This window comes from Protomyctophum parallelum, assembly GCF_964188405.1.
Source record: "Protomyctophum parallelum genome assembly, chromosome: 13".
In the NCBI taxonomy this organism is placed as follows: Eukaryota; Metazoa; Chordata; class Actinopteri; order Myctophiformes; family Myctophidae; genus Protomyctophum; species Protomyctophum parallelum.
In genome coordinates, this window is record NC_139708.1 from 19,594,801 (window position 1) to 19,666,889 (window position 72,089).

Sequence of the window (72,089 nt, forward strand, 5' to 3'; positions counted from 1 at the left end):
ACATTCAAGAAAGACACCTGTCTTGTGTCTTGTCTGTGTTTAATGGCCGCTCTAATGCATTTCCAATGGCAGCCCAATGGTTTGACCAAACATTTGTGTTTGATGGGGGGAGGGGGGGCAGAACACATCCATCAAAGCTGTGCTCAGACACAAGACAGGTGTCAGACGCAATACACCTGGTCTTGAATGTGTGAACGCAGCCCAGTAAGGGCATATGTCGATACCACCCCGCTCCCCGCTCCCCTCTGCCCCAACCCCTCCTGGTGCTATGCGGCCATCTTGGTTCCTAAACACAATGTAAACAATGTGAACGGGGTGGGGCAGAGGAAGACCTTTATTGATGATATGCACACGGCATCCAAACAGAACTGTCCTATCTAATTGTATTAAATAATGTCAAACTCACCAACATTGCAGCTGTACGGAAAGCTTGAATTATCCTCTATCTGCAATGTGTTGGTTTAATAAAAATCCACTGTAGACATGTTTCTTGACTCCCTGTCAAGAAATTCCTTGCAGATGATTGTTTTTCTGTGCTGGAGTTTGGAAGTGCTCGTTGGCTATCACTCAACAGCCCAATCAGCCCATGTGTAACACCCGTTTTGAATTTGCACATAATGCAGGAGGTTGCTTCCAAACTCTGACACTTAAAAAATGAAAAATAATCATCTGGACATCTGCAAGGAATTTCTTGACAGGAAGTAGCTGTCTACGGTGGATTTTTATGAAACAAACACTTTGCAGATAGTAAGATGATAATTCAAGCTTTTCGTACAGCTGCAATGTTGGTGAGTTTGACGTTATTTAATACAATTAAATAGGACTTTTCTGTTTGGATGAATGGGCTGTCTATGGGAAGTTGCACCTTGCTGGCAAGATGGTAGCCGTGTGCATTGCATATCATCCTTAGAGTATATACTCTAAGATATCATCAATAGAATAGTCACAGCTGGCTATAGTGGGTCAAACACAACAACACATAAAACTGATACAATTAGACACATTATGGCTTAGCTCTGGTCCATAGGGTTAGGACGTCCTCCTGTCCTAACGCTATGGACCAGAGCTATGCTAATTGGCGCACGCACGCGCACACACACTCTCTCTCTCTCTCTCTATATATATATATATATATATATATATGGATCACACAGTGAAATGCAACTTACTCTTCACGATCGCACTCATTGGACAAAGACTCAGAGGTGAGACGCCGCGGACCCGCTTTAAGCTACCCTACTATAGCTACCTATAAGTGCCTGACTCTCAAGCCAAATTCTAATAACACAAACAAATCTCGGCCACTCGCTCACTCCAGCATGGTGCTGCTGGGGGGGGGGGTGTTGACGTGCTGTTACGGTGAAATTGGTCTATGGAAATTGTAGCCCCGATGCCTGAAGGTCGGACCCCAACATTAACAGATTCAGTAAATGCCTGACTGAATTGGAAAACTGAGCTGCCCAAAAATGTGCCTGGTTAATGTTCTCTAGAGTCTAGACTGTGGACACAATGCGCCTTATGCGGGAGATGGTGGTGAAAATCAGGTGCAATAATAATTATAATATCTGGGATTTATATAGCGCTTTTCTAAATACTCAAAAGACACTTTGCGTGTTGGGGGTGGGGGGTGTTGCGTTCACACGTCAATCGAAGCCAGCTACATGTCGTTGCAGATGCATGTATGTAGCTGCTCCAAATCAACTCAGTCACAACGCGTCATTGCACCGTTTCATCTGCCCGTGTTAAACTTAAAAAACACACACACACACACACACACACACACACACACACACCGTCTGATTTTGTTACCCTCTGGTGTCTTCAACGTTTTTCAGGCCAAGGAGAGAAAAGAATGACTGTACTTTTGACAACTACTGATTGAACAAACAATCTGATTATTTGTGCTTGTACAATCACATAGTTTAAATGTGAGCATTTTCCCATGTGGCTGTTGAATACAAAACAACCTTTTGTCTGAGGGAGAAATGCATGTGTAATAGAACAGACTGCAAGCTGCTGTACATGGGATGGAGATGAATCACGATGGCATTTTCATTGTCCTAAATGTTGTTGAATTTGAAACATTATCATTCATATGTAGCATACCACGACTTGTCATAGGACATGATAGAAAATGACTCTGTTCTTAATGATATTAAAAACAATGAACACATGTAGTGACCACAGCCCCTTCTTTCTATATTGTACATTGTTTTTCTAACCCATTATGATATAACTGTACTGTCTATACAAACTGTTAATACAATAATCAATGAATCAGGTACAAGTACAACTGTTGAGCAGGTGTCAGAATGAGCTATATAGCAGAATTACAATATATTTATTTCATCATAACCACAGCAATGTTATATTTACGTTCCATCTCTTCTCCCAAAATAACCGATCTACAGTTTATAGCAGTGGGTTATGGGGACCCCCACGGGTCCTTGAGAGACTTCCAGGGGGTCCCCAGCTAAATGATATCAAACTATCATTTACCTCTCAGAGACATTGATTTTACAATATAAATTGGGGGTCCCAGACTCCCAGAGACAGAAATGCCATCAAATGGGTGTCCATGGACTAATGCATGTCACACTGGCGGTCCTTGACACTGCTACAGCCGTAAAAATCTATGGGGTCCCTGGCATATCTCTTCAAATTGGGCTCTGCAGGCTAATTAGTGTCAATCTGGGGGTCCTTGACATGAAAAGGTTTGGGAACCACTGGCCTATAGTGAGCTTGCAGATCAGAACAGGTTGTGTATCAATATATTCAATCACATATCAATATCTACAAGGGAGGATCAATATTTAGGGACGTTCCGATTCCTAGGGGGATGATTTATCTCCCTACCCCTTGACACTCATGTAGGGGCAAGGGGAAGGGGCAAGGGCTGAGGGGTAGGGTTAAAAAAGGAATTGGGAAAGGGCCTTACTCTCTCAGGCTTACGGTGTAAAGCGTCCTTGGGTTCATGAAAGGCGCTAGGGCTAGGCCTATAGGCTATAAATTCAAGCAATTATTATCATCATCATGAGCTGCTCTGCACTGTCTGCAGGTCACTTTTAAAATTGAATTGTTAAAATTGCGCAATTAAAAACAATATAACATGTTTACAATGTTATATTGTAACCAAAGTGTTTTACTGTCTGTTGACATGCGAGCACATAGTGTACATTTGAGAGGTGCAAGGAGCCGGTGTCTGCGTGCGTGCGCGGACATGACAGGCAGCAAGGGGGAGAGGGGGAAACTCTTTTCTTATTGGCTTTCCAGTTGTTCATGTCGTAAAATCGGGGCATTCGTAGAATATTTAACTTAATTTAAATGAGTCGCCCGACCGGACCCTCTACTATAGCCCATATTAACGACGTGGTGGGGCCATTACTGTCTGTAGTGCCCATAGTCTTTGCTCTTTAGACTATATGTGCTCTTAGATCAGATCGGCTATTTTTGGCTAATGTTCAGAATACCGTATCTATGACACACACATTGGCCCTGGCTCCTGTGGTAACTCTTGAGGACCCCATAAGTCCATAAATGCAGAATAAATGTTATTGGTTTGTTGAACGAGGCCCATTGTCACCAGGTGGCAGCATCAGAGAAACATAAAAAGGAACATTACACCATGGCAACACAAAGGTCATGTGATTGGCCATAACCATGAATTCAAATATGATATATGAAATGTTCCAACATCACCTTGATTATGTAATTATTCTGAAAAATAAATTGCCATGTAAACATCATTGATTTCAGATAAAAACCCAATAAGGTTGTAGTTTGAATAAACCATCACATCACATCACAAGGTGTATTCCAAATAGTTACTTTATTGAAGGGTGTTTTAGACATTAACTAATGTTAATTAACATTAACTAAAACTATGACCACGGCTGTCAGACAGTCACATAGGGTTGCAGAATTAAACTATTTGATTTAATCGATTATAATTCAAAGAAAATTGACAATCCTCTATTTTGGTCATTAGAGGCAAAAGTTGATGTCAGGCAAAAACCTTTAAATTTGGTTGTTTTGCAGCGGTGTAAATGTAACTAAGTACATTTACTCAACTTGTACTGTACTCAAGTAGCATTGATGTATTTTCACCCTTATAAATTAAGTGGCACAAGACATGCTCCATTCCATGCAGGACATGACTGGCGCCATCCTGGAAGCGAGATTGTTTTCCCTAGGATAGAAAAGGCAAGGAGCGCTGTGATTGGTTGTCAGTGGAGTAGGAAGCGCTGGGTTGTGTTTTGGACCGCACACAAGTGTTTATGCCTACTAGTACTCTAACCCTAACCCTAACTCTAACCCTAACCCTAACCCTAACCCTAACCCTAACTCTAACTCTAACTCTAACCCTAACCCTAACCTAACTCTAACTCTAACCCTAACCCTAACCTAAACATAACCGCAAGCAGGGGAGCAACGCATCCTTCACCAACCTTAATCCAGTTTTTTTAATGCAACCTTAATCCAAAAACTATTAAAAAGTCTGCGGTTGTAAAACTTGTGGTGGCAGTGGGGCGCGAACCAGTGAAGTATTATTACAAGTCGGCGGAGTAGTCCACTAGGCTAGCGAGGCAGCTGGCAGAATGGGGTTTATGTTTATATTAGAAGGTGAGGTTCCGCCCGTGCGGGTGGCGCTTTCCTTGACCTACTACTAGTAGCCGGCGTGGTAAAACGAGCGCTCCTTGCCTTTTCTATCCTAGGGGAAAAAATTAAGCATCCTGGAAGCAGCAGTGGGGAGCCTCTTCTCCTGAGGTCCTCTGATTCAGCTCTTCTGGTTAGTCTTGGTTGGTGACCAAGGGTGAAAGGGGTTTTCCCTAAAGGCCCCTAGACTCTGAAGCATACCAGAAACCAAATAGAAGATTTTCGTGTCAGCACTTGTGACATACGCATGCGCTCAGGGAGATCTTAATGTGCATAGGAAGTTAACCATTAACCACTTGAACCCTAGAATCCCTAATCTGAGGAGAACTTTGCTAGGGTGGTGTCAATGGCTGCAGAAAATCTTCGGGTCAATTTAAGTTCAAGAAAAACACATTTGATCATTTTATATCATAATTTGTGTGCTACTAGATTTTTTAACTTCACACGTGCTACTTTGAAAAATGCTAAGCGTCGAGCCCTGTATATATCCCCAGAAAAGAAAAGTGGTCTTTTACTTTGAAGACCCCAAAATCACCTATAGCTAATGTGACGATCATAACTTTAGTAATGATAATAAATGATTTAGCAATGAGCCCCTAACATCAACGTTCTGTTCCATCACCTCAATCTGAGCCTCAATTCAGAGAAAAAAGAAAAACGTTGGCCAAAGATCACACTTATAAGATCACACAGTGGCAGACCATAGCGGAAGCGAGCATTGCCAAGTTACTACTCGGTAGATATTAGCGAGACCATTCTGAATCAATAAAAAACCCCAAATCAGGAATCAACATCAGGATTCATCACGTCAATGGCAGCCAATTAGTTAAGATTAGTCACTTGAGCAAAGCTTTTCTCACATTGGTCAGAGCTGTTAAGACCAGGGGGGCAGTCAGCCAGATATTTCGTGAAGCCTCATTTGAAATCGGTAGTTCATATAATGGCCTGTTGTGGCGCTGGACTGGACCCAAAAAGCCCCATAGCTCCATAGAGGCCCATGTATTTTGGCCCAACTTCACCTAGACTGTATTACCTTAATAAACATGGTCATGAATACTTTCTTCTTCCAGTCACTAGTTTAAAGTCTCATTTCTAATGTCATAATATTCTTTTTGGAAAATTATGGTCCCATTAATTAAAAAAATGACCATAAAGAAAAAAAACCATCGCGTATGTTCTGAGGGGCGTGGCTACCGTTACAGTCTATGATCGGGATTCCCCTCCCACTCGAGTCAAAATAAAAACCAACGGAGAAGAAGGGGGGAAGTCCCGCCTCGTTGTCTGGGCAGCCAATGGCCAGCTGGTCCAAAACGGAGCCAGCCAATGGCCAGCTGGTACCAAACGGATCTAGAAAGATGGCGATTTACAGTGCAGGAATAACAGGCTTCATTTTACGTCCATGTTAGACCCGGCGAACGCTTTGTCCATATTTTTTACAGTCTATGGTTAAGACCTGTTAAGACTTCTCTTCAGTATGGCTGCGCTGATGACGCTTTAAACTTGATGGTTGAGAGAAACTCTTCCCACATTGTTCGCAGTAGAAAGTATCTCCAGTATGTTTGCGCCGATGCATCTTTAAACTTGTTAACTGATTAAACTTTTCCCCACATTGGACACAGGAGTAAGGCTTCTCTCCAGTGTGGATGCGCTGATGATACTTTAAACTTGATTCATAAGTGAAACTCTTCCCACATTGTTTGCAGCAGAAAGGCTTCTCTCCAATATGTTTGCGCCGGTGCGTCTTTAAACTTATTAACTGACAAAACCTTTCCCCACATTGTTCACAGCAGTAAGGCTTCTCTCCCGTATGTTGGCGCTCATGAATCCGTAAAGTTTGTGCATGACGGAAACTGTTTCCACATTGTTCACAGAAGTAAGACTTCAATCCAGTATGTAATTTCTGGTGTGACGTAAGATGCTGCGATTGGGTGAAGCGTTTCCCACATTGGTCACAACAGTAAGGCTTTTCTCCAGAATGCATTCTCTGGTGTGTCCTAAGATGTGGCATTTGTTTGAAGCGTTTCCCACATTGGTCACAGCTGTAAGGTTTTTCTCCAGTGTGATTTCTCTGGTGTATCACAAGAGAAGACCGTGTTCTGAAGCTCTTCTCACATTGGTCACAGCTGTAAGGCTTCTCTTCACTATGGATGCGCTGATGATACTGTAAAGTGTTGGCATGACGGAAACTGATCCCACACTGTTCACAGTAGAAAGACTTCTCTGTATGGATAAGGTGATGACTTTTTAAGGTTTGTAATGTACTAAACCTCTTCCCACATTGGTCACAGCTATAAGGCTTTTCTCCAGTGTGATTTCTCTGGTGTATCACAAGGATAGACGGTCTTCTGAAGCTCTTCTCACATTGGTCACAGCTGTAAGGCTTCTCTTCACTATGGATGCGCTGATGACTTTTCAAGTTTCGTAATGCACTAAACCTCCTCCCACATTGGTCACAGCTGTAAGGCTTCTCTCCTGTATGGATGCGCTTATGCATTTTAAATTTTGATGACTCACTAAATGTCTCCCCACATTGTTCACAGCAGTACGTCTTCTCTCGATAATGTATTTTCTGGTGTCTCTTAAGATACTGCCGTTGGGTGAAGCTTTTCCCACATTGGCCACAGCAGTACGTCTTCTCTCGATAATGTATTTTCTGGTGTCTCTTAAGATACTGCCGTTGGGTGAAGCGTTTCCCACATTGGCCACAGCAGTAAGGCTTTCCTCTAGTGTGAATTCTCTGGTGCATCTTAAGACTAGGTTTTGTGGTGAAGCTTTTCCCACACTCTTCACAGCAGATATGTTCTTGTTTCACTGGGCGCAGGACAGAGCAAGTATCTGAGATAGAAAGAAATGACAGATTACCAATTATAAATGCAAAATAGCATTTATAACAAGTAAAGTTATGGGTTTCCACCTCTTATTTATCATCCAATTCATTTGTAAAGGCTTTATACAATAAAAGTGGCAAACTATTTTCAGGATAAATATTTTTGTTTCATTATTCAGCATACACAAGGCTGTTCATCCATATTATCCAAAAACTAGATTTAGCAGCCTTCCATGTTTTACGACCTAGAGTGAACAAGATTCATCCCCAATTCAACTTGCCTCCTCTGTAACTTATGCACAAGACAAAACACAGAGAGAGAGGGTTCTTCTATGGCTACATTCTTACTTATGCTGTTATTTGGCCTTTCTGGGACTAGTATATGGTTAAATAAATACATTTGATTTGATAAAGATTTGCATGTATATGAAAATAAATTGAGCACTGCTTATTATAATAGCCTACCTTCAGCTGTGTTCATCAGCTGACACAAACATCAATCAATCAATCAATCATCAAATGTCCGCAGACACTCAGTGAAAAGGGTCCACAATAATTTTCTGTATAGCAGTATGTGATGTTTTGTGATTCATTCATTTTTTACATACCTATTCTGTATAACTTGATCACTGGGACCAGCATGGGATCACATTGATGCTTTTCTCCAGTGTGGATGTTCTGGTGTGCCTTAAGATGAGACACTTTGGTGAAGTTTCTTCCACACTGGTCACAGCAGAGATGTATTGGTTTCACAGAGGACAGGGCAGAACAGGTATCTGATAAAGAAAACAATGATGAATGTATAGGTCAAATGAAACAGCATTCATATACAGTAGTATCTATATAGTCATTTGCAGTGTTGGGTATATTACTTAGTATATATTACTTATTAATTATTACCTTAATTTTAAAGTAATATATTATATTACATATTACTGTCTGAGCAAGAGTAATATATTAATATTACTATTAGTTACATATAACTTTTTTTTTAAATGCTCAAATTGAACAATTAAATCTTTTGTATTATATATTGGACAGAATGGACACAGATGTGCATTGTGCAGGCAGATGAATTATAAGATTTTTAATTATATTAATTTATTTATTTTAATTTTTTGTAATTTTTCGTATGACACACAATAGACTATACTGTATACCTTCTAGCCTATAATGACATCACAAGACACAAACCACTTTCTATGTCTTTTATTAAAGTCCACATACAGAACAGGGACTGCCTTCATCGGGCCTGAAAATGAAGGCCCGGACCTACCCTACCCTAGCCTCGGTACCAGGCTTTCATTTAACCCTACCCTAACTCAGGAAAAAGAAAGATGTCATATGGCCACGGCGCCTTGCGCCGTGGTTCAAATGTTATTGAAGGGACGGACTAATGTGAACGGACTAATCGCCGAAATAAAGGATTTATGTAACTCACGTTCCATTTCCAACTTTCTAATGGTTTCCAGCGATTTCCAGGGGTGAGTAAACATCTTTGAATCAAAGTAGCAGCGATCCTCTGAAGTGACGCAGCATGTCCAATACTGTCCTCGTTAACAAAGTGCAACTTTTTCATCACCAATCACCGTTGGCTTTGTGCAACAGTCCAGAACAGAGCTATACAATATTATGACAACTGTCAACTTGGCTATAATCTACTAGGCTACTGTAGGCCTACATTAATCATTGCCTCTCAAACTCACATACCACGCGTAATGTGCGTTGCCTAACCAAAATAACAGACATACAAACTATCAACATGCCGCTCGATTGCGTGTCGACAGCTTGCAGATCTGTTCTTTTGGGCACACATGAGGCGCGCTGCGCTGCGATGGGGAAATTAAATTACTGTCGGCTACAGCGCTACGATTTGGAAACCAAATAGCTGTAGCCTACAGTGGACTGTAACATTGCTTGGTCAACTATATTACGTGTATGCAGTGAACTAAGGTTGGGCGATATGCCAATTTTTTTCAACCGCCGATCGTCTGACAAATATTCGCCGATTAACGATGTATTCGTGTCATAAAAGTAAAGTGAGAACAGCTCACTGCAGGTCGCAAAAAAGCCAGATCTACAAGCTCTGAAGGCGCCGCGTCCTGCCTGTTTTTGCAGCTCCGTTCGCTAGGCGTTGAGAGCTTGTAGATCAGTCTGTTTCTGCAGACTGCAGTGCAGCTGCGCAGCCAGGGTAACTTGCTCCCTTGCTACCCCGCAACGGCGGTCCGTCGGAGGCTCGGAGCGGAGCAGCGGAGCCCACAAGCTGCTGCGGCCTGGCTGCTGCTGATCTACAAGCTCTCAAGGCATCGCGTCCTGCCTGTTTTTGCAGTGCCGTTCGCTACGCGTTGAGAGCTTGTAGATTTTTTTTTTTTTCTTGCAGCGTTGTCAATAAAAAATTACTTAGATTACAGGCGGATATGAAGTACAATCAGTGGGTTGCAGCTAAGCAGTAGGGGCTACACGCTAAGCTGACGCTAAGCTAACTTATGATCCCCGAGCCTATACACTTACACTAGTAGACATTTTCTTTTATTCCCCCCCCCCCCCCCGACTTCACGGGTGAGGCATTGGGATTGTGATGAGACACGAGACAGCAGTGTGCATTCTGTTGTGACTGTATATTATTAAACTACATGGGTCTGGACTCCGGAGCTTAAACAACATGTAGGCTACATCCTCCCAGCTCCCAGCCTTTACTCTGGCTGGCGGCTGCCGTAAGTGCCCCGGTGTCCGATGCTGCTGAGTGCGGGGACTGTGGGAGCATACATTATAACGGGAGGAGGTGATTTCCACCCGGCCGCTGTTACTACTTTGCTGGGCCAAATTGATTCACATGTTGCTCACACTTTACATGTTAATTGGGCTAAATCGTCCCGAGAAATCGCCTAATAAAAATATTCAGCGATTGGATTCGTATATTCGCGATTGACGATGTATTCGTATCGTCACCCAACCCTACAGTGAACATTAACATTGGCGCTTTCATAGTTATATGGAGCATTTACCGTGGTGACGTTGATTAGGTAATTTAGGTTATTCACCCAGCTGGGTTCAACGAGACAGCAGTGTCTCGTTAAGCCCCGACGCTTCCAAAACGAGCTATTGCGGATGAATCGATGGGCGTATAGAACATTTAAGCTATGGCAAGTTAAATTAAGTTATATACTTTGATGCTGAGCACTAAGCAATTCATTTGGTTCGCAAACCAGAGGCCAGACAGCGGTAGCAAGTTCAACAACCACCGTTCTAATCTGTCACTTCTCTGGTGCGCTGCTGCTATCTCCTGCCTACAGGTGACTGTATAGTGTCTGACGCTGTGTGGCTATAATGTGCTTTTATGGTGGATGGATTCTAAGTTTGTAACGCGGAAATAACGCGTCAACGGCGAATAATTTACATTACATATTACACTTTTTCTTCAGGAATATATTATATTACACGTTACCGCATTTCGGTAATATATTACGTAATATATTACGTTAAATAACGTCCGTTACCCAACACTGGTCATTTGCAACAAAAGATCAGGGTCTCCGCCTCTTAAGCTGTGTGTGAACTGTGAAGGCTTAGTTTACACCTTAAAAGTGCCATATTATTTTCAAGCTGCAGGCTGTTGTTTAGTTCCTCATTCCATTCACGCAAAACAGTGACTCGGACGCGGACTCAGACTTTGCAGCTTCCATCGCCCCATAGTGTGACAATCGCTCGTTACGTTGGCACTCGAACCTCAATGAATGGGCTCGAACTTTTTTTTCTGTTCGAGCACAGAATGTCCGTTTGTACACGAAATGTACAATGTTGTTGACATCAGAAGTCATCATTGTGATGAAACCACTATTAGATACTATATGTCAGCATATGGTTGAACTTGAATGTAATTCATAGAAGAGATTGATTCTGTTACTATTGCGTGTGCAAAATAACATACTAAGATTTCACAAAAAACAAACTAAGAATAAAGGCATCTTTTTCAAGATGACGTCCACGCTGCCGGCAGCTTAAAATGCCTATGGTTTCATTGCAAACCGACCACTATGGGGCGAGCCAAATTAGTTTGCAGTGGTTTTCGAAAACGTTATGCCCATACCTAACACCACGCCAAAATTCAAAAACGTGTCACCAAAAGACAAATCATTACAAGTTAGCCCCCAGCTAAACATGCTAATGCTAACATAAGCAGTTTCTTACAGCCGGGGAAACGTACGTGAATTAGTACTAATATGGCCAATTCCTCTTGGCAAAGCTTACCTAGCCTTCATGGCCACACGGTGGCAGGAAAATAGGTTTAAAATACCATCCTCGTTCATACCTGAGGCAGGGAATCCCAGGAAATCCTCCTCATCACTTTCCTCTTCAAACATGTGGAGGATATGTTGGTGCAGTTCTCTGTCCATGGCTTCACCTGGACCACATTGAAAACAAAACATCATGGAACGTGTCACACGATGTGTCCCACATGGAGCAAAACACATAACCCTGCTAGTGAGACATTCATATCACCGTGGCACACTACTATACATGGAATCTGTTCATACAACAATTTAACGACCCAATTCTCTTTGGTATTACAGTGCAATCACAGGGGGGCTCTGGCCTGGTTGCCACAACAAATAGGCACGATTAGATGACGAAGGGCAGTTTCCTACTGCACCAGTTTTGAGTAAAGTTGTTGCAACAACAGCAGAGTATGTATTCATGGATAGACAATTAAGATAGATAAGATAAACAAATACAAAAATAAAAAAGGGAAAAAAAGGAAAAATCAAATTAAAATGTGAAAATAGTTTACATTATTTACACGACCAAACGCAGCATCATCAACCGTATCATAATGTGTAGTAATACAATAAACAATCAAGAGGGCATTGCCTGACCATGGATCACACCAAGGGACCTGCAACATGACTGAGGAACACGTCCCACTTCAGATCATATTTATCCAACTGATTATTCATCTTAAAGGATAACCTCTCCAAAGCAGCCACAATACCGAGCTGAGTGAACCATACATGTGCTGGAGGTAAAACCTCAGACTTCCATTCCTTAACAATGATCTTCCTGCCCACCATTAATGCTGTTGAGTAAAGTCGGTTTTGTGTCAGAAATTATCTTTCAATACCATTACCTGACATCAGTGGCACTACATATATTATCATTATTGTGAAATTTCTGTTATAATAATCCTACAGTGAAAAGTTGAAAATGCAACAGGAGGAAGGCAGGGAGTGCATAAGAACCGAACGAAACAGCATGAAACTTACTGACGTCCTTGCAGTCTTCAGGTTCATGTGTATTAGAAACAGTCCTGGCTGGACGACTCATCTTCACCTGCAGGCTGGACTGTAGAGACTGGTCTGAAATGAAGGAACAGAATAAGGACTTTCATGTGACATGGATGGCTTGTTTGAATGTAGTTTGAATGTAAAACAGAGGGAACAGAGGAAGTGAAAAAGTGTCTTTGAAAAGTGTTTCAAAGACTGGACAGTAACACAAAATACATCACCAACATTCAAGTGATGTTGAACTTTGGTAGAACCTGTAGAGACTGGTCTGAAATGAAGGAATAGAATAAGTACTTTGCTGGACCTTTTTCTTTGATTTGATATCACAGATCCCTTACATTTGGACCTTCCTGGTTGTCCTACGAACTGTGGCGATTTGTGGAGCATCACGACTCCCGTCCACTAAATAGGTTTCTTATTCAGTTCAGTCACGTGCCGCTTCTTTTCACCAGACAGGGGGGAGTTTCCCCGGTTGGACATAGCGTGTGGAAGGAACGCGTTATTCCAACCAGTTCCTTTCCCCTCCATCAGGCTGGCCAGGGGGAGGCCGGTTCTCTGGAGTGTGCACTCCAGAAAACAGAGATGGGAGGGACATACTTTTTTACAGTTCATATGCCTGCTGCTGCCTAGATTTGCAACTCCTGTTTTTTTAATTAACAGAATACATGCTGCCAGCAGATGGCTCCACTCAGGAGTGAGTGCCAGCATAATGCACAAAAATTAGACTCTTTAGAGAGCCAACCGGAGGTGATAACCTTCCATTTCCACCCGCTTCGGATGTTATAACCCGATAATCAAGAGAATGTTTGTAATCAGCACCTTAGAAATACCCCCAGTATGTGATAAACAACATACTGGGAAATCCGAGTTAGGAACTTCCGAGTTACGTCCCGATAGGCAGAGAATAGTAAATATTAATAGCCCCTAGTTTCCATGCCCCGACAATAGAATTGGAAATGACACGTTCAGCAGGGGGAGTCCTTGACCATGCTATGTCTGCACCACCATGCATGCGTGCAGTCCAGGTGAACACAGCCAAACACCACAATGTCTAGTATGCCAGTATGGCCATATTAGCCATATTCCAACGTCCTGATAACGGACAAATCCACTGCCATTTCATAGCTTCACCCCGGGCCGCCATCTGTCGATGTAAAGTGTATTACTCATGAAGCTCTAAACATCGTCCTTTACCTCAACCTGAGCCCTAAAGATGCTTTAGATCGTATACATTTATGGTACATCTTTATGAAAACCAAAAGATTTAATAAAATATTATTTAACAAAAGATGCTTTAGATTGCGTGCGTGTGCGCCGAGATTTGGGATATTTGATGACGTCACAACGGTGGCTAGCGATGGATGATGCGATGCTATAAACAGCTAATGTACCGTGAAAACAAATACTATTAATTCTGGATTAAGAGACATTAAAGAAACTGGAAAATGAGGCCCAATGGTTAATATATATATATATATATTTTATGTACAGGAGTCCCCTTCTTTGTTCTATCAATAAATAAAACAAGAAAATGGAGTTACAAGCGTTACAAGCACGCACCTGGACTGTTGACGGACTCTTCAGCTGTCATTTTCATCAGCAAGGCCACCTGCTGCCGCTCTGACATGGTGTAATACCCGGCCCGGATCCCTGGCATCTCCATACCAAATGGCAAGCCTGCCTTCCGGGTGTTGGCACGTTCCTTTTTAATGTGCTTCCCCACTGGACCTTGCTTCTCTGTGAAGAGAGAGGGAGAGGCAAAAATGTCAAGCTTACTGAGCAATACACGCACAAATAAATGTACACCACTTGGTTATGAGAATAACAATGAAATTATTAGTACTCTTCTCTTTCTGGTATATTGACCATTCTGGCCAGTAACTTGCTTGATTTTTGTGGATTCGTGGAACCCCATAAAAGGTCCATTACACTTTCAAGAGTTAAAGATTTAATAAAGGTCCATTTCGTTATCAACATAGGTACGGCCCCTACCAATTTATGCAATACCTGTTGTGTTCTACTGTTGTCAAGAGTATCCTGTGTGGACAATATACACCCATTTGGCCATTGACTTAGATGCCACATGCCGTCGTGGAGGGTACGGGCACAATACATACCCACAAAGCCGCGTTGGAGTGGCTAGCGCTGCTCAAAAATAAGGGAGGTGCACATGTCATGGACTCATGGGCCGATACTAAATCTACTCGTGCTCATTCAACCTGTTGCCATTTGTAGTTTAATACTGCCATCTAGTGGGCACAATGTTTTGTAGAGTTTACCCTCAAAAACGGATTAAGTGGTAGCACTTGGTTAAATAAATGGTTTTAAATGGACATGTTAATTTTGGGTATGGCATTAACTGCATTCACACTAGCACAGGGGGTCTTCTACAGGGGGTCCGGACGTCCGGTGTTCCCTGTACCCCTCAGAGACTGGAGGGGGACCACCAAATATTTGTGAGATAGGGACTTTACTCACTTGAACCCGTGCATCCCTACACTGGGCGAACATTAGCTGAAAATAGCTGATCTACAAGCTCACTCACGGAGAGTTCGGAGCTTTATTGTTGCTCCAAGGAGTCCAAGCTTGGTGAAGCCTTCAATAGAACAGTCACAGCAGCTAGCGGCTAGCGAACATTACATTAGCATGTGGCCTGGGTCAAACGCAACACACTGAACACAGCACATAATAGCTCTGGTCCAACTGGTATATTAAGAATAATTAGTACGTCCTCCTACGCTATGGATCAGAGCTAATTATGGCCTAAAATCGGCATACTACAATACACAAAACAGTGAAATATTCACGAGCTATAATATTGCAACTTACTGAGTCGGCAGCAGCAACTGTAAACAGTAGGACCTCAACATTAAGTCAAGCCATGAAGTGCCTGACTGAAACCTTACAGTATATAGAGAAGGCACCCAGAGGAAATCTTGAGGCGAATTACTCTATGACTGAAACACTGAATTGGAAAACTGAGCTGACCAAAAAGTGCCTGAACAGAACAAACTCAGTCAGGACACAGGGAATTTATAACCGTCAAGTGTATTATATAAATATGATATAATAGCGTTGTTTATTTACATCTCCTTTAATAGCCATCAGAGGTGGACACTTGAGTAAATGTATTGGTTTTTTTTTTACAGTCTATGGCATAGACTACATAAGTAGGGGAGAACGGTGTAAGATGAACCACTTTTTGGGGGGCTCAGAGTGCTTCCACTAAGGAAAGTAGTCTTTCTATTGACACAACCCGTGTTTGTATTGGTGAGTAGAGTAGGTCAAACGTTCGTGAGATTTCCACTAAAGAGGAGAGGCTGGTCTGATTTCGATTTGAGATTTAAAACTGAAAGTCCCATAGCCTTCTGTGAAGCGGAAGGTTATGGAACAGAGCTATGTTCAGGTTAAATTATGAATGGCAATTAATTGATAATTATTCATTTTAGTCATTACGTTCCACATTTTGGTGGCTTAGGAGCGAAATTAATTTAGTAATGATAGGCTATTTTCAAATGGCCGAAATGTATAGGGCAGTAGGGCTGAAGTGTTTAATGTATGCTAATTGTAATATTAATCAGTAAATAAAATACGTAAAGTGTTCAAATAAATGTATCCTTCAATCCTTGTGTCCTGAGTTTCCAGTTCCACGTTTGTTCTGTTCAGGCATTTTTGGGGGGCAGCTCAGTTTTTCCCCCCCATAACTCTGAGTTAGAGTTAGCCTCTGAGTTAGGATAGCCTATATAGTCTAGTCTCTGGAGGGGGGTCTCCTGCACCCCCCGGAAATATACTTCTAATCAATGTTTTCTTATTGGAAAAAATGTGCTGAAAATGATGAGCTATGATAAAAAGTTGTCAAAATGTCCCATCTACCTCAAAACCCCCTTTTTGGTATATGGCTCTGGCGAAATTGTGTAAAGGCAAATATTAATTCACTAAAATGACATAAATAGACATGGTAGTCTGAAATTGGTCATGAAGTATCTTGACACATAGGGGTAAGTAGCAGAACAGGATTTGGCGGGTTGCTACCATTATATTCTTAAATATGACCCACATCATCCTCAAAAACACAAAAGAATATGGTGTCCGCTTGGCTAATAACAACAAAGATGGTTATTTTCCAACACATTATGGTGAGTATCACTGCCTCACTTGTATATAGAAAACCTCCCATATCCCTAAGCTTCAATTTGAGCCCAAGATAACCTTTCTATCTTGTAAATTAGTCTTTCTGTAGCCAAAATTCTGAACTATACCTCAAATCGGTGAAAATTGTATATTTAGTCAGTATCAGCTATACATTTGGAATAAATGAATGAATGACTGAGTTTGAACTGACTCCACATCATGGAATATTTCTTACTTGAATAAGCTATGTTAAAAAGTTTGCAAAGTGTCCCATCTACCATTTTTATGCAAATGAGTGCCTCCATTATCAAAATAATCGATTTTCACTATATCTCAGCCAATATTGCACTTAAATGAACAAATAAGGTGTCTAGACCTATGTTTTGAGGGTCAAGGATCTCAGTGAAACTACTACTTGTGACCAGATGTGCCCGTGGCATGCTGGTCTACAAATCAGTGCCGATTAAATATCTATCTCGTCGGCTTCTTGTCCATGCTCTCCAGACAGTGTCAAGGAGATCAACCAGTGAGGTTGGTAGGACTGCACCGCAGGACACACTGGATTAAAAAACTCAACCACCCCTGTCCTTCATCATAGGGTTTTGGTTTTTCCAAAAAAGCTTCATCAGCTCGCTTGTATAAGGCAACACGGTGGTTCTCTTCAGAGCAGAGTAGCATGGAGGAAGACGAGCCAGGTCAACTTTAGATTTAGAAATGAGTTTGTCATCTGCCCCCACCACTCTTTCACTGAAGACTCACAATTCAAATAGCTCTATAGCTCTAGCCAAGCCATGTGGCTCATAGGGCAGGAGCCTAACAAGTACACTCCCTGGCATGACTAGTATGTACCAAAGGGACCCTTTGGTATATACTATACCTCAAATCGGTGAACATTGTATATTCAGTCAGTATCAGCTATACATTTTGAATTAATAACTGAGTTTGAACTGACTCCACATTATGGAATATTTCTTACTTGAATAAGCTACGGTATGTTATAGTTGGCAACTTTGCCAACTTTGCAAGTTGGCAAAGTGTCCAATCTACCATTTTTATGCAAATGAGTGTCACCATTATTAAGACAATCGATTTTCACTATATCTATATTGCACTTAAATGAACAAATAAGGTGTCTAGACCTATGTTTTGAGGGTCTCAGTTAACCTATTCTTAAAGTGACCACATGTGCCCGTGGCATGCTAGTGTACAAATCAGTTACATTACAATAAAGTCACATTTATACGTAAGAGATACCAATATTGCATATAACATCTAGACAGGTGCTGTGTTTTTAAGCAAGCTTTATAATTTAGAATATACTGTAGAATAACATCACAAACTAAAAACATCCTTATAGTATGAACAATAGTATACGGCAGTATACACACTAGACTATAGAATGGCCTGCAATATGCAGTACAAAATTCAAACATTCACACAATCCTGTAACAGTATTCCATCCTATTCCTGTACACACTCAAAGGCAAAAATGTAAGCAACATGTACAAACAGTGACCACCCTAGCCTGCACCATAAAGGACAAAATGCACAGTCACATGAATGAGTCATCGTGTTCATAGAACTCATCAGTCTTCTTTGTCTGCTTGTCCATGGTCTCCAATGACAAGGATTTTCAACCATCTCTGCCCTTAATATGGTTTTGGTTTTTCCACAATAGCTTCATCAGCTACATCAGCTATCGGGCAACACGATGGTTCTCTTCAGAGCAGAGTAGCATGGAGGAAGACGAGCCAGGTCAACTTTAACCCACCATTATCCACAGCAACTTGGCACGGGTGACGTCCACTGGGTCGGCGGTGGCTCAGGGGTAGAGTGGCTGGATGGTAACCAAAAGTTGCCAGTTCAAACCCGGGCTCCCCCAGAGTTAGTGTCGAAGTGTCCTCCTTGAGCAAGACCCTGAACCCCTAACGGCTCCTGGTGTGCAGTTTGGTGCCTTGCATGGTTTCCGCTGCCATCAGTGTATGAATGTGTGTGTGAATGGGTGAATGTAATGCACAATCTATGTAAAGCGCCTTGGATAAAAGCGCTTTATAAATCCACCATTTACCATACTGAAGACTCGCAACTCTGTCCATACAGCAGACAGATTAATTGCTCCAACTATACTAATTAAGGATCTGTTCTATATAGTGTAGCACAAGGCACATTTCAAGGACCCCCATAACCCTTACAGTTCCATTTGTACATTCAGAGTTGCACACCCGTAAGGGGCCCTGGATATCAACAGCTCAGTGGCCTTGTGGTCAGAGCATTTGCCTTGAGCCTGGGAGGTCAGGGTTCGATCCCCGGCTGGGTCATACCAAAGACTCTGAAAAATGGAACCCAGTACCTCCCTGCTTGTCCCTGCTTGGTACTCAGCATCAAGGGTTGGATTGGGTTAAGTCCCTGCTACATACTAGTGCCATGTCCAGGGGGTGTACTTGTACATCAAGCTGCCTCCCACTACAGAAACGGGAGATAGGCTCCTGCCCTATGGGCCTCATGGCTCCGCAAGGCTTACAGGTCCATTTGGTTCCATTTTTTACACTCTAGAGTTACACACCCGTAAGAGGCCCTGGATATCATCAACAGCTCAGCGTCCACCCTGAGACTGGATGGTCAGGGGTTCGATCCCCAGCTGGGTAATACTGTACCAAAGGGTCCCTGCGACATACTAGTAATGCCAGGGAGTGTACTTGTTAGGCTCCTGACCGATGAGCCACATGGCTTGGCTAGAGCTATTTGAATTGTGAGTCTTCAGTGAAAGAGTGGTGGGGGCAGATGACAAACTCATTTCTAAATCTAAAGTTGACCTGGCTCGTCTTGCTCCATGCTACTCTGCTCTGAAGAGAACCACCGTGTTGCCTTATACAAGCGAGCTGATGAAGCTTTTTTGGAAAAACCAAAACCCTATGATGAAGGACAGGGGTGGTTGAGTTTTTTAATCCAGTGTGTCCTGCGGTGCAGTCCTACCAACCTCACTGGTTGATCTCCTTGACACTGTCTGGAGAGCATGGACAAGAAGCCGACGAGATAGATATTTAATCGGCACTGATTTGTACACCAGCATGCCACGGGCACATGTGGTCACTTTAAGAATAGTTTCACTGAGATCCTTGACCCTCAAAACATAGGTCTAGACACCTTATTTGTTCATTTAAGTGCAATATTGGCTGAGATATAGTGAAAATCGATTATTTTGATAATGGAGGCACTCATTTGCATAAAAATGGTAGATGGGACACTTTTCAAACTTTTTAACATAGCTTATTCAAGTAAGAAATATTCCATGATGTGGAGTCAGTTCAAACTCAGTCATTCATTCATTTATTCCAAATGTATAGCTGATACTGACTAAATATACAATTTTCACCGATTTGAGGTATAGTTCAGAATTTTGGCTACAGAAAGACTAATTTACAAGATAGAAAGGTTATCTTGGGCTCAAATTGAAGCTTAGGGATATGGGAAGTTTTCTATATACAAGTGAGGCAGTGATACTCACCATAATGTGTTGGAAAATAACCATCTTTGTTGTTATTAGCCAAGCGGACACCATATTCTTTTGTCTTTTTGAGGATGATGTGGGTCATATTTAAGAATATAATGGTAGCAACCCCCCAAATCCTGTTCTGCTACTTACCCCTATGTGTCAAGATACTTCATGACCAATTTCAGACTACCATGTCTATTTATGTAATTTTTGTGAATTCATATTTGCCTTTACACAATTTCGCCAGAGCCATATACCAAAAAGGGGGTTTTGAGGTAGGTGGGACATTTTGACAACTTTTTATCATAGCTCATCATTTTCAGCACATGTTTTCCAATAAGAAAACACTGATTAGAAGTATATTTCCGGGGGGTGCAGGAGACCCCCCTCCAGAGACTGTACTAATAGAGTTCATCTTCAGCCCACAGCCCTATACATTTCGGCCATTTGGATATAGCCGATCTACAAGCTCACAATTTGTTGTGATGCGACGCACTGTGGGGTTGTAGATCTGCTATTTTCTTTAAAAAAAATATATGCATTTAAATGGGACATTCTGCATAGTGAGTGCTTTCTACTTTTGGTATTTTAACCAATAGGCCTACATTTTGATGCCAATACTTTTGTACTTACTCAAGATATCTCCTCTACCCAATAGCCTATTGCCAAAGTTCTGTCTGTGGTAGGCTAAGGTCTGTCACACAAATTAAGAGTGGTTTATGATACGATCGGGAGCGGATGATAACTTATGTCAAATTGTAGTCACTGGTTTGTAGTCATCAGGCAGGAACCCCCAAACCGGAATCAATATTAGGCTACCTCAAATTCCCTGTGATAAATAGGCGTCATCATTTTAGGGCCTACCCAAAAGCCTTGATGTGGCGTATGAATCTGAAAAGTTTCGTCACGTACTTCTTGGAATAGTTTGTTTGGTAGGTCTATAGCCTATCCATTTTTTATTCCAACTCGTAGTGACTGGCGAGACTAAAAACGAATTACACATGCAAAAAAAAGAAGAAAAAAAACGGAATAAAGAGTTTTTATTTTTTTCATCCTGTCTAAACCACACCTAGACCGGATCACACGGGCGATGAGTAACACAACCAAGTCTGGTGTTAATAACCTAGTAGTAGTATACCATATCGTTACAGTAGGCTACTTACTTTGTTGACAAGACCCATGCAGGGATCATAGCTTGGTCACTCTTTTTTTTAACCTCTGGTGTCTTCAACATTTTTCAGGCCAATTAAGGACCCCCTAGCTGAGATAGAGATAAAGCAGGGACCACCCTACTACCCTAGCCTGAGCCTGAGCTAATGTGTTAGGTTTCTGGTCTAGAGGGGCGGGTCGTGGCAGAGATTTGCGCACGGCCGCCCTGATTGGATCTCACCGATCGGCCCTCCTCTCCTCCTAGTGCAGAGCTATCACATCATTTTGAGTGACGCCCACCCGGAAGGGTTGACTCTCACTTTTAGACCAGAGCGGCCAATGTGTTCCTCCAAGCTTTCATTTTTTGCACCGACGAAAATGAAAGCCTGGTTGGCTCGCAGCACAAGGCGCTGTGTGCTCGTGGATCTGCTATTTTTGGCTAATGTTCAGAATAGGGATGCCAAGATGACACACACATTTGGTGGCCCTCCTGTGGTAACTCTGAGGACCCCCTAAATCCAAATAAATGCAGAATAAATGTTATTAGTTAGTTTGGTGAACGAGGGTGTCACCAGTTTACAGAATCAGAAACACCATGGCAACACAAAGTTCATCTGAACAACCATGCATTCAAATATGAAATGTTCCAACATCAACTTGATTATGAAATTATTCTGAAGAATAAATTGCTATGTAAACATTATTGATTTCAGGTAAAACCCCCAAAAGGTTATAGTTTGAATAAACAATGACATAGCAAGATGTATTCCAAATATAGTTACTTTATTGAAGGGTGTACATTTACTCAACTTGTACTGTACTTAAGTACAATTTTGATGTATTTTCACCCTTATCCGTTCCTTGCAGGAGGACATGACTGGCAGCATCCTGGAAGCAGCAGTGGGAGCTGTCCGGGCCCTCGCGTATATCCAACGCTACATCCAGGACCCGGGAGATGGCGCCGAAGGAGAAGACCTACCACGGAGGCAATGGACCCTGCTGCTGAACCGCCTACAAACCACCAGGGTTGGCTGCTTCAAATCAATCAAAGCATGTGTGAGTGCGCAACTGCGCATGTGTGTGTGTGTGTGTGTGTGTGTGTGTGTGTGTGTGTGTGTGTGTGTGTGTGTGTGTGTGTGCTAGTCAGTCAGTGTGTTTGTGCATAGTGTGTGTGAGAGCTCAGTACTCCCACTAGGTGGTGTATGGAGTCTCCTATGTGTTCTGCAGCCATCAGGAGGTCAGTCTGTGACCTGGAGGCTGGAGTGGAGACACAACACATGTAAGACCTTCATCATCATCATCAGCTGCTCTACACTGGCTGCCAGTCACTTTTAGAATAGGCTCTATGCACATGCGTCATTTTGGAAAGAACTTGGGCCCCTTCCCTATTTCCTGATAATGTTTCCTGTTTCATTCTGTCAAACTCTCTGCTACTCTGCTACACCAGGGGTTCTCAACCCATGGGTCATGACCCCTCGGGGGGTCGCCAAATTATTGTGGGGGGTCCCCAAATTATTAAAGATGATCTGGTTTCAGTATATCTGGTTTCAGTATTAATTTTTAATATATGTTCTCTATTATTAAGGTTATTTTTGCAGTCAGTTTGTATTGTATGTCGCGAGACATGGCCAAAGGATTTCCGGGGGTCCCCAGCCAAAAATGTAGAGAACCCCTGTGCTACCATGAGGGTCTCAAAGTGTCCTTGAGTGGGTTCTAAATGACCCTGTACGGGTGTGTAATCAAATGGACCCTTACAGGTCTATTTTGTTCCATTTATACACTCAGGGTTACGGGAGTACTTCAAATTAAAAGGTTTGACTATACACTAAATGGAACAGAACCTTAATTAGTATAATAATAATGCCACACTGCTAAATAATAATAATAACACCTTTGAAGGAAGTAGGGAAGGGGCCCATGTATCATCGTCAGACAGAGGAAAACTTGTATCTACATATTCACCTGTCTGTGTGTCTTTCTGCAGAGACAGAGCAGCTTTCAGAGATGCTACCAGCTCCCACAGCTGTTGGTCTGCCTCTGCTGGACTACAAGTCCCACAATCCTCTTCTTCACAGAAGTACTCCTCCCCCATTGGACTGATGAGATGCTTCTTAGTCCTCAGCCCCTCCTCTACGGATAAACAGCATGCTGCCATTGGAAGGCCGAGATGTCCGTCACCAACAGGCCCCTCCTCTTCGGACTGGCAGGGCTGTAAAGACGTCCTCTCCCGTGGGATTGTGGGAGATTGAGTTTCTGTGTCTGATCCAAACTCACTCCCGCTTTGTCCTTCCTCTTCCTCCTGCTCATCTGGCTTTGTGTCTTCTTCCTGCTACAGGATTATTACACTGTAGTTAATCAAAAGTAACAAAATACCAAAAACTACAGTGTCACATAAAGTACTAGCAAAAATAGCAGATCTAGCTCAAAACGTGTCACAAAGTGAAGACTTTATAAAAAATTATAACTAACTGAAACTGTATTGCGTGCTTACAAAACCAACAAAAATAAACAATATATTTTTAGTCAATTAAAAGTCACAGCGTGTAACATCAGCATGTTATTTTCCTGACCTTGTTAAATCTTGTCCAACTAATCCGTATTACAATAAAACACTAAAACTAATAAAAAATGTTTCTGAAACTTAGCCCTTTCATGAAATACAAACTAAATTAAATTGGCTAACGCACTTTAAAAACTATAATCAAAATTAAACTGAAATTGAAGAAAAAAAGTAGAACTATAATAACCCTGTGCCGCTCCTCCTCTGCTTCTGCTTCGTCCTTCAGGAAGGCCAGTTCACTGTCCTCCTCTTCCTCCTCCTCCCTCAGTCGCTCTCTGTACTCCTCCTCCCTCCTCTTCGTCTCCTCCTCCGCCTCCTGCTCCCCAGAGGGCCGTGTGGAGGAGGCGTTGTCCTCTCCAGTGTTCTCCTCCTCTCCAGGGTGCTGGTGTTGTGTCGTCATGTTTTCATCTGTTTCTGTCCTGCTGATAGTCTGAGAAAGACATGGCCTTCACATGACCTTCAGATTTACAGATTCACATGAGATGGACAATAGACTACTAGTCATGCTTGAAACCCACCAGGTGTGCAAGAATAAGACGTTTAGGACCACGTGGTTAGGGTCAACTAAAACATGCACTGTCAGAAACTTTGTCCCTAACTATCAATGACCTAGATGGGGATCCACTGGAACCGGCTTAAGGGCTTAAGAGCCCAGCTGAATTATTTGTGACCGAAATTAGATCAAATTTAAACAATAAACAAGACGAAAGAGCCTATAGCAACCTCTAGACCAGTGGTTCTACCGCTTTCCCTTATTTCTGAAAATACCTTTCTTAGAAAAATGTAAAAAATGCTAAGAAAATGTTGACCCTAACCTTAAGGTAAGTGGGGAACATAGAACCCAGGGGAAATAGGGAGGTATATTAGCTCACAGTTTCATTCAATGTAACGTGGTTCAACACATGTTAAAGACTATGGAGGTGTTGTTACAGTGTCAATTGGGGTATTTTTGGTCAAATTTCATACTGTTTAAGTGCCAGAGACGTCATCCCGTATCTAATTCAACTATGCACTGGATGCCATGCCCGTAAAGACGTATAAAAAATATATATACAATTTACTATTTATTTATTTTAAATTATTTTTAAAACGCCCTCTCTTTTTTTATAATGGGAGAATTGGCACTCAGAGCCTAAACTGGTGACCACCAGGTGGCGCTGAAGGAGTTAAACGGGGATCTGTTGAAATTAAAACTCCCAGCTGGTACTAGAGGAAAGGTCATGGGGTCACATAAATAGTTTCTTTCTTCCAGGAAATAAAACCGAGGCTACATAAATAATGACCTTCCAGGAAGCCATGTGTGTGTGTGTGTGTGTGTGTGTGTGTGTGTGTGTGTGTGCATGCACACGTGTGTGTGTGTGTGTGTGTGTGTGTGTGTGTGTGTGTGTGTGTGTGTAGTGTACCCGTGTGATCAAGCTCTGCAGTTGGAGGTTGTGTCGTCTCAGCGTTTCCATGGTGACCTCCATCTCAGAACACCTGTCCTCCAGAATGCCCTGTTCTGATTGGACGGTCACTCGCCACACCTTCAGCTCCTCCTCTAACAGCCTGGACGCACGCATGCACGAACGCACGCACACACACACACACACACACACACAGTCCCAAAAAATCCTTTACTTTTTAAATATGTATTCTGTTTAATGATGCATTCTATGCAGGTGATTACCTTACTTATTGTGAGTCACGGCTAATTGCTGATTTAAAGGTGTACCTTCCACGCACGCACAGTCGCACACACACACACACACACACACACACACACACACACACACTCACCATCTGTCTCTCTGTAGGTGTCTGACATCTTTCAGTAAAGCTGAGTCTCTCTTCTGGAAGCATAAACATACCGTAGTTACCACGGTGATACATTGATTGATTCTTTATTGCAGACTCAGGGGAATCCATATCACAGTACAGAACAGCAACACAATAGATAAAAATAATAATAATATAGAAAGAAATATACAATAAAAAGAGTTCCACCATATTCAGTTTCGAACATACAGACAAGTTCGCCAATGGTTCCACAGTCTGGAGGAGAACCTGACAGAACTGCGTATCGTGTTAGTGATGACATTAATGATGTCATTTACTGACTCAGATACCCTACACATGAATTTATACATAAGATTGCGTAGCACAGCAGAGCAGGTGGGAACCCCAACACTGACAAACATTTGACTTGCACTGGAGCTTCTCGGAGCTCTCAGAAGCAGCCTCATACAGTCATTGTAGGCCACTGTCAATCGTCTGAAACTGGCCTGCTTGTAGCGGCACCACAGGTGGGCGGTGTACAGGGGTGTACAAAAGGATTTAAAAAGTGAGATCTTCACCGGTACTGAGCACATGCTAAATTTTCTACACAGCATGTTTCCTTGCGCATACAACATCCGACGCCGTCTAAATATATCCTTGTCATCATCATGATGTGGCCCAAATATTTAATCTCACTGCAGACACTAAGGATAGAGCCAGAGAGACAAACAAAACTGTGGTTGTACTGGTCCGCTCCCAGTACAACAAAACTGTGGTTGTACTGGTCAACTCCAGTGACCTGCAGTAAAGATTGTGGTTGTACTGGTCAGCTCCCAGTACAACAGTATAGAAGAATGTGGTTTTACTGGTCAGCTCCCAGTACAATGTATAACTATAAATGGATAACGTGGTTAAGATGATTGTGATGCTAGTTGATTGGTATTTAGGAACGAAATATGGGGTTCGCCGTGGCTCTGTGATAAATTGGCTAAACAGTAAATGGTTCCTCACCTCTTTGACACTGTCAGTCTGCTGAGATCTACACTGAAGGCTGGGAGGAGACGCTCCGCTGGGGGGAGGGGGAGGAGGAGGTGGGGGAGAGGAGGAGGAGGGTGGGGTATCAGGAGGAGAAGGAGGAGCTCTCTGGAGGCGGGGAGTGGTTGAGGAGGAGGAGTGACGGACAGGTGAGGCAACCAACGGCGGTGAAGTGTCCGGTGACAGAGCCCTGGAATCATGAAGACTGAAACGCTGTAACCAATGCCTTGACGACTGAAACTAGCGATAGCTATAGACCAGTGGTTTTCAACCCTTTTCATATCAAGGCCCATTATTTATTCGCCATTTGAGCCACCGTCCACCATTTGATTAGCCTGGAAAACCACTCCCCCTTGAAAACATTAAATTTCTCTCTCACAGAAAAAAAAAAAATTATTCAAGGGGGAGTGGTTAACCAGGCTACCATTAAAGGGTAAGACCACTTTTTTTGAGGTTTGGGTCGTGTAGTTACTTTGCCATGATGCAACTCCAAATGTGGACAAGAAATAAAAAAATACTGCTCCAGTGATTAGAAATTGATAATTCAAAATATGCTCCTCATTGACTTACATTGTAGCTAAAACAGCTCTCAAAGTCACTCTTTTGGTACGTAAACAAACACAAACAAAGTTGATTCAGACAATATAGAGCATCACCAAAACTCATGTGGTTTTATTTTTTCATAAAAATGTTAGATTCCTGTTGATTTTACTATTTGAAGATCTGGATCCGGATCCACGGATCCAGTCCGGGTTTTCTTCCCAATAAAATGGACAAATCAACAGGAAGATAACATTTTTATGAACAAATAAAACCACATGAGTTTTGGTGATGCTCTATATTGTCTGAATCAACATTGTTTGTGTTTGTTTACGTACTAAAAGAGTGACTTTGAGAGCTGTTTTAGCTACAATGTAAGTCAATGAGGAGCATATTTTGAATTATCAATTTCTAATCACTGGAGCAGTTATTTTTTATTTCTTGTCCACATTTGGAGTTGCATCATGGCAAAGTAACTACACAACCCAAACCTCAAAAAAAGTGGTCTTACCCTTTAACACTCAAGAGTTAAAGATCTATAAGGGTCCATTTGGTTAACAGCTTTCCACCATTTAGCTGGGGAGCACCTGGATCCCCTCAAGGACCACTGGTTGAAAACCACTGCTATAGACGAATCCAACGAGGGGTGCCCTGAACCCATAGCTGCCCATTAAGGGCAGCTACACTAGATTAGAGCACTGATTAGCTACACCTACAGGCTACTACTCCAAGGACTTGTTTGTTGAGTGTCCCTGGCACTCCAGCTCAACACAGAATACGTTTTCAGGCCAGGATACCAGTTTTAACCAATCAGAAGAGAGAATGCATTCAGGATAAACACGTGAAAGTGAAATAGTCAGGTTCTCTCTCTCCTGATATAATAGGTTAAGACTGGTATCCTGACGTGAAAAAAGTGCACTATAGAGAGAGTTAAAAAACAAATAGTTTACTTTTAGAATCTTGACATTTTTCTTATACCTGGCCTGAGACTCCTGCGACTCCACCCCCCTCATCAGGCCCTGCCTCCTCTCCGCCTCCCGGCGAGTGTATCGCCGCGGCAACAGGGCGTGGCGGGTGCTGTGGGCGAACGAAGCCAGAGACTCTCTCCAAGATGGCTGATGTAGAAAGAGATACTTTTAAGCTGGTTGTTCTGCACTGAAACTAGCAATCTCCCAACGCGTCGCAGCTTGTAGTGTGTAGAAGTATAAAGGAATGGAAATACTCAAGCTAAATAAAAGTACCTTGAAATTGTAGATTAAGTACAGCACTTGAGTAAATGTATTTAGTTACTTTCCACATTTAGCATCAGCACACAGCATGTAAGATCACCACAAGACACCAGCTGAACGAAGCCTTTTCATTCTCTTTCATTTTGTGTGTGTGTGTGTGTGTGTGTGTGTGTGTGTGTGTGTGTGTGTGTGCATGCGTGTACCTGTGTGCAGTGTTCCAGCACAGGATGTGTAGTTTTGTGTTTCCTGGTCTGTCTGTCCGTCAAGAAGCAACTCTGACACAGATGGACGCTGACACACTTCATGCATCGATACCTGACACACACACGCACACACACACACAAACACACACACACACACACACACACACACACACACACACACACACACACACACACACACACACCTTTGTATTACTATACTTGCGAGGACAGCAATTTGATTTAGCCATTTATATTCAAACGCTAAAGCCGTATGAGTTTGTAGATCTACAAGCTCCATGAGCTTGTAGATCTTCTATTTTGGTGCATGACACTGGCGAGCAACTATAAGTGTAAATCTGCCAAAACCTAACGTCTAAATGTCTCATCCTAATTCTAACCCCAACCTGAATAATTTCCTCATTGTAACCCTCCCCAAATCCATATAACCAAGAGAAAGAAGGAACCTGAGGAACCGCAGGAATCGGATCCAACATTGAGGAACCAGAATCAGTTCCATCACATTTGGAACCGTTTCCAGAACAGGGTTTTATCACACTGTCAGTGCTGGTACAGTATAGGCTATATGTGGACTTACCAGTACAATACCAGTGGTTCTCAAACTTTATCATTTCAACGTGACTCTCATCATGACTCTTGAGAGTGTGAATTTATGTTGTGTTTTTATTGTGATATGGATTCCCCTGAGTCTGAAATAAAGAGTGAATTGAAAATTGAATCCATTTGGAACCGAAACGTTCATGAACCGGAATTGTTAAAATCCTAAAGGAAAGTACAAACACACTCACAAATGCATGCACGTACACAGTATAAACACACACACACGCACGCACGCACGCACGCACGCACGCACGCACACACACACACACACACACACACACACACACACAGTCCCACCGTAGTCCAGTGATGGGGTAGGTCTTGCAGGTGTGACAGCGGACAGCGTGGGTGACATTCTGACTGACACTCAGCCGGTACAGCGTTGGTAACCATAGCAACAGGCGAGGCTCACTCTGTAACCATGACAACACGTGGCCCTCACACACAGAGGGCGTCAGCACCTACATGCGCACACACACACACACACACACACACAGCTCTACACATTTTAAAACAACGCATTTTCACTTTTGAATTATTTCATTATTAATTAAATTATGGAAGGGAATAAGAGTTTACTTTAACCCATTAAAACCTGGTAAGCGTCTGTATCATTTTAGATTTTTGCGTTGGAATCAGGGGGGCAGTCAGCCAGATATTTCGTGAAGCCTCATTTGAAATCGGTAGTTCATATAATGGCCTGTTGTGGCGCTGGACTGGACCCAAAAAGCCCCATAGCTCCATAGAGGCCCATGTATTTTGGCCCAACTTCACCTAGACTGTATTACCTTAATAAACATGGTCATGAATACTTTCTTCTTCCAGTCACTAGTTTAAAGTCTCATTTCTAATGTCATAATATTCTTTTTGGAAAATTATGGTCCCATTAATTAAAAAAATGACCATAAAGGAAAAAAACCATCGCGTATGTTCTGAGGGGCGTGGCTACCGTTACAGTCTATGATCGGGATTCCCCTCCCACTCGAGTCAAAATAAAAACCAACGGAGAAGAAGGGGGGAAGTCCCGCCTCGTTGTCTGGGCAGCCAATGGCCAGCTGGTCCAAAACGGAGCCAGCCAATGGCCAGCTGGTACCAAACGGATCTAGAAAGATGGCGATTTACAGTGCAGGAATAACAGGCTTCATTTTACGTCCATGTTAGACCCGGCGAACGCTTTGTCCATATTTTTTACAGTCTATGGTTGGAATATTCAAAAATAGCAGATATACAAGCTCACATGAACACTGAACATTTTTGAAAATTTGAGCGTTTGAAAAATGTTGAATATCTTTAAATTAAAAAAAGTTTGAGAACTACTGATTTAGAAGGCATTTATAGAACCGGCCTCAGTTCTTATGATGACAGCATAATATGGGAGAATATTACCCCGCTGAAGCACGTTCTCATTGCCGTCTCCACACATCCAAACACACTGTGTTCCTCTACAGCTGCTGGAATCTACAAGCAACACACACGCACGCACGCGCGCGCGCACGCGCACGCACACACACACACACACACACACACACACACACACACACACACACACACACACACATACACATACACATAGAGTAATTAGATGTAATTAGATGTAATTAGATAATAATATATCGCTGCTGTTGGGCAGAAACTACTTATCTCCATATTCTAACTTTTTGTGCCCTATCTGCTGCTTTTGAATTTGGATTCTGGAAAAGTATTTATTTTGTTTTTTAGACATATGAGTTGTCCAACTGTCCACGTGACAGAGAACATATATTTGTGAATGTATTTGTATTTATAGTGAATTAACTTATAATAAATAATACATTTTCAAACCGGTCATCGTGGCCAATGATATTTATATATAATGGCCAATTAAGATTTTATTCAACCGGTATATAACAGCTAACCTGGGTGTGTGTGTGTGTGTGTGTGTGTGAGAGAGAGAGAGAGACCTGGCTCAGGTCCTGTAGCACTCCTCTCAAACTGCTCCTGCTGATAACTCCTCTTCCTCTCCTGCTGTTCCTCTCTGCTACACACACCAGAGCTGCAGCGCACACACACGCACACACACACACACACACACACACACACACACACACACACACACACACACACATACACACACACACACACACACACACACGCACAGAGCTACAACACACAGTAATAATAGATCAGTGGTTCTCAACCTTTTTTTTGTGACCTCTCACAATAATAGCCCCCCCCCCCCCCTGTAGAAGTTGAGGCGTTACATTTGGTTTACTCAGGTCCCACAGAGAATGTTGTGAACATAGCCGATCTACAAGCTCACAATGCCTCGCAATGTGAGGCGTTGTGAGATTGTTAGATCTTGTTAGATCGGCTATTTTCACAATTTTTGCCATGATGTCATGTGTGATGAGGTCATACATACCTCTGTATTTAGCAGACAGTGTGTCAGCTGACAGGGCGATGAGGCACACCTCCACTGACCTGCCACTCACACACCCAGTATGACTCCTGTAACACACATGCAATTTAACACATTGTAAAATGAATAATTTACCAGACTAGAAACTGTGTACACGTGTGTGTGTTTGTGTGTGTGTGTGTGTGTGTGTGTGTGTGTGTGTGTGTGTGTGTGTGTGTGTGGGTGCGTGCGTGCGTGCGTGCGTGCGTGCATGTGTATTTGTTAGTCGCTGACAGCAACACACACACAGTGACTCTCTGTGCGTGTGTGCGTGCACGAGCGTCACCTGTCATACAGCTGGTAGATCAGTCTACAGGTGTGTTCTGGAGCCTGCAGGGTCACCTGACCCGCAGCTTCCTGTGACACGCTGTGGAACATCCTGTTGAGGAGTTGCATCACTTCCTCCTCGCCGAGGCCAGCTTCCTGGTCCCAGACTCCGCCCACTGAGCGAAGCGACGCTTGGACAGGCTTGAGAGAGACCACGTGCACTGCAAAAAAGAAGAAGAAAAAAGACGATCTATAAGCTCACAATGCATTGCAATATCACGCATTGTGAGTTTGTAAATCAGCTATTTTTGGCAAAGAGATTTGGTGTAGATGGAAAAAAAGTACAGAGGCAACTCACGGTCAGTTTACCAAATCTAGACAGTTAAATGGTTAAGACCATAATATGACATGCATTTCTGCGACCATATCGTTTTTGTATCTCCTAGTGAAACAAGTGCTGGGACCTCAATCCCGACCCGTCCCCTCGGGCTACTAAGGGATCTACCGGTAAATGCAATTTGCATTAGCTTGTCGGCAGTTCGGCACTTCCTTGTTGCACAGTGTGTGATGCATTCGCGGTGGGTCGGCATTGCACATTGTCAATTCATGTTCATTGATCCCGTATAAACCATTTTGAACCACTATGAACGTTTAGAAACCAGTATAAACCATTAAGAACGAGCCTTTATAAACCAATATAAACCATTATGTCGCTGTCACCACCTAACTCCATTTTTGAGGGTTTCTTATTATAATAATTATAATTTATTTATTTTCATAAATCAATACTATTGAACACCCTTTACGTCTGTGTGTTTGTTGGTAAAAAATGTATTGATCCAAAGTATTAAAACCTCTTAACTCCTTTGGGCCCTCAAACTGTCCTAAGTCCAAAAGCAGCTATAACTCCACCACCTCTCCCCATCTCATGCAAATGTATAAATATATAAAGTCACAATACCAACTTTTATGAGGCAGTATTGATTTGTTTAAAAACTTCTAGAAAAATGAATAGGTTTCATTTTCTGAAAAAAATTGTAGTTCGGTGGTTTCTCCCCGACAGTATAGAGCTATTCTTACTATAACACATCTTCTGTAGGGACAGCAGCTTCAGAGCAGCTCTGTAGACCGCGGGTCGCACCTCGTTCAACCCCTCTGGAAGGAAACAACAACAACAGTATTAATAATAACAATATAATGATTATGATGGTGAGCAAGATACAGCCAACAGGATAGATGGATTCAATTTGAAAGACTTACCAACGCTATCCAGATCCATGGAGGGTGTACCTTAAGTTAACCTATAAGCATAAAATAAACAAATAAAACACAATATAGGCATATCAGATATCACACAGTTATGTCCATGGTGAGATGTCCCACGTCAGTGGGTACCTAAACAACGCCAACGTCTCTGAGGGTACCTGAAATAATCAAAGTAATATCACACTCTGAAATCAACATTATAATTGATATCACACAAGTCCAATATGTCAGTGTACTGTACACATGCAGGTCCGTAGCTGAAATACACAGTCATAAATCTAATAATTTATCACACAGGTTAGGTATAGGCTACAGTGTGTTGGAATTGTTTCTGCAGTAGCATGTAAACGCGAAACCATATGAGAAATGAAGTTCAAACTATTGGCTGATTTAAGGTTCAAAGTTCAAACTAGCTTGAATTTACACACATCTGGTGCAACCTGTGTATAGTAGCCTATGTGACTGACAGCTGCTCAGGTCTTGATGCACACAATCACAATAAACAGATATTGAGACAGTATCATTGGGCAGGAGGCTAGGAGCCCAATGATAATTTAGTCATAATAACTCACCTGGTTGAAGACAACCTTCCCTTCAGGTGTTTGAGATGATGAAAAAAGTTCAATGATTAGATGTATAATTATGGGATGTGCTGCTGCTGCTGCTGCTGCTGCTGCTGCTGCATGGGTTGACTTCTTTCTCTGGAGTCAGAACAGAAGTGCTAAACACAAAGCTAATAGATGAGATCCAGTGACTGACTGGATGAATTATGTATGGAGGAACGCCTCGGCCATGCTGTCCATCTGCTTCACAACACACACACGCGCGCGCGCGCACACACACACACACACACACACACACACACACGCGCGCGCGCGCGCACACACACACACACACACACACACACACACACACACACACACACACACACACACACACACACACACACACACACACACACACACAATGACTTCTGGTGGATCATGCTGTAGGCCTACATGGTCTTCACCTCACCGGTATAATACAGCAAATAGGCTACCTTGTATCTTCATATTTGAAAAGGTTATTTCATCTTTTTATTTTTTACGACCGTCACTGCCCCATTCTATTCAATACTTTGTCAGGTTAATGACGGTGTTTGACAAAAGTAGCGAAAATAGATCTTATCTACAAGATAAAACTCACAATACATTTATGATTTTCCTGATGATAATGATGATGAAAGTCTGTCTGTGGCTTATATCAATATTTAAACAATGACAAATATCAAAAACAAACAAACCGAATAGCAGAATCATTGGCTTACAGTTATCTTTCTGCCCTATTCATAATTCAACATTTGTGATTTAATACTGCCATCTAGTGGGCACCTCAATTCAATATATATTGCTCAGTGCCTTCAATCCATAACACATGGCACCCCATACATTTGATTATTAAGAATAATTGTGTACATGTCTGTGGTTCTTGCATATAGAACATTTTAAGATTTCCCATGACCAGGTCTGTATTTGTCTTTACATTTTAAAATAGAATTACATAAATAATATAATAATATTGGTCCTCACTCCCCACTCCTTGTCACAGTATTTGCACGTACATGAAATTTGTCCTCATTTGCATTTACCCATCCTATAATCACTAGTCTAGGAGCAGTGAGCAGCCATGGTGAGCCTGGCATCATACTTGGGACAACCAGGGCTCCCAGGCAGGCTCACTAAGCACTCAGCTTGTCTTCTTGACATTTCCCTTCAAGTCGTGAAAACTACCTATAACTACACAATGATTAATACATTAATTTCCATTGCTTCAAAACATGTTTGGGTTAATTAGTCTCAATCGGGGCACACACTTAACCACTTAATTAACACCTCTATTCTCATTCAATTAGGTTGCAACTGTACTTGATGCTGTTCTTCATGTTACACCAAATTGGTGTAGGGTGGTGTAGGACCCTTGGCCAACAAGCTCGCAATGCGTCACGCATTGTGAGCTTGTAGATCGTCTATTTCCGTTGAACGTTTATCCCAGAATGCTGGGGTTCAATGGTTAACACTGTGGAGCTATAATAAAAAAATGACAAAAGCTATTTGAGGCTGATACAAAATGTCAACTTCAACTTTATTGAACTATATATATTTTTTCATATAAGCTGAGTGCGAAAGATATGAGTAATGAAATATATACATACAAACAGGTCATACGTTCCTGATATGAAAAGAGTAAGATGCATACTGTAGGGTGAATGGTTAGAAGAAATCAAAGTGGTTTCAACACACACAGGCACGTGAGACAAACTGGCTAAAGTAGGTGACAAGGATTTGTGGCCACAGCAGTAAGACTTCTCTCCATTATTGATGTCCTGATGAATCAATAATGGAGTGTATGGATGTGCTCCAGCATGGATGCGCTGGTGATGGACCTTTAATATTACTGAATGACCAAATCCTGTACATCTGTCACAGCAGAAAGGCTGTATCCATTTCCTGAGTGATCTCTTACCACATTGGTCACGGACAAAAACAGGTTTATCTCCAGTGTGTGTTTTCTATTTTGTGATGTGTTTTAAGATGTGACAGTCGGTCAAAGTTCTTCCCCGCATTTTGATTATTATTACCAAACATACAGTACATTACTCACTTGTATGCCCTATATACATTTCCGCCATTTGAAAATAGCAGATCTACAAGCTCACAGTGCGTCGCAATGCAACACATTGTGAGCTTGTAGATCTGCCATTTTTGATAGATTGTTTAACATTTTATACATTTTAACAGTGTGAAATGAGAAATTCTGCATAATGAGTACTTTCTACTATTGCTATTACTACACACTACTGTCCTGTGGTCAGCACCTTGGTGATCTCCTGTGCTCATGTGTCTAAGATGCCTCCCCACTGTCAGGTCATATTTGAATGGGAGTGGATGGCAGGCCTGTCAGCAGGGGATGCTGAACGTAAGGAATAGGACGGAGGCACAACAGATGAATCTTTAATGCTTCAGGGCTTGCTAAACTCTTCTTGCATTGTCCACAGCAGTAAGGCTTCTCTCCAGTGTGAATTATCCTGTGTGTTCTGAGACTAGAAGTTGTCTTGAAACTTTACACAAGCTTCTCTACGGTATGCTTTAATTTCTGGTGTTGCTTAAGACTACCCTGGTGCATAAAACTTTTCTCACACTGATCACAATAGTAAGGCTTTTCTCCAGTATGGATGCGCTGATGAATCTTTAATTGACTTGCATCACGAAAACACTTCTCACATTGATTACAGGAATAAGGTTTCTCTCCAGTATGTACGTGCTTATGATACGTTATTGTTGATAAATGACGAAAACTCTTCCCACATTGTTCACAATAGAAAGGCTTCACTCCAGTGTGTATTTTCTGGTGTTCCTTAAGTTTACACCTCATGGGGAAGCTTTTTCCACACTGATCACAGGAGTAAGGCTTCTCTCCAGTATGGATGCGCTTGTGATAATATAATTTACTTGACTGACGAAAACTCTTCCCACACTGATCACAGCAGTAAGGCTTCTCTCCAGCATGGAGGAGCAGATGAGATGTTAATGCATTTTTCTCAGTAAACCGGTTTCCACACTGGTCACATCGGTAAGGCTTCTCTCCAGTATGTATGCGCTGATGCTTTGTTAAACTTAATTGATGACGAAAACTCTTTCCACATTGGTCACAGTTAAAAGCTTTCTCTCCAGTATGGGTGCGTAGATGGACATATAATGTATTCATGTGAGTAAAACTATTTCCACACTGGTTACAGCAGTAAGGTTTCTCTCCAGTATGGATGTGCTGATGACTCTTTAAATGTGATTGTTGACGAAAACTCTTCCCACATTGGTCACAGTGGAAAGGCCTCTCTCGAGTATGGGTGCGCAGATGGAGATTTAATGTAAAACTATTTCCACACTGGCCACAGCTGTAAGGCTTCAATCTAGAATGGATGCGCTGATGACTAATACAATTTGATTGTTGATGAAAACGCTTACCACATTGGTCACAGTAAAAAGGTTTCTCCCCAGTATGGAGGCGCTGATGCATCTTTAAAGTTAGTAAATGACGGTAACTCTTCCCACATTGTTCACAGCAGTAAGGCTTGTCTTCAGAATGTATGCGCTGATGACTTTTTAAATCACTTGAAGTATGAAAACTCTTCCCACATTGTTCACAGCAGTAAGGCTTGTCTTGAGAATGTAATTTCTGGTGTGCCTTAAGGTTAGACCTTTGTTTGAAGCGTTTCCCACACTGGTCACAGCACTAAGGCTTTTCTCCAGTGTGCAGTCTCTGGTGATTCTTAAGACGAGCATTTGTTTTGAATGCTTTCCCACACTGGTGACAGCAGTAAGGTTTTTCTGTAGTGTGAATTATCTGGTGTGCCTTCAGAGAAGGCTTTGTGGTGAATGTTTTCCCACACTGGTCACACCAGTGAGGTTTTTCTGTAGTGTGAATTATCTGGTGTCGCTTCAGATAAGACATTGTGGTGAAGCTATTCCCGCACTGGTCACAGCAGTAAGGTTTTTCTGTAGTGTGAAGTCTCTTGTGTGTTGTCAGGAGAGACTTTTTGTGGAAGCTTTTCCCACACTGGTCACAGCAGTAAGGCTTTTCTCCAGTGTGAATTATCAGGTGTGTCTTAAGATGATACTTTCTGGTGAATATTTCCCCACACTGGCCACAGCAGTGGCCACAGCAGCAAGGTTTTTCTGTTGTGTGAATTTTCTGGTGTGTTTCTAGGAGAGACTTTGTGGTGAAGCTTTTCCTGCACTGGCGACAGCAGGAAGGCTTCTCTTTAGAATGCATTTTCTTTTTGTGTTTCTTCAGATAAGACTTTGTGGTGAATATTTTCCCACACTGGTCACACGAGTAAGGTTTTTCTGTAGTGTGAATTATCTGGTGTTGCTTCAGATAAGGCTTTGTGGTGAAGCTTTTCCCGCACTGGTCACAGAAGTAAGGTTTTTCTGTAGTGTGAATTCTCTTGTGTTTTGCTAGGATAGACTTTTTGGTAAAGTTTTCCCACACTGGCCACAGCAGTAAGGCTTCAGTAAGATACCTGAGGCAGGGAATCCCAGGAAATCCTCATCACTTTCCTCTTTAAGCATGTGGTGGATCTGTTGGTGCCGTTCTCTGTCTATTGCTTCACCTGGACCACATTGGAGAAAACAAAACATGGAATGTGTCACTTGTGTCCCACATGGAGCCAAACACATAGACCTGCTAGTGAGGAATTCACACCACCTTGGGTAAAAACTACAAAAAGAAAAAAATGAATGTCTGAATTATGTTTGTGATTTTAACAAAAATAAGAGAGAAAAGAGCTCTAGTCTGGCTGCTACCGCAAAGAGTAAGGGGGCAGAAAGCAAGAAATAATGCAAGAAAGAAACAGCATGAAACATACCGAGGTCCTTGTAGTCTTCTTCAGGTTCCTGTTTAATAGAAACAGTACTGGCTGGAGCTGGAGGACTCAACTTCACCTGCAGGCTGGACTGTAGAGACTGGTCTGAAATGAAGGAACAGAATAAGGACTTTCATGTGACATGGATGGCTTTACACAAAGTCTGAATGTAAAACAGAGGGAACAGAGGATGTGAATTGAAAAAGTGAAAAGGTGTCTTCAAAAAGTGTTTCAAAGACCGGACAGTAACACAAAATACATCACCAACATTCAAGTGAATTTGGTAGAACCTTGGGTTGTAGATACCTGGAAACGTTAAAAAGGCTAAACATTGAACCAATATTTGTTGAGCAAAAGCACATATTGCACTTTCATGCTTTCAACAGAGGCGTTTTGTAGGACTACGCAAAGTGCGCATTTGCGTAGAGCCCCGAGGCGGTAGAGGCCCCAGGCTGATCAACATTGCAGCCCGACAAGCCTGATCCGTAGCAGTTGCTTTTTCCCAATAGTGAATGAGTTTCCAACCACGCTACGATGGTTAGTCACTGCTGCTATTTCCAGTACAATTTCAAAATAAACGATCACGATCACATATCCAATAGTATAGAGAAAGGAATACTCTTGTCTTGAAATGTGCAATGTTTTGTCAGTTTGAAGGGTACCCCTTAACTTGACGGTCATCGTCAGCTGTACGTCGCTTCCTCCCAATGCATAAAACAAAAACAGCAAACAGACCAGTCTGCCCTGGACATAAGGAATATTATAATATTATTTGTTTTCTTTCACTGCAGCACCCAGTGATGATGTGATGGTTGCAAGTTGTCGCCAATTAATCCGTCTCTAAAATGTTCAAATATTAATATTTCATATTCTTGGCATTGGCTCTTGTTGCACAAATGTTGGTCTAATCAAATGCAATGCAAATATAGGCTACATTATATTTTGTCATGAAGACAAAAACAGCTGCCTGTGCTGAGCTTGTAGATACATATTTTGGGGGGAAGTCGCAGCAATGTCGTGCAGGTGGTGTTCTCTGATTGAATCATGTCGGTTTGTTCGCTTGCACTTGACTGAGTGACTGCAGCCACCACCATGAAAAATTATCCAAATTTATCCTATCCTCAAAAGAAGAGGCTACTGCTATTGGTACTAGCGCTGCTGTTAGGCTCAGTGATGATGCTTCTAATGGTGGTGGTTGTGGTGATGAAGATGATGATGATGATGGTACCACTAGGGCTGTTACTACTACCAGTGACAGTAGTGACAGTGAGGCTAGTTAGTCTGCTAGTTAGTCTGTCATTGAGGACGAGGTGCAATCTGAACAAGCACAGTCACCTGCAGTGAGTGACATCATACCTGATTACCTCTTTGACCAGGAAAGCTGAGTGATAGGGAGCGGTGTGACACTGTCATTAAACACACGCACAGTTTCACGGGCGCACGAGGAGCCCCCTGCTAAAGCTTTGCTGACAGCCCCCAGATTGCTAAATCCGCCTCTGGCTTTCAACCATGAGCTGAGGAAGATGTTCGTTGTTATTGGCAAAAATATGAACCAGCTATACGACAGTTTGAAGGCTGATATAATATGCCAAGCCACTGCAGAACAAATCTATTTAATTAATTTCATCATGAATCATGATTACCAAAGAGACCAAAACGTTAAGACTATGTTATCACATTTAGTTTATTTTAGTACATGAAAAGGCTTTTATTTATATTTAGTATAGTAGGCTACTCATTTATGAAAGACAGACATAATTAATAGCATGAACAAAGATATATTAGATGTTAAGATGAATACAGTGCTACACTCTTTTTGTATTTTCAGGTTAATATGCTGCTGTAGTCTATACTGAATTTCGCCTCTGGGGTCAATAAAGGTGTACATTATCAGTACTCAGTATAAACTCAGTACTTATGAGTTTATATCTATGACTATGACTATATCCATATAGTTTTACTGCAATAACAACATAGACAAAACATATTTGTTCATGTTTAACACCCCACTCACCACACTCAAAGTCCTGGAAGTGCTGGGGTAACCGTCTCTGTCTCTTCCCCCGGGCTGGGAGCTCTGGTGAAACGGTCCTGGCTGGAGCTGGATGACTCATCTTCCCCTGCAGGCTGGATATATAGAGACTGGTCTGGAATGAAGGAACAGAATCAGTTATGGGTTGTAGATGAAGGTTGAATCTAAAACAAGAGGGAACAGAATGTAAAACATATTTTAAAAGAGGCACTGCACTGGCACTGGGCAGTGCAGTGCAGTGCCAGAGATCATCATTCCCATGCTTCAAGCAAACTTTTGAAGAAACTTGAGTTGTAGATAACTGGGCATATAAACAGCTTCATAATGCCTACGTGTGTGTAAAAATGATTGTAATCTGTTTATAACACTAATTAGTTAGAAAAACTGTAAATACAGTTATAAACAGATTACAATCATTTTTAAGGAACATTATAAATGCATTATAGGCATAGTCTGTAGACTAAAGCATGAGATGCATAATATCGTGTTAACAAACTAACTTTAATGTTAATTAAAGTAGACTGGTGAGTTTTTACTCTGACTGCAGGCTTCAACATGGTATCAAGTGTTGCTACAACTCTGCTCCTTAGTAAGATGTTTAGATTAACGGCACCGTCGTTTGGTGGATTTATTCCGTTTAAATGCTGCTGCACTTCAGTCAACATCACACGCCATCAGAAATGCATAATGATGAAAGAAGTAGCCTACGCATTCATCATCATAGGCTCTGCTATAGAAGAATACCACTTCACATTGAAACATCAACTTCATAGCCTAAATAAACATATAGGCCTCGGCTTACCTCGCTGCTGCGCTCCACACCACCGTGGGAAGGGGGGCAAAATGCGTCTTAAAAACAGGCAAGAGAGTAGGCTACAAAAGTATAAGCAAGCACAAATGCATATTCCCGCTCTCGTTCTTGGCTCCTTTTATCAATGGATGGAGCCCTAAACCCCGCCCCCTCCCGCTGAGACGCGCGGAGGAAAAAGGGACCGCTCGTTTTTATTCACGTGATAGAAGTGACGTCCCCCCGTCAGAAAGCTCACAGGAAAAGAGGGCGCTGTTTTCCCTTTGCTTTGAAGATGGATTCCCACTTCCCTGCAGATATGCTTCACACAGACAAAACACTGGGAAACTACCAGGACTGTTGCATGTTAAAAAAACAAACCAAAAAAAAACAGGTTAATGATGATAATACATGATTCATGAACAATTCAACACATCTTTGCTGATGTGTTGATCTGTCAATATTGGGTGTAATTTTCATCAATTGGCCGTCTTTGTTGCATCCTCCTCGTACCCTGACTCAATTAATGTTAAATGTTGCATCTATTCTATGACCAGTCATTTCCATGACTTTTCAGGCGTCCCACTCCCACAAATTGAGAGTCCAAGACTGTTGTGACTGGCAGGCTCAACGCTTTCTGCTGTAAAGCTCAGTCTCATTGTCTCTTTTCCTGCAAGATGTTTTTAATTCCATTAAAATAAAATGAGAAATATCCCTAGCCTTGCCATGCCCATGAACTATTTTAAAACAAAATGTGAGACACCATGCAGAGGCAGTATTAGATGTCTGGTCAAATGTGACATCAAAGCATTTAATAGCAACTCAAGTAGGCTAGGCCTATTAGGTTGCCAACCCCGTTCTGTCCCATCCCGTCCCACACAAGTGATACTTCTGTCCCTCAAATGAAGTGAGGATCTGTTCACCCTAACTTCATCCCAAATGACAGGTTTCATGAACATCTCATAAAGGCTGACATGACCACAGCAGTGTGCAAGAATGTAACAATTGACTTTTGGCCACTTGAAGAAATAACCCCTTTTCCATAACTTAATAACTAAATCCAATAATTGTGTGCATTTTTGCAGAATGATTCAATGTGTCAAGTCTTCAATGTAACATATACCACTGTAACATAACTAATGTGCACGTACTCAGTGGACAAAGTGCTCAATCCCAGTACTAAAAAAATGGTACATACTCCTTTTTACCATAAGTAATCACTTACTCAACTTAAAAGTTAAAGTACTGGACTACTTTTCAAAAATAAAAAGTGCATGCTTTTAAAACACTGTAATTCAAAAGCACACATTAAAATATTTTCTTTAATATCAATGCATTACAATAAAATATATAAAGATTATCAAAACATGTGATGCAACACGTGGTAGTTTTGTAGATCATTTTTTGAAAAAGGGCTTAAAGGTTGATTCATTCTTTGTATTCTTGTAAGATTGAGTCCCTTCTTCATGTATCAAAAGTCCAATATTGGTGTTAGAAATGTATACCGGTATGTAATAAGCTAAAAACAAATCAAACACAGATCTCAGGTAGTTTTATTGTCATATCACATGTTTACATGTGTAAAAAAAGAAAAGAAAAGTAAATTTATTTTTCATACATGCTCCCATCATTTCAGTTTTCAGGAAAGGGAAGAATAGAGATAAGAAAGAACGAGATAAACAGGTCTGCTATTCAAATATTCCAGATATGAGTTGAGTGAAATAATATACATATACAAGCAGGTCAGATAATCCTGATATAGATAAGAGTCAGATATGGTATATACAGTACATGCACAAATGCTGTATATAGGGGGCATGGTTAAAATGGCAAAGATATGAGGCAGTTATAATAGCACAACGGAATATCTCAAGCAAAAGTATGAATGAAAAAAAATGTAGTTTGTAGTTTGTTGGAACGGCCAGCTCCACAAACGGCTGCTGCAACCATTGTATGATTCACCGAGTGATACATCCATCCAAAAAAGGTTGCTAGAAATATACAGTATATACAGAATACTATATTATTATACAGAAGAATATAATAGCCGTGCCAGGACTTAGCTTAGACCCTGGTGTATGGTGTTGGTGCCCTTTTAAAGAAATGTGAGCACCCTCCAGTGCCCCTCCAGTGGTCACTGCATGGCATGCTCCCTCTTTAAATGTCCCGACTGAGTAAAACTCTTCCCACATCGTTCACAGCTGTATGGCTTCTCTCCAGAGTGAATTCTCTTGTGCGTTGAGAATATAAAACTGGTCACACTAGTAGCGTATGCTTTAATTTCTGGTGTGACTTGAGACTATTCAAGTAAAGCTTTTCTCACATTATCACACAATCACAGTAGTAAGACGTCTCTCCAGTATGGATGCACCGATTACTTTTTAAATCACCTGAACTTCAGGCTGAAGTATGAAAACTCTTCCCACGTTGGTCACAGCAGTAAGGCTTCTCTTCAGAATGCATTTTCTGATCAGTCTTAAGGTTAGACACTTGTTTGAAGCGTTTCCCACACTGGTCACAGCAGTAAGGCACACGTGTCTTAAGCGTGTCTTAAAACGTACTGGTGTGTCTTAAGATGATACTTTGTGGTAAATAGTTTCCTACACTGGCCACAGCAGTAAGGCTTTTTTGCAGTGTGTATTCTCTGGTGTGTTTCTAGGAGAGACTTTGTGGGGAAGCTTTTCCTACACTGGCGACAGCAGTAAGGCCTCTGTTTACATTGTATTTTCTGGTGTTTCTTAAGATGCTGGCCTTGGGTGAAGCGTTTCCCACACTGGCCACAGCAGTAGGGTTTTTCTCTAGTGTAAATTCTCTGGTGTGTTTTTAGGAGAGAGCTTGTGGTGAAGCTTTTCCTGCACTGGTCAAAAGGGAGATATTTTGGTTTCGCTGGGGGCAGAGCAGAACAGGTATCTGAGATAGAAAACAACAGATTATTCATACATATGTAAAATAGCAATATTGTAGAGATCTGCAATTTCTCAGATGAAGTAATTTGCAGATACAAAGATATATGCTAAAAAAAATTAATGGACACCAGCGACATGAAGATACAGCCAATGTTTGTAGCTGCTACACAAAAGTTGAGCTTGTTCGCAACTTCAAATACAAATATGCTGTGTAGTTTTGTAACTTTGTATCTGCCAGTGTGAACACACCATCAATCTTACAGGGACAGTAGTCCCTGTAACCAGAGTGAACAGTGGACAAGATACTGTGGAGCCCTGTCTGATCTGAAATGGATACAAGAACAGTGGGCACCCCGATGTAAGATTTGCTATTTTGTAGTATATATGATTTTAACATGCATGGTACATCATTATCGGACTTAAATTTAGCCTTCAACTTGTTTATGACAAAAATAATTGGATGTATGTAGGTTTTGTCGCAATTTGTAGCAATATAGAAATATTAGACCTTAATTGTGAAATGTTCAGTTCATTCATGTTCCAATGGTGAATACTTTACATTATTGAATACCATTTTCTAAATATAACAGAACTGGAACGAATACCAAACGACTAGCCCCTTTACCAACTCGCCCGGGCATACAGCCGGCGGAACTGCGCGGCCTGGTATTCCTAAAGTAACCTAAGTAAATTATGCTTAAACGGTTAAACCTAACCTTATTCCTAACCTTAACCTCAGTAAACCCCAGTAAAACTATGCCTAACTCTAAACTTATTTCTAACCTTATTCCAAGTAAAACAAAATAATACAAGAACCGTCGGACCGAGCGGTCTGTGGAAAAAGCGAGGGGAGAGATGGTTTAGGGGCGACCGTACCCGATACCACTGGAACAGGTCTCTGGTCCTGTCGGTTATTTTTTTAATCAGGAGGGACCCATGAAGAGCTATTTATTTTGATTTATTTTAACTTTACAGAGATCAGGGTGCTGGCTGCCATCGCAAGGAGTAAGGGGAGCAGAAAGCAATAAATTATGTAAGAATGAAACGTACCAAGGTCCTTGTAGTCTTCTTTAGGTTCCTGTTTAATAGAAACAGTCCTGGCTGGAGCTGGAGGACTCATCTTCACCTGCAGGCTGGACTGTAGAGACTGGTCTGAAATGAAGGAATTGAAAGAACTTTCATGTGACATGGATGGCTTGTACACATGTATAACAGAGGGAACAGAGGTTGTGAACTTGCCAACCATTAGCTGATGAGGGTGTAGGGTGCCATTGACTGAAATTCTATTGACAGAAATATGAACCAGCAATGCCAGTTTGAAGGCTGATAAATACGCCAATGCACTTCAGAATTGAAACAATTTAATTAATTTCATCATGAATCATGATTACCAAAGTGACCAAACCTTAACACTATGTTATCACACTAATTTAATGTAATACATGAAAAGGCTTTAACTTGTATTTAGTAGTAGTAATCATTTGTGAAAGACAGACATAACTGATAGCATGAGCAAAAATGATGACTTGCGCAAAGCACAAGCGCAAAGGGGGCAGAAAGCAAGAAAATAATGAAACAGCATGAAACATACTGAGGTCCTTGTAGTCTTCTTCAGGTTCCTGTTTATTAGAAACGGTCCTGGCTGGAGCTGGAGGACTGATCTTCACCTGCAGGCTGGACTGTAGAGACTGGTCTGGAATGAAGGAATTGAAAGGACTTTCAAGTGACATGGATGGCTTGTACACAACGTTTGAATGTATAACAGAGGGAACAGAGGTTGTGAACTTGTGATTTGAATAAGTGTTTTTCAAAGACTGGACAGTAACACAAAATACATCCCCAAGACTCAAGTGATGTCGAACTTTGGTAGAACTTTGGTGTTGTAGATACCTGGACACGATAAAATACATTGAAACACTGAACCCCTTGGGTCAACATTTTTTGAGCAACAGCACATATTATACTGTATTAAATGTAAAGGGAGGAGACATGCACATCCACACCCAAAATTGGGCAGATGCTAAGCAAAAAGATAGAACATGAGCAGCACAGATCCTACAACTGGAACCTACAGTGTGCAAGGGTTCTCTTTTTAGTACACATACGGTATTCAACCATTAGCTGATGAGGGTGTAGGGTGCCATTGACTGAAATTCTATTGACAGAAATATGAACCAGCAATGCCAGTTTGAAGGCTGATAAATACGCCAATGCACTTCAGAATTTAAACAATTTAATTAATTTCATCATGAATCATGATTACCAAAGTGACCAAAACCTAAACCATGTTATTACACTAGTTTAATTGAATACATGCAAGAAAGAAAAGAATGAAACAGCATGAAACATACCGAGGTCCTTGTAGTCTTCTTCAGGTTCCCGTTTATTAGAAATGGTCCTGGCTGGAGCTGGAGGACTGATCTTCACCTGCAGGCTGGACTGTAGAGACTGGTCTGAAATGAAGGAATTGAAAGGACTTTCATGTGACATGGATGGCTTGTACACAACGTTTGAATGTAAAGCAGAGGGAACAGAGGTCGTGAATAAGTGTTTTTCAAAGATAGTAAGATAAAACATCACCAAGATTCAAGTGATGTTGAACTTTGGTAGAACCTTGGGTTGTAGATACCTGGACATAAAAGACTAAACATTGAACCCCTTGGTCAACATTTGTTGAGCAACAGTACACATTTCACTTATGGTATTCAACCATGAGCTCATGCAGATGTTGGTTGCTATTGACAAAAATACGAACCAGCTACACCAGTTTGAAGGATCATAAATACGCCAAGCCACTGCAGAACAAATCTATTTACCAACCAAAATTTAAGACAAAGCTATCACAGTAGCTTATTTTAATACATGAAAAGGCTTTCGCTTGTATTTAGTAGTAGTTAAAGTTCTCAAACTCTGCCCGAACCGGACCTGGCCCGACCGGTACCGACCCAACGTTTTAGGGCCGAGCCTCAGGCTCAGTGATTTTCCGTGATTCTCTCTTTTTGTGTTTACTTTTTTCTAAGAATGTTATTATAATAAAAATAGCAATTCTGTTATGTGTAGGCTATAGCCTACATGTATGTATTTATTATGAAGAGGGCTGCGCTATAGGCGATTCACTTGAGACAGGAGGACGAGTGGAGGCGGGTGGCGCAGCACACTGGCATTACTGCACGCAGGCAGCACAGCAGAGAGAAGTGAAGGGAACGGTGGTTGTTTATACTGCTGGCTGGCCTCAAAACTTTGCACACCAAATGAGCTTCTAACCAGTTAACTTGCCATATGCTTAAATGTTTTATCACACATTATTATTATTATCACACGATAGCTGAAGCGTCAGGTTTCCGTCATGTTGCACTGAGCCATCTCGTTAAACCCAGCTGGCTGCGATGAATAACCTAATCATTAATCAACGTCACCAAACTAAATAAATTATATCACACACTTACATCACGTGTATAGCGTTTAGAGTTATGAGTTGATGAACACGCAATGTTACAGTCCACTGCAGGCTACTTGATTTCCAAAATGCTTAGTATTGTAACCGCCTTCCATCGGCACGCCGAAGCCTATGCTCATGCCTATGCCTATGCGTGCCTATGTCCAAAATAACATCTGTATAAGCTGGACTGTAGAGACTGGTCTGAAATGAAGGAATTGAAAGGACTTTCATGTGACATGGATGGCTTGTACACAAAGTTTGAATGTACAGTATAACAGAGGGAACAGAGGTTGTGAACTTGTGATTTTCAAAGACTGGACAGTAACACAAAATACATCCCCAAGACTCAAGTGATGTTGAACTTTGGGGTTGTAGATACCTGGACACGATAAAATACATTGAAACACTGAACCCCTTGGGTCAAAAAAAATTGAGCAACAGCACATATTATACTGTATTAAATGTAAAGGGAGGATACAGTACATGCACATCCACACCCAAAATTGGGCAGATGCTAAGCAAAAAGATAGAACATGAGCAGCAGCACAGATCCTACAACTGGAAGCTACAGCGTGCAAGGGTTCTCTTTTTAGTACACATACGGTATTCAACCATTAGCTGATGAGGGTGTAGGGTGCCATTGACTGAAATTCTATTGACAGAAATATGAACCAGCAATGCCAGTTTGAAGGCTGATAAATATGCCAATGCACTTCAGAATTTAAACAATTTAATTAATTTCATCATGATTACCAAAGTGACCAAAACCTAACACCATGTTATCACACTAGTTTAATTTAATACATGAAAAGGCTTTAACTTGTATTTAGTTGTAGTAATTATTTGTGAAATACAGACATAACTGACTAAACATTGAACCGACCAAACCGACCAAGGCACAAGCGCAAACGGGGCAGAAAACAAGAAAATAATGAAACAGCATGAAACATACAGAGGTCCTTGTAGTCTTCTTCAGGTTCCTGTTTATTAGAAACGGTCCTGGCTGGAGCTGGATGACTCATCTTCACCTGCAGGCTGGACTGTAGAGACTGGTCTGAAATGAAGGAATTGAAAGGACCTTCATGTGACATGGATGGGTTGTACACAACGTTTGAATGTAAAGCAGAGGGAACAGAGGTCGTGAATAAGTGTTTTTCAAAGACAGTAACATAAAACACATCACCAAGTAACATTCAAACACATCACCAAGAAAGAAGTGATGTTGAACTTTGGTAGAACCTTGGGTTGTAGATACCTGGACATAAAAGACTAAACATTGAACCCCTTGGTCAACATTTGTTGAGCAACAGTACACATTTCACTTATGGTATTCAACCATGAGCTCATGCAGATGTTGGTTGCTATTGACATACGAAAATACGAAGTTTTAAGGATGATAAATACGCCAAGCCACTGCAGAACAAATCTATTTACGGACCAAAACTTAAGACAAAGCTATTCACAGTAGCTTATTTTAATACATGAAAAGGCTTTCGCTTGTATTTAGTAGTAGTTAAAGTTCTCAAACTCGACCCAACGTTTTAGGGCCGAGCCTCAGGCTCAGTGATTTTCTGTGATTTTTTTTCTTTTTTTCTAAGAATGTTATTATAATAAAAATAGCAATTCTGTTATCTGTGTAATGTGTAGGCTATAGCCTACATGTATGTATTTATTATGAAGAGGGCTGCGCTATAGGCGATTCACTTGAGACAGGAGGACGACGAGTGGAGGCGGGTGGCGCAGCGCACTGGCATTACTGCACGCAGGCAGCACAGCAGAAGTGAAGGGAACGGTGGTTGTTTATACTGCTGGCTGGCCTCAAAACTTTGCACACCAAATGAGCTTCTAACCAGTTAACTTGCCATATGCTTAAATGTTTTATCATACATTATTATTATCACACGATAGCTGAAGCATCAGGTTTCCATCATGTTGCACTGAGCCATCTCGTTAAACCCAGCTGGCTCAAGCTGCGATGAATAACCTAATCATTAATCAACGTCACCAAACGATCCATATAAATGATAACACACACTTACGTGTATAGCGTTTAGAGTTATGAGTTGATGACCACGCAATGTTACAGTCCACTGCAGGCTATTTGATTTCCAAAATGCTTAGTATTATAACCGCCTTCCATCGCCGCGCCGATGCCTATGCTCATGCGCGCCTATGCCCAAAATAACAGATCTGTATAAGCTGTCGAGACACGCCATGAGCAGTGCGTGCCTGCGTGAATGGTTTGTAAACTTTGTAGGGTGTTTGTTCTTTTGTATTTGGACACCAAACGGGGACAATGTCAATACTTGGACAACTGCTTTACTTTATAGAGGAAGCTAAAGGGAGCTGGAGCTCTTGTTTAGGCTACTCACCACCACTGGAAATGGAATCCATTAGAATGATGAAAATGGAACATTAACTGTCTAACGTGACTACGTGAGTTACATAAATCCTTTATTTCGGATAAGTCCATTGAACTCCGTTCTCACTCTCACACAGACAGAGTCACAGACACACACTGAACCACGCCATTTAGTGGCGTTTCTTTCGGGCCCAACATTATGGCAATTCTTAGGGTAGGGCCCATAGGGGTAGGGCCGGGCCTTAATTTTTGGGCCCGTTGAGAACTTTAGTAGTAGTAATCATTTGTGAAAAACAGACATAACTAATGCCATGAACAACAATGATGAATATACAGTGCTACACCTTTTTGTATTTTCAAGTGAATATGCTGCTGTAGTATATCCTGTAGGTAGGCTATACTGAATTTCCCCTCTGGGGGTCAATAAAAAAGTACATTAGTTGATCTTGTAATGGTACAGTATATCTATATCCAGATGATTTCACTGAACAACAGACAAAACAATTTTATATGTTAAACATTATATTGATTAACTTTAATTAAATAATGAATCGATCCTGGAGGGCCCCCTTGTGGTCCTGTGTATGGGTTCACATAACCCAACAAGCTTATGCAAATTAGTAATTACGCCACTGAACACTACATAGTCCAACCATGAGCCGACCAACACTCTCCCTAGTAACCCACTCACCCCACTCAAAGTCACACTGTCTCTAGTAACCCACTCCCCCCATTCAAAGTCACACTGTCTCTAGTAACCCACTCACCACACTCAAAGTCCTGGAAGTGCTGGGGTAACCGTCTCTGTCTCTTCCCCCGGGCTGGGAGCTCTGGTGAAACGGTCCTGGCTGGAGCTAGAGGACTCATCTTCACCTGCAGGCTGGACAGTAGAGATTGGTCTGGAATGAAGGAACAGAATCAGTTATGCTAAATGACATGGGTTGTAGATGAAGGTTGAATCTAAAACAAGAGAACAGAAGGTGTAAAACATTTTCAAAGTAATCCAGAATACATTCCCAAGCTTCAAGCGATCTTGAGTTGTAGATACCTGGGCATGATACAACAGCAAATAGTGTCCATCATCTTTATAATCCCTATTCCCTGGAAATCATTTTCTCAGCAAAGTTTGGACCAAATTAGACTTGTTTTCTGATTCACTGGCCCTCTGGTTCAGGCCCTTTTGGAGGGTCAGTGGCTTTCCAAGATCACTGGCCCAGAAACGTCAATCAAGAATTAACGCTCATAATAAAGGAAGAAAACATACAATACAACTAACTTCTATGCATATGAAGCAATTGTTAATTTATTAGATTGAAAATATCATGGTCATTGCATAATAAATACAATAACATATCTGCTATGAGTATTATTTTTACAATGCACTTTCAATTCAAGAGGTAGCCTACAGTAGAAAGATTATGTTAGGCTACTCTTAACATATCTGATTATTTTAGTAAGTGGTGTCACATTCTTGTCACACATTTGTACTGCAGCTACCCAGTTAATTTGTAGGCTGATTTAGTAGAACTCATGACTTGCATGTTGTGTATCATAATATGTTGGCAGACGTACACTTCTGTATACTTTAGAGAGTAGCCTATATATTATTTTTTATCTCATCTCCTGTCTGCACGTTGTAGGTCGGCATTAAAATAGAGATGATACCATCGATCGGCCAATATTCACTGCAAATGACGTGATTGATGATCTGCAATTTACCCAATATGGATAAACCAATCTTTCATGCCATTTAATTAAGTGGTATCAAAGTCAATCAGATATATAGCATAATATTGTTTTACATATTTATGATAGACCTAAACATCCCTCCCCCCACACAGGGAACCGTTTTAATGTGGGGTTTGACATAAAATAATTTAGGAAATATTACAATTTTCGCCATACGTACATGATCTGTATCGAAAGTCCCAAAAAACCTGATCGGAGCACCTTTAATTAATACAGATCTGACAAAAGGCTACTTTATATAGTATAGCTCAAGCAGTTAAACCCAAGTGGGCAAAACCTTGTTTAAAACCTGTCACTCTCCCTCAAATATTCAGCTAACTTTCTTCTGATTTTGCCTGGTATTTGGCCAGTTACCAGTGGATTTAAAAACATTTTGCCAAAATTACCACACAAGATGCATAGTGTTCAATATCACTGACTGCATCGGCGTTGATATTTTTTTTAAACTTCATTCAAAGCACCAATGACCACGTGGAGCCTGCCTGGAAAATTACATGGGGGTCCTTAATGTGGGCATGGCAACATATAATAATAACGCATTATGAAACGATTAGAATGAATTACAATTGTGAGAATTATATAGCACTAGGATCCAAAATAAAGTCTGTGAGTGACCAATGTAGAAGTGTGATACGTCGCAACGTACGTCGTCCGTCGTGAATGGATTTCGCTCCACCTGGATACTTTACCATAGTCATATATAAGCAGCTTTATTATCATTTAAAATGTGTACTTGCGTAAGTGTTTCTAACCGTCCGTAACCCAATTCCAGTGTTATTATAAACAGACAAAGACACAAATTACTTTCTAATGTTATCATCATTAATGCATTAAGGGCAGGCTTAGCCCCTCTCGGAACCCTCCATAAAGCTTTTCTGAAATTTGGATGTCGCTTTGTGTAGCGTCCCTGTCCATATCTATATTTTCGTATGGGAATTTTGGAACGCGGACATAAATATGCTCGCTAACATCGTATCTGCGGCGTTTGACGGCCTTTTTTTGTTTGAGTTATTCTGAATTCGTGAACTATAAGTACCTATACATACCGCTGCGAATATCTCCTGTGGCGCGGAAGCCGTTAAGTATTTTTAATCTTTGTTTGACCGATTTGGTCGCTGTATTTCTTCTTGTTTGTTTACCGTTTATTGTACCGCCTCCCGGTGTGCGGTTGGCTTGTGCGGCTACGTCCCTGCCTCTGATCTGCTCTGTCATAGCTATAGCGCCACTAGCTAGCCAGATAGGCGGTACAATGAGGTGTCAATAAACAAGGAAGGAAGAGAAGAATCAAAGCGACCAAATCGGTCAAACAAAGATTAAAAATACTTAACGGCTTCCGCGCCACAGGAGATATTCGCAGCGGCATGTATAGGTACTTATAGTTCACAGATTCAGAAGCCCTCAAAGGAAAAAAAGTCGTCAAAGAGCGCAGACAGGCGTTATCCACTGTGTTTATGTTTTATTTATGTCCGCGTACCAGGTGGCAGGGTACTGCTGGAACAGGACCCCATGGTCTGGGTCGTCAAAAATGTCAGAAACTTCAGTACCATTGGGTTCTGCTTGGAGGGCTAGGGCAGGCTATAGTCTGTAGACTAATGCATGGGATCATTGGGAAGCATAATATCGTATTACCAAACTAACTTTAATGTTAATTTATGTACAAATTGTGCATACCTATTCTGTATAACTTGACCACTGGCTTCAACATGGTATCAAGTGTTGATGCTACAACTCTGCTCCTCAGAAGATGTTTAGATGAACACTGGAGATGAACTGTGAGCTGTTGGGTTGTCTCTTTGTTGTGATGTTTTCCAGTTCCTCCAGGAAATACACGGCACCGTCGCTCGTCTGTTTGGTAGATGTATTACGTTTAAATGCACTTCATTCAACACCACGCTAGAAAATGCACTAATGCATATTGCATATAATGATGAAACACAATAATTAAGTAGCCTGACTGACGCATTCGTTTTAGGGAGAGAGATATGGGCGGAGCGTGCCTAAAAATGACTTGTTCCCCGGTCACCATGTTGTTTGTTTGTTTGTTAAGACAAAACAAACTAGCTACTAGAAAAGATGAGTCAGTTCTGAGATGGAAGCCTATGGTTGCTTGATCGACAGATGAAAGATAGTGTGTAGACAGTCCAAGTATATAGTTGCTTGCTCGACATGAAGCATGCATAGGACCACGTGCAGTTTGCATTTGCAAACAACGTGACGCCGAAAGTGGGCTCTATAGGTCACTCACTACGTCTAACGTCTCTAGCCCTGAAACATGGGCGTCATGTGAACCATGCTACTACGTCCAGTCCTCACTACGCTCGTTAAACATCAACCTCATAAATAGTCTAAATAAACATAGGCCTATGCTTACCTCGCTGCTGCGCTGCACACAAACGAGAAGGGAACGAGTCCACTTCACCAAAAATGCGTCTTAGCAACAGGCTTACACTGTTCCTTAAACGATTACAATGTTAAGCATGCATAAATATTGCCGCTTCTCCTTCTTCTTGGCTGCTTGCGTCAAGTTGCGTGGAGCTACAAACCCCGCCCCCTCCCTCTGGGACGCGCGGAAGGAAGGAGGGAGCGCTCGTTTTTCTCATATTGACTTCAGACAGACAAACACTAGGAAACTAATCAGGACTGTTTTTAAAAGGGATATCATAATCATATTCTATTCACATATTTTAGACTTTACAGCAACTGGTGCAAAAAAATAAGAATAATTCAACACATCTATGCTATGTGTTGATCTGTCATTCAATATTGGGTGTAATTTTCATCACTTTTTTGTTGATATATTTGTTAAATGCTTCATCTACAGCCAGGTGACCAGATGTTCCCCTTTGCGTGGGACAGTCCCTCATTTCCAACTAAGACTTTTCAGGCTTCCCACTCCCACAAATTGAGACCCTATCCCACATTGTGACCGGCAGGCTCAAATGCCGTAATAGTTGGCTTTCTGTTGTACAGCTGTCGTTGTCTCTTTTCCTACAAGATGTGTTTTTAAGCCTGTTAAAATAACAAGAGAAATATCCATAGATACAACCCATTTAAAAAAAAAGTCAAGCTCAGATCTCAGGTAGTTTTATATCACAGGTTTACACAAAATAAAATAAAAAACAAGCTCCCATCATTTGTAGTTTTCAGGAAAGGGAAGAATGGAGATAGAAAGAACAAGATAAACAGGTCAGCTATTCAAATATTCCAGATATGAGTTGAGTGAGAAATATGCATATTATAGCCTACAAGCAGCTCAGATATTCAGTAGAGTCAGATATGGTATTTTCACAAATGCTAGGGTGCATGGCAATGGCAAAGATATGATGCTGTGATAGTAGCACAACGGAGTATGTGTATGAGTATCTCAAGCAAAAGTAAAAATGAAAACAATGATTTTCCATTCTACCGTTGGTAGGACTATTGTAACTGCTCCTAAACCCTCATCATCCGTGGCAGAAATAAGACACCGTTCCAACTGATCTCACTGAGGGCTTTTTATTTCTCCCAAGTGGCAACCGTGAAAAACTGCAACAAAAACATAATATTCTTTTAAATACAATGAAACAATGCAATATGAATATATACATTTTAAAATTAAATTCTTATTTTTTGTAATTATAATTATTTTATGGACAAGTTACTTATAAGTGCATTATTTTTTTCATATAATTTTATCATTATTTTCCATATAGTTCACTTTTTTATATATTAACATGATTAAATACATTGAATATGTTTTTAACATTGTATCATGGTTAAAAGATAATAACACAAGTTGACAAATTAATTCATGAGGGAGTATATTCATTTTTTTATTGGATGATGTACAATAAGAGCGCCCCTCACTTCACACAGGTGCGATTTGTTTTACACCCCCACTATCCCACTTTAATAGCCTTGCCAGGACCAAGCTCAGACCCTCAGATGGTGTGATGTACCCTTTTGAAGAAATGTAAGCACCTGCCCCTCCAGTGGTCACAGCATGGCATATGCTCCCTAAACACTTGGCTATTGAATCACCTAATGAAGCTCTTCAATATGGATGCACTGATGACACTTTAAATGTCCCGACTGAGTCCCACTGATGTTCCCACATCGTTCACAGCAGAAAGGCTTCTCTCCAGTGTGAATTCTCTTGTGCATTTTGAGAATAGAAGTTGTTTTGAAGCTTTTCCCACACTGGTCACACCAGTATGGCTTCTCTACAGAATGCTTTAATTTCTGGTGTGACGTAAGACCATTCAAGTGTCTAAAGCTTTTCTTACACTGATCACAGTAGTAAGGCTTTTCTCCAGTATGGATGCGCTGATGACTCTTTAATTGACTTGCATCACGAAAACACTTGTTACATTGTTCACAGGAATAAGGCTTCTCTCCAGTATGTATGCGCTTATGATACTTTATTGCTGATAAATGACGAAAACTCTTCCCACATTGTTCACAATAGAAAGGCTTCACTCCAGTGTGTATTTTCTGATGATCCTTAAGTTTACAATTTTTGTAGAAGCGTTTTCCACACTGGCCACAGCAATAAGGCTTCTCTCCAGTATGGATGCGCTTGTGATAACGTAATTTACTTGACTGACGAAAGCTCCTCCCACACTGATCACAGCAGAAAGGTTTCTCTTCAGCATGGAGGAGCAGATGAGTATTTAACGAAGTAATGTGAGCAAACCTGATTCCACACTGGTCACATCGGTAAGGCTTCTCTCCGGTATGGATTAGCTGATGCACATTAAAATTAGATTTTTGACTAAAACTCTTTCCACATTGGTCACAGTTATAAGGTTTCTCTCCTGTATGAAGGCGCAGATGCAGATTTAATGTATTTCTGTGAGAAAAACAATTTCCACACTGGCCACAACAGTAAGGCTTCTTTCCGGTATGGATGCGCTGATGACTCGTTAAATGTGTTTTTTGACGAAAACTCTTGCCACATTGGTCACAGTAAAAAGATTTCTCTCCAGTATGGAGGCGCAGATGAAACTTTAATGCATGAGAGCTGCCTAAACTCTTCCCACATTGGTCACAGTAGAAAGGCTTCTCTCCAGTATGGCTGTACTGATGTTTTTTTAAACTTCGTTTATGACAAAAACTCTTCCCACATTGTTCACAGCAGTAAGGCTTCTCCTCAGTATGTATTTTCTGGTGTGACCTAAGTTGTGACACTAGTTTGAAGCTATTTCCACACTGGTCACAGCAGTAAGGCTTTTCTCCAGTGTGAATTCTCTGGTGTTTCTTAAGATTATGCTTGGTAGTGAAGCTTTTCCCACATTGGCCACAGCAGTAAGGTTTCTCTTCAGAATGCATCTTCTGGTGTGTCTTAAGAGAAGACTTTGTGGTGAATCTTTCCCCACACTTGCCACAGCAGTAAGGGTTTTCTCTGGTGTGAATTCTCTGGTGTGTTTCTAAGAGATGCTTTGTGGTGAAGCTTTTCCCACACTGGCGACAGCAGTAAGGCTTATCTTTAGGATGCATTTTCTGGTGTTTCTTAAGATGCTGCCTTTGGGTGAAGCATTTCCCACACTGGTCACAGCAGTAAGGCTTTTCTCCAGTGTGAAGTCTCTGGTGTATCTTAATATAAGACTTTTGGGTGAAGCTTTTCCCACACTGGCCACAGCAGTAGGGTTTTTCTCTTGTTTCAAGTGGAGACTTTGTGGTATAGCCTTTCTCGTACTGCTCAAAACAGAGATGTTTTGGTTCCACTGGGGGCAGGGCAGAACAGGTATCTGAGATGGAAAACAGAAAATAAAATAAATAAATAGCATGTAGTTATATTGTCATTTGTTAACAATTTAAGCTCTTGTCCCCGTCACTTATGCAGTAGAGCACCGAAGTCTGACGCAATTTAGGCATCATACCTGGGTCACGTTTTTGTCTCCCATTCTGAATTCCCATAGTCATGTTTAACTCATAACCCACCACTAAAAACCCTGGGCGTTGTCGGTACCGCCACCATAGCTCTATTTCACTTTGTAAACGAGACCGTTTTCTGTTGCCAAAAAACACCTAGCAACAATTGGCTAAAGCTAATGTGATCATTATCTATTTAATAGGCCTATCTCACAGCCATTCCCCACCACCTTTCCACACCCCCTTCCCAGACCTAGTGGTGTTGATGTGAAGTCACTCCATAGACATTACATGTTAAAAGACCTACATTCAGAAGCCATAAACAACGCTTTTTCTGAAGGTAAACTTTATTGTCTCCACCAGGCCGAAGGCATGGGGGGAGAGTATGTTTTGCACTCCATCCGTCCGTCCGTCCGTGTGTGTGTCCGTGAGCAGCTAATCTCGCCCACCGTTAACCCGGTCGATGCCAAATTTTGCACACACACTCCCTGGATGCCAACGATGAACCGGCCATTCAACGAAACCGGTCTTTCAGATTTCTCAGACTCCATCCTGATTGGTTAAGATTGGCTTCCAAAGTTCACAGGAGTGCTCAGTTTCAAACAAAATGCTGCAAATCATGAACACATTGCGTGATTTCCGTGAAATTGTGCACGCACATTCCCACTAGGCCGAGGACGAAATGCCACATGAACAATTTCAACTCAGCCTCAAGCTGGCGCTATAACTGGCCGAAAAGTGTTTTTACCTCTAACTGCACGGATCTGTGGATAATTTACTTTTGTTGCCCTTTTATCCAACCACCAGATGAAGGCAAGCTGCAATGTCCTACATTCCTATCCTGGTGGAGACCTGTGCCCAGAAGGGCACTTTTTCTAGTTCTATTTGTTTTAGCTGTCTTACCATCTTGTTTTCTTCATAATAATATTGGTCTTTTACATTTTAACATTTGGAAACGGCCTTAAATGGTGCAGAGAAAGCAGGTAGGAATGTAGCTCTGGTCCATAGCCTTACTCAAAAACTGGTCAAAAACTGGTCGGTTACAGCTTGTCCTGAACGCAGCAGCATGCGTGCTGATAAAGACAGGACTGAGAGGACACATTGCCCCCAATAGATTTGAACCCCCTTATGGCTATTGACGTAATTATTCAAAAAAGCCATCATAACATAAATGACGTAAACGTTTTATTCCCTATAATCGGGGGCTTAATGTAGCAAAATGTAGCAATATTTGGCTGGTTTGGCTAACGGCCGATGTAATCTACCTAAAACCGTCCGAAATCCTCGCATGCATGCTTTCACACGCGCGCGGTCTTCATGTGCATTGCTGCGTAATATGCGATATTTGGGGCTTGATTAGAGCTTAATTAGACTTAGTTATTAAAATAAACGATGATAGCTTAGCATCCCGGACATCTGACTGTGTAACACAGTGAAGAAAACTAGCTGATGTGATCCGTAGAACCGGAAATGACATTCACTATTTGGTCAAAATCGGCATAATGGTGAAGTTACCACCACCATCAGGACTGGGTATAATACTATAGTGTTAAAATGATATAGTGTGTATGTCACAGATTTTTCTATTGGCATTAAAATGACGAATTAAACGTATAAATAGTGCAGGTAGAAGGCACAATCCACTGTTAGGGTGGCCATAAGAGCGTTAAGATCATTTTATTGGTTTATAAATTAATAAATCCATATGCAATGCTTTTTAGGTATGTGCTTGGCAGATCTCTCATTTCCTCTGGCACTGGTCTCTTGACTGTTCCAGACGCTAGAACAAAAGGGCTTGGATAAGCAGCCTTCAGCCGTTTTCCTCAGAATACGGATCCTTGAGTTTAATAAATAAACACTAAAATATATCTTCCATCTTTCCGTTCTCTATTTAATACTAATATCCTCGTTCATGGTGCCGTGTCATTAGTCAGAAGGTTCATTGTTCCGAAATTACTATCCCTATCTCTAACCCTAACCTAAACCTAACCGCAAGCACGGGAGCAAACCTAAACCTAACCGCAAGCACGGGAGCAGTGCATGTTCGGACTAACGGGACTTCGGATCTATGGGCAGTTTCCCTCGTTCATACCTGAGGCAAGAAATCCCAGGAAATCCTCCTCATCACTTTCCTCTTTAAATATTTGAAGGATCTGTTGCAGGTGCAGTTCTCTGTCCATGGCTTCACCTGTAACACAGGAAAAATGTGTCACATGTGTCCCATGAGAAACACATACCCTTACTAGAGAGAAATGCATATACTACCTTGGGTAAAAACAAATGTCACAAATTGTCTCAATTCTGTTTTTTGTTTTCTTTAATCACGCTTGTGTGAAGTAAGCGACGCTTTATCATCATACATCAAATTCAGCGCTCAGCCAATCAGCTGAGCACATTCCATGCTTAAACAAGACAGACATACACACAAAGCTGTGCATAGGAGCCGCTCAAAAAGAGATCTTATAATCTTGGTGGCTTCTGCCACAAAAAGGCAGGGTAAGGGGGCAGAAAGCAAGATAAAAAATGTCATGAAAGAATGAAAAAGCATGAGACTTACTGAGGTCCTTGTAGTCTTCAGGTTCCTGTTTAATAGAAATGGTCCTGGCTGAAGCTGGAGGACACATCTTCACCTCCAGGCTGGACTGTAGAGCATAGTCTGAAATGAAGGAATTTAACATGTTATCATGTTCCATGAGTTGTAGATGAAGGTTTAATCTAAAACAAGAGGGAACAGAAGGTGTACAAGGTTTTTCAAAGAGAGGGAAGACATTCTCAAGGTTCAAGCGATGTTGAACATTGGCATGATAAAGCACCAAAGAATGTCCATTAGCTTTATACAGGTTTAGGTAAGTCAGACTTAAAACCTTTTCAAAAGAGGGTATGCACGTGACATCATCATCAAACCCGGAAGTTATGCAGGAACGCCTACTGAGTGTCAAAAAACTACTTTCTGGCCTTGACAGCCCATACATCCGAACAGAAGACTTGAATTTGATTGCGTTTAACGTTGATAAACAACCTTAAACTCACTTTGTCACTAATTTTGCCACTCGATTTACCACTCGATTTGCCATTAACTTTATGCATGTGCATAGTTACCCTCTATTACATTTTAATACCACACAATTTTGTAATCAATGCACTATCAATCCTTTTCTATTGATGGTAGTTGCTGTTGGCAAATTTAGCAAACGGTTTGGGCCTATAATTAAACACAACAATCAATTACTAGGCTTTCCAAATATTATTCAAGCAGACAGATGGCAATGTGAGTACTGTCACTTTGAAGTCCTGATTTTTGAGTGGTGCAACCACTCCCTTACGGAGCTATGTGTGTGGCTGGCTGGGTGCCTGCCTAGGTGCCTGGGTATGAGCACCAAAATAGCATGGTTGTGTTTCACCACCTGTGTGCAACCTAACACACACACACACGCACATGTTAAAGGACCTATAACATAAAATTCTACTTTTTCAATTTCTTTTGTGTTTTTGGAGCTCCCATGTGTGTTTTCTATCCCCACAAATAACCAATTTTGAACAATCAGGCCTTCATGTCATATGGGTGTTTTAATGGAAATTGCTCTAAGAAACAGCTCGACTGATTTTGGCCTCATCGTGATGTCATCAATGTCACCCTACTTTGTATAATTCCTCCATTTCTTCAGTCTTCAGTTGCAAATTTGCATTTCCACTTTGTTTACAATGTCCACCATTGTTGGTTTTCCAAGCTGGCATGGAATGGAAACAAGCCTGGTTTTATCTAGCATTAGTATTATAATGACTCAAATATTAAATAATCTGCTTATTGCAGTCAGAACTGCAGCATCACTCCCAATCTTCCGCTGTAGTCTGAAAACCCACCTTTTCAGGATCCATCATGGCCCGTAGCACTTACCCCACCCCCTTAGATAGCATTTCTGTATTAAGCATGTTTCATGATAAATGTTCTTATGTGATGTATTCCCATGCTTTTTTGTTCTTGCTTAATGTAAATGGCTCTGGATTAAGAGCGTTTGATTGATTGATTGAAATATTTATTAACAGTTTGTAGAATTTACAGTACATTTTAAGCACAAACTCAATACAAAGACTGTCAACTGTGAGTGGACGACCCAATTAAGCATTACACTTGTTTACAACAGGGTCCACATTGTTCAATTCATCAAAACATTTAAAGACATACAAACATTTAGAGACATACAAATAGACATTTCTATGAAGCTAAAGTACAGAACAGGAATTCATCATATGGGAAGCAAAAAAGGGAAAAGATACAATATACAGTGAGGGAAAATGGGGGGGGGGGTGGGGGGATTCAGATTTTACAGAGGCCAGTTTCGAATTGCAGCCATCCGTAGGTGCCCTTTGAGAGCGGTTTTGAAGGAGTCAAGGGATTCACATGTCTTAATGACTGTTGGTAGGGCGTTCCACATTTTGGTGGCATAGGAGCGAAAATAATTTAGTCCCTTGTTTGTGCCGAATCTGGGTTGTACATGGTTTGTTGCACTCCCTCTGGTGTTGTGGTTGTGGACTTCGTTTACATTAAGGAAGTATTTAGACAGGTACATGGGTATCTTGGTGGTGTAACGAATCTTGTGGACCAGACCCATTGCAAGATGCTGTACTCTGTCGTCGACCCTAAGCCATCCCAGCCTGTCAAAGTGGGCAGGGGTGAGGTGGGTTCGGGGGGTGAGGCCAAGTAGGAGCCTGACCAGTTTGTTTTGGGAGGTCTGGAGCCTTGTTTTAAGGGCCTTTGAGGTGCTGTGGTAGCCTACCAAGAGGTGGATGCATAGTCAAAGAAACCTTGTACGAGGGCTCCTGTTAAGGTCTTCAAGGTGTTTTTGCTGACCAGTGAGGAGATCCTGTAAAGGAATCTTGTTCTTTGATTGACTTTTTTGATTACGTTGGTGGCCATTTTATCACCGGAAAGATTGGCCTCCAGGATGGAACCTAGGTAGGTAATTTCATCTTTTCGTGTGATAATATTGTCACCAACTCTAACCAAGAAGCCATCTGCCTTGCTGAGTTTACTATTTGATCCGAAGAGGATGGATTCAGTTTTCCCAGGTGTAAGGATAGTTTGTTATCAGCGAGCCAGGTGCAGATTCTACCGAGTTCAGAGCTGAGGGTCTTTTCAACCTGCAGTTTGTTCCTGTCCGAGACCAGCAGTGCTGAGTCATCTGCGAACAGGAACAAGTTGCAGTCACAAGCTGAAGTCATGTCGTTAACATAAATTAGGAACAGTAAAGGCCCTAGTATGCTTCCTTGTGGGACGCCACAGCTCACTGGGAGGGGAGGGGACAGTGTTCCGTTCACCTCCACCATCTGTTCTCTCCCCTCCAGGTAGGATTGCATCCAGCTCACTGATGTGCTATCAAAACCAATAGCTTTAAGCTTGTTAACCAGTATGGAGTGGTTCACGGTGTCAAAAGCCTTTTGGAGGTCCAGCATGACCATGCCGCAGTATTTTCCAGCATCCACCTCGTGTTTGATGTGATCGCTCAAATAGAGGAGGCATGTGTCAGTGGAGTGGGATGTTCTGAAACCAGATTGGAACTCGTACAGCAATTTATTAGTGGCAAGATACTTTTCAACCTGTTCATAGACTATTTTTTCCATCACTTTCGAGATGGAGCTTAGAATAGAAATAGGGCGGTAGTTGCCGGGTTCTAATTTACTCCCTTTTTTGTACAAGGGGGTTACTTTGGCCAGTTTAAAATCTTGGGGGACCTGTCCCTGTTTGATGGAGAGGTTAACTATGTGGGTGATGACTGGAGCTATGGAAAAGGCTGAGTCTCTGAGAAATTTGGAGGGAATATTGTCATGGCCAGTGGCCTTGTGGGGTTGGAGGGCACTCAGTTTTTTAAGTACCTCCTCGGTTGTTACCATTGTCATTTTAAAATCATCTTTACAAACACCAAGGTTTTTGTAGAAGGCTTTGATGTGCTCTACACCAAAACGCCCAGAGTGGGAGGGCAGTTTGCTAACCAGCTTTGTTGCAATGTTTGTAAAGAAGATGTTCAAGTGGTTGGCTACATCGAGTTTGTCAGTGATGAGGGTGTTATTCGATTTGATGTTTATGTTAGTAAACCTGGTTTTTAGTTTCCGACCACAGCCTAGTTGATTGTTTAGTAACTTCCATAGCTCCCGAGGATTGTTTTTGATTTCCTCGGCTTTATCATTGATAGTTACATTTGGCTGATTTGGTCATGGCAATTACACAGTTTCTTAGCTTGTTACACTGGGCTTTTAGGTTGCACAGTTTGGTTTGGAGATCACTGTCGAAGCGCTTGCACTTGGCTAGTTTGGACTTGCATTTAAGAAGTTCAGAGCATTTGTTGTCTCTGGCTTTCATTGCAGTCAGTATGTCCGAATTCATCCATGGCTCCGAGCGGGTTTTGACCCTGACGGTTCTCAAAGGAGCCATGATGTTTAGTACTGATGTAAATTTGGTTTTAAAGCCAAGCCATGCTTCTTCGACTAGTGAGCTCCTGAGCACATCGGACCAATCCAGATTCTCCAGTTCAAGGTTAAAGGCCTCACTAGAGTAGGTTTTGAGGTCCCTAGATATGACTGTTTTGTTACAGTCAAACTTTAGTTTTTGTATTTTGCGGGTACAGAAAATCATAAAATGATCACTGAGCCCACATACAATAACCCCTTTCTTTGAGATTCTGGATTTGTCCGAGGTCAGAATGAGATCAATGACAGTTTGAGTAGAATCACACACTCTTGTGGGTTGGGTAATTAGCTGACTGATACTATGCAGATCACAAAACCGACTAAATGACTTGAACACAGGAGCTTCCTTATGACGCATATCCGTATTGTAGTCGCCAATCAGGATCTTCTCTACACATTCCTCCCCTGCTAAGCACCCCTCAAGTATATCATAGAACTCATTCTGATCAGGGGGTCTATAGACAGTGCCCACTAATACCGATTTAGCATTTTTGAAAATTAATTCAACCCACACAGTTTCAATTTCATCATGCTGCAAGTCAGTACGAGTAATGTATTCAGTATCTTGGTGAATATACATGCACACGCCACCACCATGCCTGTTTCTGTCATTTCTAATGACTGAGTAATTTTCTATTTCAATCTCTGGGTCTTTAGTAGACTCATCAAGTTTAGTTTCAGAGAAACACAGTATGTTTGCCTTACCGTTTTAGAACAGATGTCTGATCTCAGCTAGTTTGGGACTCAAGCTATTCACATTCAAATGGAACAGGTGAAGGCCGTTGGATGCGACGATTGTGTTAATTTCGTCTGTGTTGAAGTAGTCAGAGGTGTGACTGAGGATGGGCGGTGGAATGTCAGTGGCTGAGGTGTGAGTGGGGAGGGGCGGTGGAATGTGGGGGGTGGCGCTGTTGAACATGTCTGAACATGTCTGGACATGTTTGTAGGCCAGGTCAGATCCATCCTGGTGTCTGGGTCCGTGGCTGGGGTGGGAATGGGGGAGGGTGGTGGTCTATTATCCTAAACGCTAAATGCCTAAATTGTAAGCTAGAAACTGCAGGCTTTACTATTCGTGAAAGGTTGCAATGCAATAATGGAAGCCATCGTTCTCATGACAATACAAATCTAAATGTGTGGGGGTTTTTTTGTGGTATTTTTATCATGAACATTAGTGAGGACCAATTATATGAAGATAAATTCAAAAGTGGTGAAGTGGTCCTTTAATAAATACTTCATCAAGCGAAATTAATTTAATCCCTAGTTGTTTGAGCCGAATCTGGGTTGCACGTGGTTTGTGGTTTGACACTTTACATTTTGAATTGAATAACGTAGATTAACTTAAATGTAGATGACATACCTATTCTGTATAACTTGACCACTGGTTTCAACATGCTGATGGTATTGGTAGTAGCGCACGTTGATGCTACAACTCTGCTCCTCAGAAGATGTCTCCCAGTCCCTCCAGGAAATAAACGGCACCGTTCTTTGTCTGTTGTGGTGGATTATTCAGTTTAAATGCTCTTTCAGTTAACATCATCGTCACGCCATCATCAAATCAAAATGTAGTAGGCCTACACAAATAAATAGTACGCGCGTTATTCAGACATAGGGTGGCCTACCACTGCACAACGGTGCACATTGAATCATAAAGCCTCAAATAGCTCCATATTAAAGCGGGCCTACCTCGGCTCGCTGCTGCGCTGCACAGACACAACCAAGGGGGGCGAGTCTAGACTTCAACGAAAAATCGGGCACCTACAATCTTTAAAGTTTGACGATTCTACTTTTAACTAAGCAAATATAAAACATTCGTCTTAATATTGACTCCGTTGGCCGTTGCCAGTGAGAGTGTGGAGCTGTGGTGTTGCCAGATTTAGCAAGATAATAAGCAACCAGGTCTATGAAAACAAGCCAAAAAGAAACAGACTAAAAGTATTTTGAAAGTATTTTTTTCTACATAATATACAACGGTCAACGGTGTTGCGACGCGTTGTGAGCTTGAAGATCTGCTATTTGGGGCAGAAAATCAAGGTCCCTGGCAGTGGCACAAATTATGTTTTGAGTCGCCTACACAGAAATGTAGGCCTACATTCATTTTGGGGTCCTTGACTGTTGACATGAACATGTTTGAGAACCACTGGTTTAAACATTATAGCAAGTCCAAATAAGCAACTACACTTGCTAGAACTACTAGAAACAAACAAGGCCCCCCAAAAGTCCACAACTACTATTCTACAAGCAACTTTACAGAAAAGCAAGCCCAAGGTCGCTTATAATACGCGGACATGGCAACACCGGGATGATGCTGGGAGGATGCGCGGAGGGAGCGAGGGAGCGCTCGTTTTATTTCACATGATAACTTGATAAGCATTAGAATAATTCCTGTACTGCCCTGATTATAAGCAAATTAATTTCATTATTTATCTTTCGACCAGCTGAAAATATATATATTTTCCCATACTTCATGACTCAGCTGATATTCTATTAACAAAACATGTGTGATTCAATGTGTCAGGTTAGGAAAGCTTACTTACGTGCAGGGATAATGTATGGCTGAGTGGTCATTGTTTATAGATAAATCACGACTGCCAGCCTGAAGCCTGAAGGTGATTTACCTAGATAAACAATGACCACTCGGACAGCCATACATATTGTTCAAGACACTGTCTGCTGACTTGATTGATTGATTGAATATTTTATTAGACAGAAATGCAAGACAGTAAAAGTATAGTCAAACACTCTAAAAGTGTCGAAAGGATTATACCTTGCGAAGTTGCGATCTTGTTTCCATTGGGGTCCTCTATGCAATCCAATTAATCAACAAATGACCACTTCTCCCTTCAACCTATACAGGTGATCACCCCCCACCCTCCCTGCTTTTAGACTCTATTGCTGTTTAAACATTTCTGTCTAATAAACTATTCAATCACTCAAACATATGAAAAATAACACCAGAAATGAAATATTAAACATATGCACAGAATAGATAAAGAAAGGGTGGAAACGTGATATTTACCTCGCCCTTTGGAGGACTGGAGGATTGGTAGTGTCACAAACTGTCTGATGTACATTGGCGATGAGAATGGGAGGTCAGAATGTACTTGTTTTTGTGTTTAAAGTATCAGTATTAAACACAGTTAACTGGTATCATTCAATTTGTAAGACCTCCCAGCTATACATGCGTAACGTTTTTCTTTTTTTTTTATAATTGAAAGCTGAAATTTTCCCCAAACATGAATCATACATCATAAATGCTTAATATGCAATTCAGTCAACATCAGCATCACTGCATCATTCAAGATCCATGTCCGACTGTTAAAATACATAATAATGTAGTTGTTTGGTTAATTATGGATGGACGAGGACCTCTTGTGGTTGAGATGAGGTCTCGTACTTTATACTAAATCACTTTTAAACAATGTTTAGCATTAAGATGTTAGTGTCATTAGATGTCGTTACACATTTTGTGTACATATCTTTATGTTTACTAGTAGTCCTGCAACAAACAGTCAAAAAGTGCTTTAGTTTTCGAGATACCCCTACCGGAGTTAGGACCAAACACAACATAGTTTTTCCTCATCTCTAAGGCCTCCCATACATGAAATGGATTCTTGTATAAAAATATTTTACTGCAAAAGTGGTGAAATTGTTATTTAAAGTTATACACCTCAAACTAAAAATAAAGCCTGTCCGTCTGGTGGTTGAGGCACTTAAAGGCATGTAGATTCACAATGGAAGCTCTGAGAGGTTCAAAACTTGGCATACTTGAAGCCAGAACATACCTCTACATTCTAGAAGAGACTGAATGTCAATATCTGAATGTCAATATGAGATATAGTCATTTGAACACATACTTACAGTAGGCGGAATTGTACATCTATGTAGATGTCTTCTCTACTTTGTAGTGACTCTGGAATGGATTGTCATAGCAACACATATGATGGCTTGTAGGAAAGGTGAGGTTCTACTGAATCCAGCAATACCAATTGTGTAAATGTAGCTTGCATAATCGTGGAGTTATGCCACAAAACGTATATGGTGTCCCAAACGGGGGGAAATAAAACTAATGAAATCTACAGTATCACATTAGTTTTATTTTTACTTCACTTATCAAGGGTGGGAAAACATAAACAAATCACTTGAGTAGAAGTCCCTAAAATGTATGAAATGTCTCAAACTTGAGAAATTGTGAAGAAATAGATGCCGCTTCAATAGAGAAATATGCAAGCCTACAGTGGAACTACTAACTATTATTGTTGCAGCACATGACCTGGATGTTAAATAATAATAATATAATATCTCAAACTTATATAGCGCTTTTCTGAGTACCCAAAGACGCTTTACATGGGGGGGGGTTTACAGAGGTAACAACAAATTAAAAACAACTTTAATAGAAAAAGGACATTAAAAGACCGTGAAAAGGGAAGGCAATTTTGAAGAGGTGGGTTTTGAGGGTGGATTTGAAGGTTTGAAGGGTAGGGGCATCTCTGAGTGCCTTAGGGAGGGCATTCCACAGGGTTGGGGCAGCAAAGGCGAAAGCCTGTTCCCTCATCAAGCTCAAATCTCAATATTATCCTCATAAATATAAATAATCAAGTTATTAATTTCTGTTATTTGAGTTATTTGGTTACAGTCAATTTATACTACAGTATTTGGCTCCACCTATGTGCATCTTATGTGATCTTATAATGTGAAGTGTATCGGAAATCGGGGCCGATCATGACATTTTTAAATGATCAGATCAGGAGCACAAAAATGTGATTGGGACATCCCTAGTATCAATATGATATCCATATCATGATATTAGACTGTATATTGTCCGTGATTTGGGATATTGTACTATTGTGATATTGGAGGAGTTGAATAAAAATATAATTTTCAGATGGGGAAAAATCAGTATCGGCAGATACTCAAAATTAAAATGATCTTACTAAATGTTGCTCAACAGAGAGATGATGATGTTCATAAAACCGTGGCTCTATATACAGACAATATGCTGCAGTAATGAGCAAGTTGCAAATGTTGAGTGAGAGCATGCCTGCACCAGTCTCATCAAGAAGACTGAATAGGGTTGATACAACATTGTTTAACATACAAAGATATTTTTAATTTGTGTGAAGACCAGTACAAGACCAGAACATCTGACAGCCATTATGGCTGGTACTGGTATGTGTACCAGAGACTTAAGGTCCTTCATGCAGCATCAGAAAGGTTGATGAAGTTGTACATCATCTGCTCCTCTCGTACCCAGATCTGTTTGTGTATGATGACAAATATACAATATACAGTATAATACCGGTAATATGCCGAGGCGGCAGTGCATCAGGTATGGAGTGGCCAATAGAGCGGCTGGATGGAGAACCGTGAGGTTCGCAAGACAAAATTCAGTGTGAACTAACAATATACCGGTAGTACTATATCATACCATATTCTCAGTTCGATCCAGGGCTCCCCCAGAGTTAGACTCTGAACCCCTAATTGATCCCGATGTGCAGGTCGGTGTCTTGTATGGTTTCCTCTGCCATCGGTGTGTGACTGAATGTGTGAATGTAATGCACAATCTATGTAAAGTGCTTTGGATAAAAGCTCTATATACTGTAAATGCACCAATTTCCATTTACGGTATATAAACTCCTTGACTGTTATGATGACATACAGAAGACACTGACTCTGAGGAAGAAGATGATATTGTCTAAATACAAACCCTGGAAACATACAGCATTATAATTTGTAGAACATGGAAAGTCTGATGTTGCATGCTCTAAAAGTGTGCCCATGGGAAATGGGCACAATGAGAGAAGATGCAAATCTCCAAGAAAATCCAGAACTACTACATAGACCTGCAGATATATCGATGAAGAAAACCATGGACCAGTGTCTTCAGTATGTCATAACTCTTATTTATTGAAAGTGATGACTTGTCATCACTTTCATTTATTTAAAGAAAGATGTTAACTACTTCAGTGAGATTAATAAAACCTTTGACATAGATACTGGTCTGCTGTTCTAATTCTTTGTTTTATAGCTGCTATATTTCGTTTAGATATTTAGTGTTTTAGGTATCATTTATGATATTTGTCATCATATGCAAAGAGATCTGGGTACGAGAGCACCGATGTACAACTTCATCAATCTTTCTGATGCTGCATGTGAAGGCCCTGTCTCTGGTACTCTGACCAGTGACCATGTGGAAGGCCCTGTCTCTGGTACTCTGACCAGTGACCATGTGAAGGCCCTGTCTCTGGTACTCTGACCAGTGACCATGTGAAGGCCCTGTCTCTGGTACTCTGACCAGTGACCATGTGAAGGCCCTGTCTCTGGTACTCTGACCAGTGACCATGTGAAGGCCCTGTCTCTGGTACTCTGACCAGTGACCATGTGAAGGCCCTGTCTCTGGTACTCTGACCAGTAGTCCTGGTTTTGTCTATGAACTGATTGCACAAGACCGCAATGACTTTTTTGTGCTATCCCTTTTGGACTGATTGTATGACTGTACTCTGTTGCTGTTTTTACATTTATGTCTAATAAACTATTAAATCCATCAATCAATCAATCAATCAATTGTGCTGGCCTTCCCACAAATGAAACAATATATTTGTATGTTAAACAGTGTTGTATCCTATTCAACAATGTTGTACCCTATTCAGTCTTCTTGACGAGACGGCATGCTCTCACTCTGGTCTTACTGGAGTAGTTTTCTCAACATGATACAGTATATGATGAGGAGAGGAGAGTATTGAATTTGGGTTTGCCAGGGTTTTATGAACATCATCTCTCTGTTGAACAACAGTTAGTATGTGTTGAAGGTCTTCTGCCGTGGGCTTTATACATTATGGGTCTTGTTTCGTGCTTTTTTCCAACTGTTTAGCAAAGATGATACAAAGATTTGGATCCAATATTCCATTTTGGTAACATTTTAAAGACACACTTCAGAATTTGTACAGTATCTATTACGCGCACTATTTTTAGGCTATAGTATATGTGCAGTAACCATATTACAAGTGATACTAATTAAGTCTATTTTCCATTCTGGTGAAACAGTGTCAGGGCAGGGTTCTGCTATTGTCAGTGTAGACTGGACAGGCAGTAGGCTCTGTTACACTAAAGAGAACTAAATGCTAGGTCACTCTCCACTCCAGTCAGCTAAATAGCTACTTGATTTGACAAGGTTCATCTCATCTTTTCACATTCCAAAATATGTGAAATGATTTTACCGGTCATTTTATGAAGAAAGCCACATACTGTAGGCAATAAGATGCAGGTGGAGCCACATACTGTAGTATAACTTGACTGTAACCAAATAACTCAAATAACAGAAATGAATAACTTGATTATCTATATTTAGGAGGATAATATTGAGATTTGAGCTTGATCCAGGTCATGTGCTGCAACATAATAATAGTTAGTAGTTCCAATCTAGGCTTGCATATTTCTCTATTGAAGCGGCATCTATTTGTTCACAATTTCTCATTTCTCAAGTTTGAGACATTTCATACATTTTAGGGACTTCTACTCAAGTGATTTGTTTATGTTTTCCCACCCTTGATAAGTGAAGTAAAAATAAAACTAATGTGATACTGTAGATTTCATTAGTTTTATTTCCCCCCGTTTGGGACACCATATACGTTTTGTGGCATAACTCCACGATTA

The 72,089-nt window shown here is 41.3% G+C and overlaps 3 protein-coding genes across 5 annotated transcripts; all 3 read right to left on the reverse strand.

Annotated features, from left to right (window-relative positions):
* Positions 1-5,481: 5,481 nt before the first annotated feature.
* On the reverse strand, positions 5,482-15,665 carry LOC310869265 (uncharacterized protein). Its single transcript, XM_083779911.1, has 6 exons — positions 15,595-15,665; positions 14,326-14,502; positions 11,793-11,885; positions 8,092-8,259; positions 6,110-7,491; positions 5,482-5,527 (listed from the first exon to the last, which is right to left on the reverse strand). The coding sequence occupies exons 2-5, from the start codon at positions 14,426-14,428 to the stop codon at positions 6,113-6,115; spliced, it is 1,743 nt and encodes a 580-aa protein (XP_083636037.1). The 5' UTR covers positions 14,429-14,502; positions 15,595-15,665; the 3' UTR covers positions 5,482-5,527; positions 6,110-6,112.
* Positions 15,666-21,447: 5,782 nt separating this feature from the next.
* dytn (dystrotelin) lies at positions 21,448-33,576 on the reverse strand (the record flags this gene model as incomplete). The annotated part of the gene is made up of 17 exons (XM_083778995.1): positions 33,443-33,576; positions 33,263-33,337; positions 32,202-32,403; positions 31,880-31,965; positions 31,419-31,495; positions 30,865-30,936; positions 29,776-29,939; positions 28,861-28,972; positions 28,407-28,543; positions 26,955-27,078; positions 25,875-25,927; positions 25,502-25,643; positions 24,286-24,528; positions 23,501-23,867; positions 22,725-22,795; positions 22,387-22,513; positions 21,448-21,458 (listed from the first exon to the last, which is right to left on the reverse strand). The coding sequence occupies exons 1-17, from the start codon at positions 33,459-33,461 to the stop codon at positions 21,448-21,450; spliced, it is 2,082 nt and encodes a 693-aa protein (XP_083635121.1). The 5' UTR covers positions 33,462-33,576.
* A 2,807-nt stretch (positions 33,577-36,383) lies between these two features.
* On the reverse strand, positions 36,384-54,635 carry LOC310869266 (uncharacterized protein). Of its 3 annotated transcripts, XM_083779912.1 has the most exons (10): positions 54,496-54,635; positions 53,796-53,969; positions 51,143-51,274; positions 48,966-49,067; positions 46,926-47,027; positions 46,166-46,267; positions 45,621-45,726; positions 40,864-40,991; positions 38,853-38,954; positions 36,384-38,597 (listed from the first exon to the last, which is right to left on the reverse strand). In XM_083779912.1, the coding sequence occupies exons 2-10, from the start codon at positions 53,827-53,829 to the stop codon at positions 38,443-38,445; spliced, it is 963 nt and encodes a 320-aa protein (XP_083636038.1). In that variant the 5' UTR covers positions 53,830-53,969; positions 54,496-54,635; the 3' UTR covers positions 36,384-38,442. The 3 variants fall into 3 exon arrangements, with proteins under 3 accessions (XP_083636038.1, XP_083636040.1, XP_083636039.1); XM_083779914.1 differs by lacking the exon at positions 48,966-49,067; XM_083779913.1 differs by lacking the exons at positions 36,384-38,597; positions 38,853-38,954; positions 40,864-40,991 and adding an exon at positions 43,891-44,578 and having other exon boundaries at positions 45,625-45,726.
* Between the last annotated feature and the right edge of the window lie 17,454 nt (positions 54,636-72,089).

Bases quoted from the DNA above. Each gene is read 5' to 3' on its own strand.
- LOC310869266 (XM_083779912.1), bottom strand. From the start codon at position 53,829: ATGTTGAAGCCAGTGGTCAAGTTATACAGAATAG. The intron at 51,275-53,795 runs GTATGCACAATT...CCTTCATTCCAG, and splicing joins GGTCAAGTTATACAGAATAG to ACCAATCTCTACTGTCCAGC. The intron at 47,028-48,965 runs GTATGTTTCATG...CCTTCATTTCAG, and splicing joins AGAAGACTACAAGGACCTCT to ACCAGTCTCTACAGTCCAGC.
- LOC310869265 (XM_083779911.1), bottom strand. From the start codon at position 14,428: ATGGAGATGCCAGGGATCCGGGCCGGGTATTACACCATGTCAGAGCGG. The intron at 11,886-14,325 runs GTGCGTGCTTGT...AATGTGGTCCAG, and splicing joins AGAGTCCGTCAACAGTCCAG to GTGAAGCCATGGACAGAGAA. The intron at 7,492-8,091 runs GTATGTAAAAAA...TTTCTATCTCAG, and splicing joins GATCAAGTTATACAGAATAG to ATACTTGCTCTGTCCTGCGC.